We start from the raw sequence: 66,081 nt of genomic DNA on the forward strand, positions 1-66,081 counted from the left end.
TTTTTTTGGCAAATAGCTATAGTCCTGCTTCTGAACAAGCACTTTTTGAAAGCTGAAACTGTAGAAGAGAGGCAGCTTGCTTTAGCCTCCCTGGAGGCTGTCCCAGTGCCTCTGACTGCCCTGCAGTCAGGAGCAAGGTGGGGGAGAGGCAGCCCCTCACCTGCTGTGCTCACACACTGGCAGCAGACAGAGAAGGAAGCCAAAAAACAGCAAATATGTACAGCCACTCTCCAGTTTTAACAGTTCTACCCACCAGGTTTATAAAGGGCTCTCTATAGCCTTCTATACCCCCAAATACCAGAAGGAAAATGTTACATGCTGCCCTGCTGGCTCCTCTGGCTGCTCTTGTGGCTCCAGCATTGCTGTGCCCACAGCAGCGGGTCCCAGCCTGCAGCACCCACCAGCACACCAGGAGGTGTTACTGCCACTGGCCTTCCCTGCAACACCACCTCCATGGGTTTTTCTCTCTCCATGACACCAATTGTGGACAAATTTTCTATTCTTCATGTTCATACAGTTGTCCTGTGCCAGGCTGCCAACCCTGCCCTTGGGTCCTCGACAGCAGCAGAAGCGGAACAGGGAAACTCGAGGAAACTCAAACGTTCAGCACAACCCGAGTGCAGCCTGCCAGCTAGAGCCAACAGTGCTTCCCCTCAGATGCAGGATTACTTTAAAACACTTCACCCATTTCGTGTGAGCCCTTGCTGAGAGACTCTGGCAGTCTGAGTCTTTGTGCCAGATTCCACAGCAGCAACACCTCCACAGCCTGGGAAGCTCAGGGCTGGCTTCGATCCACACCACTCTGCATGCACAGGGCACAAGGATAAAACCCAGGTTCTCACTGCAGCATGCACACCTGGGCTGCTGCTTTTCCTCACTGCATTGTGGGTTTCTGAATTTCCAGTTAGAAACAAATTGTTGAGCACGGACTTTATTTGACGTGCTTATGCCCAGAATTGAGAGGCTTGAGCTAGTACTAAAAAAAGAAGTCTACAGGCCTTTAAGAACTGAGTTGCCATTATTTTTCTGACTTCCAGAAAAAAGCAACAGTTTTTGACATCTTTGAAAAATTCAAAAATCTGTAATTATTGCTCATCAGATGGTGGCTAGGAGGATTATGACATTGCATAATCATCTGAATTTAAGATTTTATAATTTGATTTTCCACCCAGAGGTATACCACCAAATTAAATGTGTTAATAGACACACCAAATGCCTAATAGCAATCCCATCTGCTTTTAGAGATGAATAGATGACACTGACAACCTAATTTTGTAAATGCTTAGAGTAAATGAAATATGAAATACAAATAATATTTTTAGATTTTTGTATCTAGATATACCCTTTTCATTCAGGTTTAAAAGGAGGATGCCATATTCCTGCCTGATCATCTTGCAGAGAGACAAAAAATTAATATTCCAGAAATGCTACATGTAAAAAAATTACAGTTAAAAAGTCCAGACTAAATGCCATTAATTTTTCTAGTAGGGTTTTCTTGGTTGGAGTTTTTTCTATGTAACTGTGTAACCAGTGGGATTTGGAAGGTCCTGGCTTGATAACATGGCATGTTCTTTTTATTTATGGTAAGAATTTCTGAAAAGAAGGATCATACGGTCAGCTTTATGACTTTCTCCATTGCTTCTGAAAACTACTGCCATAGGCAATCCTGTCAAAATCAGGATTTTTTTAGTTTCTGAGAAAATAGAGAGCTGTTCCCTTCAGATTGAATGATTTGACTTGCGTTAGAAAGCCTCAGAGTTTTATAAATCCAGGAGCTTGAGCAAAAGGCCTGGCAAATCTGTGTGCAGCTAGCCCAGCCCAGCCCCAGTACTGAATAACAAACTCTGCAGAATAAGATCAAGGTGCTTTTCTTCCTTGGAACTGGAGAGGAACTTTTATTTTTTTTTTTTTCCAGATTATACAGAAAAGCAAAAGAAAACCTCAGTTATTCTAAAATGTAAATTTTACTCCTTCCTCAGTAATTGTCCACAGTCACTTTCCATTAGTTTTAATCTCTAAGAATTAGTTAAATCCTACATGCAAGAAAGGGGGAAGAACTCATCCAGGAATAGAATTCCAAATTCTTGATATCAGTGTTTCGTATTTCTTCCACACCCTCCCTTCATCCCTGCACTGATGTAATCAGCTGTTCATTGCCTCATCTTTACCCTCCACATCTCCTGACTTCCAGCTCACTGCTCCTCCATGGCCAAGGGAACGTCCCCACCTGCCCCACTCTGACAGCCCCAGCTCTTCCTGAGGTGAAGCTGCACCATCTGTAAACACCAAGGAAAGTAACAAATCATGGGAGAGCCATTCCTTATTCACCACATAACAGACAGAGCTCTCAGCCAACAAACTTCAGGTATCTAAATGGGAGAGCCATTCCTTATTCACCACATAACAGACAGAGCTCTCAGCCAACAAACTTCAGGTATCTAAATGGGAGAGCCATTCCTTATTCACCACATAACAGACAGAGCTCTCAGCCAACAAACTTCAGGTATCTAAAGTTCTTCATAGCCAAGTACTTGCAAGTTTTTTCTGCTGTCCTCATCTTAGGATAGAAGGATAAGTTGAGATTTACTATTACTCATTGTTTACAGGGAAAAAATATCTCAAATATATAAAAGATTAAATAATTTTATTTCCTTAAGGTGAAAATCTAGGGCCAACAAAAGTTCATGGCAACCTTTAAGTCTTTCTTGAAAGCATTAAACAAGTTGAAGTGTTTTATGTTTACTTTCTGAAGAGGAAAAATTCTTTCCCTCAGCATTTAATCATCTCTAAGAAGAGGTAAAACTATTTATTAAAGAGCACCGAGATCACCATTACAGAGCCCAACACAGTGTAAACAGGATCATTTATAAAGCACTAACATGGTAACACTCAGATCCATGCTGGAAAAATCGGGGGAAATGTGCAGAGCCAGCTTGTGGCTGCTGGTGTGCTGCCAGCCTGGCCACAGCACCGACAGGAGATGGCCACTGCAGTCCCCAGCACAGCAGCCCTGGTGTTGTCACTGCTGAACCCTCTGGTCTCTGTGAACTGGGCCTCATGTGCAGCATGAATCCCTCGCTTGAGAATCAGTCCCAACATGGAAATAAAAGGCAGATGTCTCATTTTGTTTTGTTCTTCTGCTGAAAACATCCAGATTTATTACCTAAAGATGACTCTGAAGAGCCACTGACTTCTCATAACCCCTCCTTCTGCAGAAAGATCAAAGCATTGTCAGCACAGCCACGTCATGCAGACAGGCAGCACGTACTTCAATAAATGACATGTGAGTGCCCTTGTGTCCCTTGATGTAAAGGAGATTAAACATGCAGCAGCCTTTCTGAGGAAGCAAAACATGGTGGACCAGGCTGTGTTCAAAGCAGACATTAATTTATGTATAAAACCAAGATTGCTCAAAAGTGCAATAGGACCAATCTTCACACCTTGTCTAGTACAGAGAGCTGGGCAACTTTTTTTTCACAAGAAATAGCTGCAGAAGGAAAGATAATAAGTCTACCAGATACAAATTCGATCTTCCACATTGTCACCTATCTGTATGTTCCTGTACAGTTTCATTTGATTTGAAATTTAGGCAGTCAGAAGCTAGCTAGGACAGCTAGCAGTGCAAATAACCTTTCTTCTCTCCTTTTTAAAGGGAATAATTTTTTCATCTCCCTGGAGAGACTGAATTCTGTCTGCTGAAAAAATGCATCTATTCATTTTGTATGAAACACCAAATAACTGGGTTACCTTCAGAATGGCCCCATGTTCACTTTTTATTTCTTTGTACTCAAATTGCCTTGTCTTCACCAAACTGGAGCCAGCCCTCCTTTCAAAAGGCATTGCCCATATTTGTGATATAAAACAAAAAAAAGCAGCCTGGATTTATTGAGACATGCCCATTATTCACCTTGCCTGATAAGCTGAGCTGATCCAATGAGATGATGGCTTTCCAGTTATAACTTGTATCTCTGGGAATTAGGACCACAAATATTCTGTGGATTGTATCTCCCTGACAAAGTCTACATCCCAAAGAATACAGGATGCTCAAACTGGCAATAACAAACTAAGGTAAAGGAAATTTTAAGATATTTAGTCCTACATGATTACAGTTTTGTAACACTGAGAGCTGCAGTGCCTTGAGCCCAGGAATGTCCTGCTGCTGCCAGTGTTGCAGTGTGATAGCACAGTGGACAGTAGGAGGTAATCCCATTTTAAAAGCCAAATAAACAAACCAATCAAACACACAGGACTGCAGACACCCTCCATTCTTACAATAAAACTATCTACTAACACAGGCGAATTCCCCATATTACACAGGAGGCACCAAGCAGTTCAGATAAAGGGGGGTTTATCATTAGCATTCCCAAAGCAGCAGCTCCAGAGGCACTGAAAGGAAAGTTTCACATAAGAGCAAAGCCCTGTGTGTTCTTTGGCAGTGAGGTAAAGCACATGACTGGGTGTGCAGTCTCTTGCTTTTCATCCATTTTTGGAGCCCAGCATTTTAAACCGCTGAAAGACACAGATAAAGTGGAGGGCACTCATAAAAGGCAGATGAAAACAAAGCGTCCACGCCTTCATCTGTGTGAAGAGAAATGCACAGGAAGATTCCTTTGAACTCCTTTGCAACATGCAGTCATGCAAGGCTGCCTCTTGGTCTTGCACAAACTGGAGTTTTGGAGCTCCTGGGCTTAATATGAAGACAAGTGGCAAAAACAACAAAGAAGAAAACCTGTCTTCTGATTTCCATGTATCTGTCGCTCATGAACTCAAATTTCTATCAAACTGTTTGGACTAATAAATCTTGCAATGAGTGGATTTCTCAGCAGTGGCACCATTGGCTGTTGCCTGACATTACAGCCTCTCTACTGCTGCTTTAACTACAGTTTGTGCAATCCTCTGGCCAAGAGCAAAATACCCCCACAGAGCAGTAATATGTTTTCTAAGAGACTCAGCTCTACAAAACTTCCCTGCTTCTATTCTCTCTTCACATTTCAGTGGGTAAAAATCCCAAAGTATTGAGCATTTTTAATCTCTGATTACTCCCATCAGTTTTTTCTTAACTGCCTTTGGGTGAAAAAGTGCACAGAATTCTGCTGTGCTTGATTATTAGTGCATGGATAGATCTGAACTAGTTCTGCTTAATATCTTGCAAACTTTGTCTTTCTTTTTCAGTCTAAATTTGATTTCTCATGGGCTTAAGGGCATTTCATTGAATGTTTTTATTTATAACTTGCTTTCTCAAGCCTTCCTTTGGAAAGGACTTGCAGAGGATGGCCAAAAAAAAAGGTCGGGGTGGGTGGGAAGCATTCCTAGGCTCTGCTAAAAATTAAATTTATGTGAAGAAGTTTGCTACTACACTCTATTACATTACCATGCCAGACAGAAAACAGCCATATTCCATATGGTTCACTGTTGAGTGTTTGTTTGCAGGTTTGTTTTGGATTTGAGAACCAGCTGCAGTAGTGCTTTGCGCAAACCCAGCTGAATATCTACACCTACAGACACTGAGATATGTGATGTGTGCAGGAATTACAGCTGCTGCTGTAGCCCCACAAGTTAGCAAGGAAACATCCACTGAAATGCTGGCTGGTAACTGAAGCAGGTCAAGGAACAAAAAAGGTTAGATCATAAACTAACAGAACTCCCTGAAAAATAAAAATTGCATTCGTCTTCTCCTGACCTTAAGATGTGAGATGTTTGAGAATGTGAAACTCCAATCTCGGAGTAGATAAAATGTTCTGATGAACAGTATGTGCTCAGCCTCCTGCCAGATAGGATTACTTTTTTCTCTTCTGTTTAAGCTATATGTGCAACCTCTGCAGCTTCACTGTTAGCAGAGGGATTTTAAAAACTACTTTATTCTAAAAAAGCTGTATCTGTTTCAGATAGGTTCTTGGAATTCAAATGCAACTACACCACCAGATCTTCCCCTGGTGTAAAAGGAACTACCTGAGAATTCACTCTCTGATTTTTATCAACTGAGATTGTCACTTGATCAAGGAAATTATCCCTTCTGAGAAACCAGAACTTTGGAATAATTTCTCTGCTTTTTGTCCCATTCTGTTATGTATAAGCCATCATACCTTCTTCTGTGAGTGTCACAGCACACAAATCTTAAAATTGTGTAGCAAATGCAGAGGCTGTGAAAGTTTGGACCAGTGAACAGCACCAGATTGAGCAGTATTGCAATCTCCATTTTCTTGAATGCCCTGTACAGAAACCTTAAACAGTGACAGTGTCTCTGTGCATTTTATTAATGACACTGTTCTGGGGATCAGCCACCACATTGTGGGCTTGAAAGGTGACCCCCCTTCAGTACTGGAAGAGGACATTGGTCTTCCATCAGCAATTTAAAGTGTGTGTCTTCTGTAGCATATTGAGCTCTTCACAAGAGCTCTTACATCAAGCAGCTTCTTGACAGTCAAATCCTTTCACCAGCAAGGTCTCAACTGGAAAGTTCAATAAACATGGGAAGTTACAGCTTCTGTGGGTCTGAAGCAATAATGTAGGAGATTCCTGATGTGCTTGATATATTGCACCCCACTGGTACTGGAGCTATTCAACTGGAAAGTCATAAAACAACATAAAATAAAGCAAAGCTCTGGAGCAGGAATTATTCAGTCATTAACACCACAGACACTCAGCCATTAAATCTCTCCTACCAAACACACAGCAGAGCCATCACAGCCAGAACTCTGTGTGTGTGTGGAGACCTGACAGCCCCATGGATGCTGTCTTGGGGCCTTGGTACACATACCAATAATATTTCCATAAATCACAGGGATTTGCCACAAGGTTTACCTAGGATGTGAAACCACATTATTTTGCTACCAGCAGCACTGGCTGCTTTGTTTTAGGAACCTCAATGCCCTCGGTGTATGTTCCAGGAAAAGAATGAAATAAATTCAGATTCTTCGTAACAGCTTGATAAGAACTCCTCAGTGCTCTGGAATCAGAGCTATAACACACCTGAGCTTGTGCAAAGCACAGAGCCCTTCTCCAGTGGAATCACTTCATCCAGCATCCCTCCATCACTGCTGCTGGCAGATTCAGAACATGGAAGACAGCAATGAAGGAATTCATTGCCATGAAGAAATGTCAGTTTACCGAGATGAGAATCAGGATCCTGAAGGGAAAAAAAACCAATTTTATCATCACCTTGCAGTCACTTCTCTTTTTTTCTAACGCAGGGGTTTGCAAAATACTAAATAAATCAGAATGAGAAATCATTACTGTGAAGATGATGCAAGGACAATGACGAGTTGAACCCAAGCCTGAGGGGGAGAGACTTAAGGAAAGCTATGAAGCACTGAAGCAATGAGGAAAATTGGAGGACTAGAGAGTCCATGTAGGAGCCACAGGAATAAAGGGGCTTTTATAGCAGAAGAGACAGACCTCTGAGCCTCTCACAATCCTTCATTCCATACAGCTTTGTTTATTATAGCATCTTTCTTTCCTAAGGCTGGAGTTTAAGACTGTGATTTATATTTCAGAGCTATTTTTTTTTTCTGACCTTGAAACACAGGGGAAAAAAATACTGAAAAGATTTTTCAAAACAACCGTGGGGAAGCTCTAATGCAGCCTTTGCTTACCTCCTCCAGGGCTGGAGGTATTTCAGGCTCCAAAGGCAGCACAAACATGAGATGTTCCAGGCCCTGTCACTCTGGCTGGTGTGAGACACTGCTCTTTGCTGAGTGGCTGAGAAAAGTATTGGTACAGTGTCAAAAAGCCTACACAGGGTTAGAACAGGAACTCAAATCTGCCTGTGCAGGCACCAAAAAATTATAAGGGAAGTTATCATATTAAAGCAACCTGACTTTTTTCTCCCCTTAAACTAATCAAAGGCTTGTGCTGATTGTTGAGGATGGGGCCATTGAAAGAAAGGGTCTGAACTGAGAGATGCAAATGCATGAGAGAATTCCCAACCACTTCCTTCCAAAAGTTGAATCAAACCTGTGGGCAAAAGGACATGAGGGAGCCTGGAACATCCATCCCCACACCAAACCCACTCTGCAGTGGCCACATCAGCAGAATCTTCACTGGATGTGTCCAGTGGGTAACTAAGGGGAAGCAGGATGGTGTCTTGTGCCACCAGTCTGGGTATTTCACACCATAGTCTCACATCCATCCCAGGAAACTTCAAGGAACTAAAGAGCATAATCAGTGAAGGGAGTTAATCAATGAGCAGAGACAGGCATCTCTGGAGGGCAATTCAGCCCAGCTAGAACCAATCACCCTGTCACCTGTAGGGGAGCAGAGGCCAAGTGTGCTCCAAGTTCCAGTGCCTCAGTGAAGTGCCTGAAGCGCGATGGAACAAATCTCACCTAAGAGGCTTTCAAAGACCCTTAATGGCTACTGGAAGTAATCACAGATTTCAGTGAGTATGGGTCAGGATTTAACTTCATCCTATTTTGGTAGTAAAAAAGTCAAATGCAGCCGTAAGCATTTAAGAAGAGAAAAAGAAGTCACAACTGAGTTTTTTTCTGAGATTGGGATCTCTTTCAGTTTATCAGAGTGAAAGGTTGTGATATTCCCTGTTAGGTCCTTTAGTGCTGTTTTCAGAATTCTCCGGTCTCCCTCTTAAATACAAATCCAAGATCTGGATATCAACTTTAAAAAAAAAATAGTCTGCCAAAAAAGAAATTAAATGGTAGTTTTAATTTCTGTCAGTAGAACCCATACTATTTTCCCCCCAAGTTTAATGTCAATGCAAGAGACGAAATAACATTCCCTTTCACAATCAAAGATGATTTCTTTTTCTTTTATGCTTTTTGTCAGCAGCGCCAACTTTTTTGAGTTACTGTTAAATGCAGTCATTGTAAACAGAGCTCAAACCCATCTACTCCTATTATCTCACTGCACCATAAATTGCCTTGATAGTGAAATAACAGCAACAAGACTGCAGTGTTCTTCCTAACAATCCCTGCTATGACTGAAGTGGATAGGTCATGTACACAAAGCCAAGAGCAGGCTTTGGCCACAGCAAAGTGTTAAGAGATATATCGGTGAAACAGAAGCCGTCACTTACACAGTGTCAGACATATAGAGCTGCAGTTAATTATCTGTATTGCTGCAGCATCCAAAAACCTTAGATCCAAACCCAAATTCCATTCTTCAAAGTGACAAATAAGTAGAGAACATAAAAATAGCCCAGTGAGGCAAGAACTAAAGCCTGTTGTAGAACAGACAGGGCCCATAACCCAGGCAGACAGGAGAGGCTGCCTGTGCAGGTCTGTGGGACAGGGAACCCTCACTGCCTGCCCACCCACTGCCAAATGCCACAGGAAAACTTATATGAAGGGGAGAAGAGGCTGGGAGGAGAGTTTAGTTATAGAGAGCTCCTGCTGAGTGCAGGAAAACCTTCAAGGTACATCTCTCAGCATCTAGCAGCTGCACTTTTAAGGGTTTTAGCAGGGCCCAGGTGAGAACTGGTAAATCAAGAGTAATAAAAAGGATAATGGGGAAGAGGAGGAGGGAGCAGTAGCCATGAGCAGTGCTGCAAATGGGAACAGCTCACTTATTCCTGACCTGACTGGGAAGAGGGAAGCAGTGATGGAATACGAAGAGTGACATGGGCAAGGGCAGAGACCAGAGGAAATCACCTTTCCAGAGGCTTCCCAACAGCTACGAGAAAGGCAGACCACAGCCACCAAAGTGAGAAAAACAACTGCTGCAGTAATTGGAACAGGACACAACAGCATTTCAGGCCCTGTTTTGATATATGAATGTGGAGGGGGAAGTATTTTGCAGCAGGAATCAGCAAGATTTAGACATTGGCCAAATAAAAGCATCTACATGAAAGTCTTGGTCAGGGACAAGGCTCCAACCCCACAGACAGCATTCTGTCCATACTGGTCTAGTAAAGCAGCAAGGTGGGAATACATACTAACCTGTCTGCAACTACATGGAGCTAGACCTGGCAGCTCCAGAGCTCTGAAAAGTGTCAGAAAAACTGAAGCAGTCTCTTGAATGTGGATGAGGTAGTGGGAAATATCAGCAGAGGGGTGGAGATGGATTTATGCTTGCAAATGGTTTTGCCAAGACACAAGGTCTGGGTCACAGAGAGGAGGAGGTGGGGAAGGGTCCTGGAGAAACCCCTCACAGCAGAGGAGAGTGAGAGGGTCTGGCTGACAGGGCACCCCAAAGAGCAGGGGAGAGCTCTGTGGCTTTCCATGGCCTGGATGCGTTCAATCCTAGGAATGCAGCTTGCACAACATAACCTTTGGGACCTATTTCAGATGTAGGTAGGTTTTAAAGACACATGGATATATTCTATATGAATATAGGTATTTCACTGCTTCTTGCAAGTGCAAACAGCTTTCCTGAGAGCACTCCAGACTGCTGTACTCCCTCACACAGCTTTTAATAACTAGGCAGAAACTGGAGTGCAAAGTAGTCATAACCAGTGTTTCTCTCTCCAAAATCCCTGTGTTGCAAAGAAAGAAATTTGTCAGAAGCTGAACTTATATGCATCATTCATTCCCATTTGTACCAATTCTCACTTCTGCAGGTCAGGAATTGCTTCTTGTCCTGCAGAGCAATGAAAAGCAGGCCAATAATGCCACCCACAGGTGCCCAGGTTTATTGCTGCCATGGATTTCCAGATGGGTTCTGTGATCCTGCAGGTAACTGGGATGTTGCTTCTAACTCAGTAGTGACACAGGTGCCTCTAAACTCACCTGCACTAAGAACTGCACTGTCAGTGCTTTTTCAGCACTGCTGGGTTACAGAACTTACAGGTTACTGTGCAGATGGCTTGTTTTCATTACAAAGAATTTGTGGGGGGAAGAAACAAAACCTACACAGGTTACAAAAGAGAAATTAAAAATAAAAAAAGCCCGCCCATCTCAGTACTCAGTGATATGGAGATCTGGTGAAAGCATTTCAAGCAATCAAATCCACTTTTTAAATTAAAAACATACAACAAGTATGTTCTCACAATGTGCAGCTTATTTTATTTTGCCATTCCTATCTCAGAGATCCTTCAATTGTCATGACAAGGACTGTGATGATTTAAGAATTCTTCTTTACAGAATAAGACAAAACACAACTAAGAGCTCAGTCTGACTGAAGCAGGGAGAGTTCTGCTCACAGGTAATGTACTCATTCTCTTATTTCTCTTGTCCATTTTATTAAGAATTTAAATGTTAGAAACACCATTTTCAGTAATTGTTACCTGAACATTAAAATAGGAATTCGTGTTTAAGGTAAGAGGCATTAAAGGGTATTTATTAGTTTATTCTCCCTTTCTTACAGAGCCAGATCACAGTCTCATGGAGAGGCTTGGGATCAGATCACTCTGCAGGGGAGGAGGCAAAGTTTTCTTGCATGTGATCTGTCTCAAAAGCAGTGAAGGTGGGCCACTCAGGGGAGATAAAACCCTGGCACTCTGCACAGACTTGTTACATCTCATGGCTGGAATTAATTTCCATCCCCCAGCCAGACTGACACCAGTGAACTCTGAGTTCTGCAGGGTGGGTGATGGATCTGAATGATAAATCCTTCTTGTATGCTGTTGTGTCTCAGCCCCTCACAAAAGGTCAATTCATCTGAATTCTCTAGTGTTTTCCACCAGTACTGACTGAGGCTGAAGACATTGGTGTACTTGCAGAAAGTCTTGGAGGAAGCAAAACCACAAAAGAAGTGAGTAAATACAGGATTTCATATTGCAAGTGCCTTGCTGAAAAAAGGACTGGTCCTAGCAGTGAATTCACTACATGAAACACGATTTGTATGAGTGAGATTATCTTGGGTGTCTGCAGCTACAGAATAATTTAAGAAAATCTATAAGGGAAATTTTCTCTATTGAAAAATAAATTTGAGAACTGACTTGTGTTAAACACATTTAACATGAGAACTCAGAGATAAGCTCCTGCCCTTGATCTTGTGTTTAGGCATCTTATGTTATGTTTTCCTTAGATGCAGTTGTAGATATAGCACCTACATTCCAAGACAACATTATCTCAGCACAGTATTAATATCATCCTAGTTTACATATAGCAGTAAGTCTTTGTATATTAATTGCATAATCATTTAGTTTATTTGAAATTATTTATTGCACAGAACATAATCAGATGAGGCCAGATTCAAAGTAAATTAGACACATGGAGTGAAAAACATGGAACTGTTCCATCCTAAGCTCTTACTAGACACACTCATACTTTATTGATTAAATTCATCAGTACTCTTATTTAAAGACCTGGAGCTCTGGAGGAGCCACTGTCAGGCTATCCCTGCTGGCACCAGAGGTAAGAAGTTATTTCTGAAAGCTAAGGGCTCTCCAAAGACCCCCCCAAGTTATCCAGTCTCCTTAAAATCAAAGGCATAATCTACTGTCCTTGAATATTTGAAGGGAAAAAAACCCCCACCTAAGGTATTTAAGTAAATGGATTTTTTCCTCATTAAAACCAATATTTAAATACTTACAGCCTTATCTTAATTACATAAAAGATGACACACCTACCTCTTAGCCTCCCATCCCCGTGGGACAAAGCCCATTTAACGTGCTGCAGGGGAGGTGACAGCAGGTCCTGTTGCTGGAGCAGGGCTGGGCTCCCAGCAGCAGCCCCAGACACACATCCCCCAGCCCACAGGGCACCCACAGGCAGGAATTAAGCAGAACAGGGAGCTGAATCTGGGTTTCCCACTAAAAATATTTATGGAAGAGTAATAAATGGTAATGATTTTGAGCAGCTACCAGAGAGCAGAGCCCTAAGTTTGGTCTGTGCCCATTGCAGAGGTTCTGCTGCAAGAGCAGTTCCAGGGGTTTGGAGCAATTGCACAACACTTGTGACAGAGCTGCCCAAGGAGTCCAGCTCAGCCAACTCGAGCTGTCCCCCAAAACAAACATGTTTATCTACAGTTCTTTTGATGCAGTCATTAAAAACAAAACCTTGTTCAGTTTAAAGATTCACTGACAACACAAGACCATTCAAAGAGTTTTCCATCAGAAGTGCTGCATTTGTTGTCGTACTAGTGCCACAAAGGATTTCACCAAGCAGACAATAACACATCCCATGATAAATAAGACCAAAACACTCTCCAGGCAAATTTATGGCAATCATCACTCACAGGCAAGTGTGATAAAAAAGCATCAAGCTAACTTCAGAAATAGTGAGAGATCAGATCCTCAGGCAAGGCCTTTCCAAGGTGACAGCTATCTGGGTGATCTTGAGGACACCTTATCTGCCAGCAGGACTGGACTGTGCTGATGTGAGCCCCTGCACGTGTGGGGGCTTTGCTTCACTGCTCTGCCACTGAGCAAGTGCCAGCTCCCACAGGCTGCTTCACTTCTGCCTCCATCCATCACAACAGCACCATTTGCTGACTGGCTAAAGAGAATGCCTTTCCCAGGGAAAACACCAGAGAGCAAACGCTGATCCACTGAGTGCTTTGGGTGGTGATAGAGCCTGTCAAAGTGAGTTTGTGACTGGAGAGACTGGAAAAGGTAGTGGCTCTGTAAATACAGCCAGACCTTCTGAATTTGGACAGCAATTCTTCAGGGAATTATGTTCTCCCCATGGGAGACAACAGCACAGGAACAATAGCTCCCTCCACAGAAAGCCCATCTGGATGTGGCCCTTGACAAAAGTAAGGGGCTGCTATAAAAGGCCCTACTATTAAATACCCCAGACCTCACTGAAAGCAGTTTTACACAGAGCTCTCTCACCTACTCACAGATTTCCTCTCCTCTGGACACAGTCTGCACCCAAACACCGAGCCAGCGTGGCTTGGGAGTTCATTACTCTTTCATGGAAGAAGAGAGGGGCAACACAAGAAATTTTAAGGAGTTGAACAGGGTGGCCATAGGTTAAATCTTTAAAGATTTTCAGAAAATCAATTGCAACTGTGCCTGGAACTGGGCATTCAGTAATCATGTTTTCACAAATATATCCAATACCCATATTTACAGCTAAATTCCTCACATATCTAAAATAAACACTGCACTGCAATGTAGGAGCACCAGCCCCTCAGTGTGCCGCATTTCACTGCAGGCTCTGAGACAAATCATGGCAAGTAGTAAGGGCTGTGCAAGCAGAAAAATCTCACAACGTGGAACCAGAGCTTTCCAGCAATGCTGGCAGAAGAGAGCTACTCAGAAAAGCAACGATTAATTCCTTCTAGAAATCTGCATATTGACACCATTTCCTTCAGGTTCAGTGGAAACAGTACAAAGAAAAATAAAAATATGTTAAAATACAGCAAAGGTTTGCTCAGGAGAGGCTGTGAGGCCCTTCCCTGTGGTGCTGATGCCACTCACACATGCCCAGACTCTGATTCAGGGGAAGAGCAGAGCAGGGGCTCACTGGAGGAAGGCTGGGCAGCACCAGCGCAAGCACAGTGCCATAGGAGACAGGGCTGCCAATCTTCCAGCAAGCCCAGAGCCTCCACTTGCTCCCTCTCTGTTACATGCCAAGTGCCCACTCTCCAAAGGTTCACAATTAGATTTTTTTAAAAAATCCTACTTTGTCTTCCATATATTAGCACTAAATCCACTTCAGTTAAGCTACAATTTTCCATGTTTTCTTCACTAGAGCCTTGCTTTGACATAGCTCCTCCCTCCACACCCTCCCCACACAGTTCTTGGGCTGCTTCTTCAGAAGGGAGCAAAGCTGAACCAGGCCAAAGGTTAAAGACAGGCAGTTCAACGTGACCACTGCTTTTGGCCACTTATTGTTCAGTCAGATGAGCTCAGCTCACAGACACAGAACACTCTGTGATCCTCCAGAGCCTTCAAGGCAGAACCTTGCCAAAATCACCCTCCAGCAGCGAGCCAGCAGGACACCACAAACGTGTAATGCAAAGATTTACAGTGAGGTATTTTAAAAGCACAACAGGGATCCTATCATGGACCCAGCTCCACAGGGAATCAGGCACTTTGCACCAGCCAGGAAAACCTGCAGGACTACATTGCTGATACACTTTGCTGCATCAAAAGAGAATTGCAAATGTTGTTATTTGCTCCACCAGAATATCAAAAAGGAAACACAGCCAGAGCTCCAATGATACAAATCCAAACAGATAAATACCTTGGCAGGTGTCCAGCAGGGCTGCAGCTTGGATTCATTCACAGAGAGGCAACAGTAGAAAAGTTCAAGCACAAATTCTTTTTCCAATTATTCATAAACCAGTAAAGTGGTGTTTAGGGAAAAAAATATCAAAAAGTTTTCTTCTACAACCACAGTTCCCCCCGGCATGGCTGGCACCACATAACCCATAACGCACGAACATTGAGTCTGCCGCCTCTGCCAAGCCCACACAGCAGCTCCCAGAAGCACGAAGAGAGTAATTAGCAGCAAACGACGACAACATGAAGGCAACAGGTCAGAAACAAACACTCCAGAGCAGATCTAGAGGCTGGTTTGCTTCCCCCAGCCCTCACAGCCAGCCTGTGAGAGCACATGGCAACTTCCTTCCTCCCTTGCCTTCCTTCCTTTCCTTCTTTTGCTTCCTTTCCTTTTCCTTCTTTTCCTTCCTTTCCTTTTCCTCCTTTTCCTTCCTTTCCTTTTCCTTCCTTTTCCTTCCTTTCCTTTTCCTCCTTTTCCTTCCTTTCCTTTTCCTTCCTTTCCTTTTCCTCCTTTTCATTCCTTTCCTTTTCCTCCTTTTCCTTCCTTTCCCTTCCTTCCTTCCGAATTCCTTCCGAATTCCTTCCTTCCTTCCGAAGTCCTTCTGAATTCCTTCCGAATTCCTTCCTTCCTTCCCACCACAGCAACCTTCCTTATGAGCCCCACATGAGCTCAGTCCTGCTCGTGTGGCCCCTCCCTTTCTTTCCAGGGTCTGGCCCCCACCTCACCTGAGACACACAGCACCACAGCCAGGTGCTGCTTGATAAATTCATGGCTCTACAGACTAATTTTGACCTCCTTGATCATAAGGTGAAATTGCCTGAGCTGATGATCAAACCTGAAGTGCTCTTAATGACGGAAATGTTTGTGTATTGCTGCTCTAGTTTAGGGGTTTGCAGTAATGATGTAGGGTAACAAGAAAAAGAAAAAATTGACAGGCAGCTACAAATGGTGGTGGACTCAATGAAAACCTAAAAATCTAGGGGATAGATTTGTCCCTAATAGGAATAAGAAGGGAGTAAATAGTCTGTCCTGTCAAGCATCCTTGATAGGTGTATAATAATGGAAGAGTAAATAACCACAATTCTGGTTAAAAACGGAGGGTGGTGATTCAAATGGGAAAGGTGAAGTGCTTAGATATGTGTTTGAGGAGCCCTGTCAACAGAAAGGCTGAAGAAACACCAGGATCATTAGTGATTTCTTTGGAGCAGGAAGATGAACCAGATGGCCTCTCCCCTGCCCTGGCTGTGAATAGGGTGGGTTTATGTAGGGCCTGGACTTGTCAGTGCTGAGCCATCTGAAAAAAAACCCAAAACAAATACTACAAGAAGCACACAGCTTTGGGGCATTCTATGGTCTTTACGGCATTTTGCACACAGAGAGGTTTGTTTCAACATTTCTTTCTATTTGGGAACATTTGCACTCTAGACTTGCAGATGTTCAGTGCCACCTTTGTCACTTCTGTCTTGTCTTGCTATTTGTAGAATAGTGTCAAATCTTATAAAATTTGCTTTCTCTTTTATGAGTTTGAACTTGTCATTTTAATAACAAATATCTGTCCACCCTTGTATAAAACCACAATTAAAGATTTCTGAGATACTTAGATAACGCAGTCATTTTTATCATGACCCCTCCTTTCCAAACAAGCGTGGCTAATCTTTTCAAAGCAAGCATGCCTAATATTTCCAAGCTCTCTTCGAGGCACTGCATTATCATGACCCAATTATTCCCAAAAAAGATAGCTGGGAATTTTCTATCAAGATGATTTGCTCACAGAAAATGCAGCTATCACAAATACAGGGAAGACTCCATATCACTTAGAATGGTTTTCTATGGAGAAAATTCACATCGAATATTTCCTGATCTATCAGCTTGATGAGATCCTGTTTGTTGCCCCATTCTTTCCTAACTGGATAAGCACAGAGCTGCATTAACCCGAGGTGTGCTGGTGATGGCTGGGAATTGCAGGTCATGTATTTAATTCCAACAGGGCAGAAGACTCTTTCAGTTTTCATTTTCTGACTTTTACTTTGAATTCCCCAGGTAAACAAAAGAAAATTTCATTTAATTTCTTGAGGTCAACTGAAGAGAAAAAGAATAAACAATCTGTGCTATTCATTTCTGCACTTCTGCACCATTCTGAATGCTCTAAGCATAGGATGGGATCCCATCTCACTGGTCTGTCCCAGGAAAACAAGGTCTTACCCACTAACAGGACAGGATTTTACAAGATCTAAGCAGAGCTTTGACTAATTCTAGCTGCTTGGAGGTGTCTGAAAGATTTTCAAATTGCAGTGAGTATATTTGGGATTATTTCTCAGTTCTCAGTGTTCTGACTTTAAACTAGGCATATTGCAAAAACTGAATAAAAGCCACAAACAAATAGACACTCTTCAAAAGTCCTGTCACCCCTATCAAATTGCTGAATCTTAATTAATGAAGTGACATTAATGTCATAATGTTAATTAGTGACATTAATGAAACTGCCTTCTGGAGAGACTGGGAAGTTTGACATAAGCCTGTCCAACCTCAAAACAACATCAGGGTTGAAGGTAATTTTCCCCATTTTGAAGGCAGCAGCACAGCCTTCTGCCAGAGACCCGGCTCCACCCCTCAGCCCCAGGGACTGCAATGGTCGCTCTCTGTCCCTGAAGAAAGAATGTACATTTTATCCTGAGCACTGAATGACCATTCACTTTGCTGAAATGTTATTTCTTTTTATAACAGCTTAAAACGAGGATGAAAAAGGAGAAGGAACCCAATGCTGCCACTTTGGAAAGCTTTTATTGTAATCAACCTTACAACGCTTTTTGTTGTACAATACAAAGGACGTTTAATCTCTCCTGGCTGGCTCATTCCCTCCAGGGTTTTGCTGCTGACAATGGGAGCTTTCACTTTGACCGTGGCGAAAATAGTGTCAAACCCACTGCAAGGCACTGCTTTTACTCTGGATACATTTGGGAAATTCTAAAGAATCAATGACTTCATGACACGAGGGGAAAAATTAGGGGTTACAGTTGGAAAGAGTTCATATAATTTCCTATAAGTTTTGCTTCCCATGAATACCACCACCTCTAAAATGTGTTTAACTTTGGTGTTGCAAAGATGTGCATGGTTTGTTTGAACTCTTTGATTGATTTAAAGAAAATAAACAAACCAAATTTATGAGATAAGATTTCCATAGCACTTGTTCTTCATAAATTTCCCAAAAATCTCTGAATGTGTAGTCTCAAGGTGCTCCACGTAGAAAGGGAGGAGGCAACAGAGGTCTTGGGGTGGAATCACTGAGCCAGCTCTGTCAGCTTTTCCGTCTTTTTTTCTTGTTGGTTTAAAGGAAAGTGAAACTCTTTGCACATAACAAGATTTTGCCTGGGTATTTTCTAAAGCTCAGGCCAAATTCAACCTCTGAGTTTTGGAAAAGGTTGTTAGAAAGTTGCAATTCAAGAAATTCCTCTGTGCTTCCAAATTTGTGCCAGGCTTTTAGACTGCTGGATGGAAACCCCCCAAAAGATTTTGTTTTGTTCACAGAGAGACAGACAAGTGATTTCCATCTGAGTGACTTCTTTGCAGTTGGGAGAAGCAAACAACAATCAAGAAGTGTAGGTGTGGACTGAGGCCAGCTCAGAGTGAAGCCACAGGGACTGAGCAATGTGCATGTCCTGCCCCAGGAGCCACAGCCACCTTTTCTGTCTAGAGTGGTCCCTTGAAACACCACAAACTCACTCATCTGGTTACATAATTTCTGTACTCACAGCAGCTGTATTTTCCACACTAAAGGATATTTCAGATCAGCATCCAGATTGAATCTCCAAAACCAGCCAAAGCCAAACAATTCTAAGCTTGTATTTTTGCTCTCTGCCAGAGTGGCATAAAAAAGAGTACTGCAGATAGAAGAGCAAACATGTTGAGATGTGTGTGAAGCTCCTGGTGAGGTTAATAGAGAGTGTCCCAACAGGTCCTAAGGAAAGATTGTCACCTTCCCAACACTGTTCTGCAGGTCAGAGAGAGACTGTGCCACTTGTCTGCCTGGTGTGGGACAGTCCTGCATTGAGAACAGCAAAAAAGCAGGGTGAAAGCAGCATTAGACAGCCCAGGGACTGAAAGGTTCTGGCATAAACTGGTCAGGAAACATTTCTGCATGTGTCACACACAGGGTGTCAAAACCAAGCATGCAACTTTCTAGCAGCGTACAAATGAAAAAATAGGTCACAAAATAGGTCAAAAAACTAAAACCCTTATGCTGGCTAGTTTCTCACTCAGTATTTTGATGAATCCTGATTGGGATCCTTATAGAATAACAAGACAGAGTAAGTAGATGTAGGAGCAACTGACTTGGATAAACTCTCATTGCTCTGAGAGGTGCTAGATAGTAAATAATCCATCTTGGAGAAGCTTTGAGAGGCTGGAGAGTTTTCCCATCTGCTAGAGATGTTTCTTAGTCTTGACTTGGATATAAATGCAGAAGGCAGGTCACACTTAAGCTGCTGCTCTGTAACCTTCTAGATGATAGGTAATTACTCATAAATGTGTCCTACAGATACTCCAGGGATCCATCTGCACATGCTTGCCCAAGAGCTGATGGCTCTGGTTGAGTTCAGAAGAGACCAGAGCTGTGTGAGGAGTGGTAGATTTAGAGGATGCTCAGTAATTCAATTTTTCAGGCTCTCAGTGGAAAATATTAGAGCAATGATAAGGCAGCCCGTAATAAAATTACATTTATTTTTGGAAACCAAATTGTACAGCTGTGGAAAAGCAGGTAGCTTGCCAAGTGGGGGCAGCCAGCCCACCCTCCAACTCCAAGACTTATGGCCCCCATGGGGCTGAGACATGCTTGGCCATCCTATAAAAATTCCACCACCCCTTAATGACATATCCCTGGGCTTTGGAACCTTTTTGAGTGGAAAGTGCGTTTTTCTGGCCATCCATCCTCAGTCTGCTTTGCTACAGCAGCATGGTTTGCCCATCCCCTGGCACTGGTGACCAGCCTGGTTGCTGCTGAAACTCTCCTTGGTCCCTGGTGAGGGCTGCAGCCCCCCCGCCAGATGGGCTGGGCTGGCACAACCTGCGGGGACCGGGGTGGGGTGAGATGCAGGAGGTGGGAGCACAGAGCACACAATCATCTATTTTGACTGGAGACAACCAGAGAAATAAATGAGCCCCCAAATTACCCAGGATAAGTTAGGGCACTATACTGCTTTCCCTGAATTAAGTAGGGAGGCTTGCAATTAATTCAGCACAAAGAGACTTCTGCACTGACCATCATTTCTCTGCTGCTGGAGAGACCTGCTTGGCAGCTTTCTGGAAAAGGAAAACTCTGTAGCTGAGACAAAGCACATAGGTGGGCAGGCAGTTGTGATAAAACCACAGGGAATGAGGAAAATGAGAACCGTCTCATGCAGAACTTAGAAATGGAATAAACAGGTTATTTTTACAAGACAGAAATGAATGTATAACTCCAGGAATGAGGAAAAATACAGCAAGTAACAGCATTTGCAGTTCAGCATATTCCATTGCTATTAAAAATGAAGGGAAAAAAAAGGCAATGAAAGCAGAAGCATTTTGAGAAACAGACAGTACTGTGGTCTCTGTAGTTATGTGTTCTGCCTTCTGCATTCCCCACAGTAATGAGAGATGTGACTCTGTAATCTGCTGCAGAATTGCTGGTCATTTTCTTCTGCCATTAAGATGCAGAATGGGAGCTGCTCTTGCTCTCACGTGGACTCTCAGACAATTTTTCTTTCTTTGTGGTTTCAGCCAATCCACACTAAAAGTCTATTGGACTGGCATTTTCTTTGCTCCTCAGGATGGAAAATTGAATTGATTCCTCTGAGAAGGAAGGGAGCAGGGATTCATTATCATAAGGCGAATTTGTAAAGTTCTGGTTGGTTCAGCTCTTCCCCTTCATTTTTCAGCTCACTCCAAGTCATTGTATCTCTTGCATCTTATCCCATTGGATGGAATAACACATCATTCAACATTATTAACCGTGGCCAAGATGATTCTTAATATTGAAAATTAGCAGCAAAAAGTGAATGATCACCTGAGAAAGCATTTCTCCACTTGAGCTTTATGACCTGCAACAGAAAGTTTTGCAATGAACAACAGCTCTTTGTCACTTGGAAGTTCTAATACTGTTGCTGTTGTGCTTTTCCACCACAGTGAAATCAGTGGTATTAACCTCAAAGCACCTAAAGAGCTCAGGTCAGGGGACCAGACCTTCTGCACTAGTAAAGTAGAGTAACTACACCCATTTTAACACCCCCAGTGTGTTGATCTGATTCCATAGCCAGGCTGTAGGAATAACTTCCCTGCAATGTGTAAGTAGCTACTGCTGGATAGTGGGTGCCCAGAGTGCTGGAGATGGTACTTGGTGCTGGCATTGGGATATAAATTAGAAACTGAGAGAACCATTTGGCTTTTCCCATCCCCTTGTCAAGAACCATTTCTTTTGTTTTTCAGCACATGGAAGAAGTTCAGATAAGCACACACCACTCTAAGACCCAAGCCTCTCAGCACAGAGCAGTTCTCTAAGGTCAGAAGCAGAGCAGCAAGCACTGGGCTAGCTGGGTCTGCTTTGAGCCATCAGTGCTGAGCCTCTGGAATTTTTCTCTCCTGATAAGCAGAAGCTGTCTGGTTGTACCCTATCCCAGTCATGCTCAAGTGTTGACAATTGAAAATTACCATCCCAAAAATAAGACAAGATGTCGTTAAGTCCCACGTGCACTTTCTTTTCCGACTCCTACCATCAATTATTCTACTTGTTGGTAATGGCTTCAGTGGATTCTTCCTCTCAGTGGATTTCTCTGCTGCTTTGCATTTAAATTCACCTTGCCTTCCCAAATGCACAGACAAACTGTAAGCAACAAATGAGCCAGGCAAAAACAAACATGCTGTTGTTGTCTTGGCTTTCTCTGCAGTCCTGAGCAAAGGATGTTTCTATATCCCTTTGAGAAAGCCACCCGATGATGAATAACTATTTGAAAACAAATGGGTAGGATTGTATCAGCCACCTACTTCCCAGCCTTAGAAAGAGTAGGAAAATCCTCCTATCCATAAATATTTTTTAGGATGATAGTTCTGAAAATAAAGTAGGCTGGAACATTTGCTATCAGGCCAGGCTGCAGCATTCAGCTTATATCAATTACTGTCTATTTGACATGCTTCATGCTTTCTTCATTAACAGGATGAAAGGTTTTATGGGATAATAACCCAGTTCCAGTAAGCAAATGTATTTGTGGGACCAAAGGCCAAGTCCTTTGTCCTTGCTGAAGGAGCCTTGAGACTGCAGTGATTGGCAACAGTCTAGGATGGATAAATCACAACAGCAAAACTTCTGTCCCACAGAACACTGACCCACCCGTGAATCACTGAGGACAAAGGATCCTCACTGCAGGAAAGCTGAGAGAGCAGAGATCATCTTGGTGATGATGCTGGTACAGGAAGGAAATAGAACAGCCACAGGCTTCAGTTGGATATTGAAGATGCTGTAACTGGAGTTACTGCCATGTTAAATGGTCCCTCACGGTTTCCTCATCTCAATCAAGGTTTGATTGAAAACTTGTGACCTGAAATGGTGGTCATTACCTTACCAGAACTTATTGGTTTTCTCACTCTTCAGACAGTAGGCAGATGGTAATTGCTTCCTAAAACATTTCTCAGCTGAACAGCAGTGGCAAACACTCTTCTCACCTCAGAAAATCCCAGAGCACATTACAAACTACCTGGACAAAGAGGACAGATGTGTTTTCCTTGGATCTGGCAGGAGCCATGCAATAGCCACTTTCATCAGGGAAGAGGTGTGCTTGGCTAATGGAAAATAATCATACCTGGCTTGCCACCCCATATGTCCCACACTGTTAATTTTATTGTACCTGCACTCAAATTATCAGTAGGGATCCTCTTCTCCTTCTTCATTAAGTAATTACGTGGAAAATCTTCCATCCCAACACAACCAGAGCAGACTGTAAGAATGGAGGAGGGTGTGCAGTGAGGGGTTGCTAACAAGAGGCAAAAACTATTTCTTGTTCTCCAAGTTCTCCATTCCTCCACTGGGGCCAGCTGAGTTAGCACCCAGTGTGTGTTCCCTCTTGCAGCCTGACCTTGCTGGGTGCAAAGAGCACAATTTTTCCCCTGGCTGTGGTTTCTGGCTGTGTGGGCCAGGACTGCTGAAAGGCTCTATTTCAGTTCACACAATCCATGCACCATAAAAAGAACAAAAACATCCACACTGATCAAATATCATCACACAGTGGCATCAACATATCTCATTGTGCAGTCCTAATCTATGTCCTGTATAGAATTGTGGTATTCAAAACCCCACCATGCTGGCTTTACTGGCAGGTGTTTGATATAGAACCCGAGAGGAATCACAGCAAGGACTTGAGGGGTCTGTACTCATGGCAGATGAAATCAAAGTAGTAGTACAGAAATTATTTGTTTTAATCTCAGACCATGGACTGAATTTAGAGCTCTAAATCAGTGTTTGCCTGATATAACAATGGGTTCTTACAGGAGAGCATTTACTACAAAAACAAAGCTTTTTATCCAAATCAGTGAGTGCCAGAGTTTGAATTACAGCTGTAAGAGAAAGTCTTTTGTTTCTGTCACCTCTTTAGTCAATGCTAATTCGACCAAGATGTGAATGAGTTAGTATTGCTCCCAAAAATTCTGTGACGTGCAAAGAGCCACCTTCTCCCCAGCACACGGAGCCTTTGGAACTCCTTTCAGACATCCTCAGAGAGTCTAGATGAAAAATCTGCCTTCAGATGATGGAAGACAGGTTAGTAACTTGCAGGATATTTATTTCAAGAAGCAAAGTCATGGCTACAACCAAACAACTGAAGAAAGGAGAGATGTGCAGTGGAGACACGCTGAAAATTTCTATTAATTGGCTCCAAGGTGACACAGAAGGGCAACATCCATGCCCAGCACAGCAAAAGAACAGCATATCAGGAGATAGGAACAGCCTGTGGAGCTCACCAGCAGAAGATTAGGAGATACAAGGGGTGTATCACTCTGTACAGGGGTGGTGTGAATTGCAGAGCCACCTCAGGTGGGGTGAATATTAGCTCACTGCAGCACTTGTTCCATAAGGAAGTATTTACTAAAACACATATTTTTTCAATTTTCCGGTTTGCCATTATTTTGTGCAGACCCCATGGTCTCACTGGAAGCTTCTACCTGAGAAGTCTTCTTTACCATCTCTCAGAATTGGGATATGCTAAACTGACATAGCAGAAAAAATAGCAATCATTTGGGAGCAATTTATTTCCTGCAGTTATAGACTCACAAACACTCATTTCCATACCACCTACAGATGTGCATGCATCTCTTTTTTCTGATAGTGAGAAAAAACCTATTTGTATTCTTTCAGTACAAGCAATCCTTGGCTTGAATTTTTAGTTGGTCAAATAATGCTGAAGAAGGAAATACTGGAATTTCTGCCTGTGCCATGAGACTATTCAGGCAGGCAAACTCTATTACTACCATGGTCTTATCAAAGGAAAGCTAAATCTCCTCATTAAATGTTGGGTGGTGTTATTTTCAAGAAGAGAGGCTCTCTACTGCAGGCAAAATGCTGGAGAATGTGAAAGCAGGTGGTGACAGCCTGCAGAGGAAGGCTGTGTGTGGAGCCGTCCCAGGGGGAAGGGGGCAGCCACCACTCCAGCGTGGCACTGCTCAACATCCAGACATGGGGACAGCCACACTGTCCATCTGCTGGGTCCCAGCTCCCACCAGGATTGCCTCTGGATTGCTGTATTTAGCCACCAACCCCAACATCTGGCACACGTACACCATCTGGCATCCCTCTGTCTCACCTTTAAAGAAACCTATCAAGCAAAAAGCCACACATGTACTTTTGCCTCCTGCCTGTGACTGACCTCTGTGTGAACATCAAAAATGTAGTCAGGAAGGCTTCATTTGATAAGAACACATGCCAAAGCTCACCTTTCCAGAAAGATGTCCAAAATCTGAACCAGTAAGTTAAAACTAAAGAAATTAGGAGCACATTCCAATGCAAGTGGCATTGAACCCGATTTTGTGTATGCATTTTTAATTATTCTTGGCATCCTTGGGCAAAATACTTTAGCCTGAATGCAGCAGAATATCCAATCACCTAAGTAACACATGTAAGTCCTACAAGATTTGAGGTGCAATGCTGAAACAGAGCCGCCACAGCACTCTCCACTAGACTTTTACTGGTCTGTCATCTGCTAAAATGGATATAAAATTAGCCCTGCTTTCCTACAGTCTTACCTGTTTGGGGAGAAGGGAAAAAGCAAAAAAGAGGGAGAGAGGACGAGGTACAAAAGCCTGTGACATAATGATAATTCTGCTTATTTAAAAAAGAAAAACATCTTAGAATATTATCTTGTGAGGGATGCAGTTTGAAAGCAGTCTAAGAGGTTTTCAGTAATTATGGTTAATGTATGTAGAAATAATCTAAATGGTTAGTAAAATGTTGACTGGAAGATAAACATATTTATGCTATATGAAACTAGATATTAAAATTGCTTTTTTGACACTTCAAGTGCAGGAAGCTGTCTAGTACCTTTACTGGCACTCTTAAGAAAGTTAATGAGACTTTTTCCTGCTATATTTTAAATGGAAGGCGTGGTGTAAACAAAACTGCAGATTGGTTTCTTTGTTCTGCTGGGGCATCCAGATGTCCTTCAATCCACTGGACAGACTTTTGTTCACATATTTTGCATAAAGTTGTCCAAGAACCTTTAAATCATGCCAGGATCCAAAACTCTGTGTATTCAGTGGACAAAGAGCACATTCCCCTGACACCTGCTCCCCCTGCTCTAAGCCAGCTGGGGGACATTAATCCAATTATCAGCCATAGGTGAGTGTATGATTTAGGAGTCTAGGAAATTATACTGAAAGATTTTTAAAAAAAAAATTTGTTGGCAATACCCTAGGCTAGATTTTTATGCCAATCCAGGTCGAATGAACTTAACTCTAACTCCCTTCACTGGAGGCACTAATCTCTGCCTCAGGACCAGAGGAAGGGGGCCTGGCTGGAAGGGACAAACCTGCTGCACCTGGGTGCAGACATTGGAGCACCAGGCCTGCCTTTATCTTTTGATACTCTGCTAAGCCAGGGAAACCTGGAATCAGTCAAAGCTCACTCAAAGTGAGTTCAAAGTGAGCTTTTGATTTATTCTGAACTATTTTAAATACCACCCACCCAAAACCAGCTGAAGTCCCCATTGTACCTACACAGGCTCAATGGCCAGAATATTTAGCTACATGTATAACAGAAGACACAACCTTCACTATGCCTTTAATTCTGAAAATAAGCTACTAGGAAAACATTTAAGTCTTTGCAAAGTAAGCTGTATGGTTTTCCTTTTGTTGTTGTGCTCCTGTTTGGTTGCTTTTTTCTGAGAGCAGACTGGATTGACTACAAAAAAGGAAGACAAGCTAAAAGTACAAAATCTATAAAAAACTAGTGTTCCAAGGAGCAAGCACATGCACCTAAGAAATCTTTGTTGATTGTTGCTAATATCTATGATAATTAAGCTAAAAATACCCACAAAGCAATAGAATTTGCAGAGATGAGTCTATTGTCTTAAGCAAATAATGAAGCCAGAAACAGTTAAATTGATCCCATGACTCTCATTTCAATAATAAAGCAGCAACAACTGTTAATCTATAGCACTCAGTTTAAATTACAAACCCAGCGCTGAATGGGCAATTTCATTAGAGAGAATACAGCTGAGAGAGAAATGCTGGCAGGGAAAAAGAGTCATCCCCATTGAAATCCAACCTTCCTGAGAATTCCTTGTTGCTCTGCACCCAGACTCATCATCAGGGAAGAGTTCTCACAAATAGCAGGTGCATCTCTGGGAAGCTTTTGGTGTCCAAGCAATTCCCTTTTATTTCACCCCCAAGGCTACCAGGATCCAACGGGCTGAGCCAGCTGCCCAAGGCTCCATGGGCAGTCTGGGCACTGCTCCAGGGTGGACACAGGGATCAACAGGAAGGGCAGTGAGAAGGAGGGGAGAGTTTTCCCCCACATCTGCCTGGAACCACCCAACAGCACTGTCAGAGAGGCTCCAGGACACAAGACATACATGTGTCCCCAAGGATGGGAGCAGCTCAGTGAGCAGATGGGAAACTGGCTTTTTCCTCTTTTTATTCTTGTCCCTGAAACCAACACACGGTCTGCAAGCCAATCAAACTCACCCACGGATACTAGCACTGCCTAGAAGAGACAGTTCTCTTTTTAAATTAGATCCTTTCAAACACTTACACAGATCCTTGGATATTGCAGGGGCTGTGGAACTGAAACCAATGAACATCCACAGTAGGTGAGGGGAGGAAAGGCTTCCACCATCTCTCCTGGCAGCTGTACAAAGCTTATGGGAGGAAGAACTTTCTGTTCTCACTGAAGGAAGCAGGCAGGACTATAAATATCCACATGGAACATATTTACTGAAGGATGGAGTGCCATACTAACAACCATTTTTTCATGGTAGGACCAAATTTCACAGGTATTAGCAACTTCCTGAAGTAAAGTCAGAGAATCAGAGGATAACTGAGGTGAGAAGGGACCTACGAATGCTTCCAGTTCAGCCTCCTGTTTAAAGCTGGGACAACTTCTATGCTAAGGGAGGCTGTTGAGGGCCTTGCCAGCTCTCTCCTGATGAATCTCAAGGATGGAGAGCCCACAGCCTCTCCAAGGAATATGGTTCCTGTGCTGTATAACTCTCATTCTGATGATTTTTTTCCTTATACAAACAGAAGAAATTTCCCTTGCTGCAATGCATGACCACTGCCTTGTGATTTTGCAGCACACTGTGGCAGAGTCTGAATCCATCATCTATACAGTCCCTTTCCATTAATGGTAGACAGTGATTAGATGCCCCCTTATCTTCTCCAGGATAAGTAAACCCAGCCCTCATAGCCTCTCCTGATATATCACATGCTGCACTCTCCTGAACATCCCATTGACTTTCTGCTGGATTTGCTCCCCCTTGGTGACCTCTCTGTGGCCCTGGGATACACCAAACCCGCAATTTTCCAGCTGTGAGATGCAGCCTCACAAGTCCTGAGTGAAGTCTGACCTGTGGCCACACTGCACCTGAACAGCCCAACACACAGGCAGGTGTCCCCACCTTAAATACACCTGCAGTGCCTCACGTCCCTTGGGTCCTTTCTGCAGAGCTCCCTGAGCTGTCATTCCCCAACCCATGGGGCTGGTGTGTCCCCAGGGCAGGACTGGCTGTGTTTCACCTCAGTGAGCATCATGAGGTTCTCGTTACCCTGCTCCTCAAGCTTTCCAAGGTTTTTGCCTATCATTGAAAATGGATCTAGAAGGTTTGGTAACACGTTCTGCATGCCTGCATGAAAAAGAGGAATGACTGTCTCCTAAGATTTCTGTGCATTTAGCCAGTCTCCCTGGTGCCATGGTGGTTTACACCAACATCACATTCTTTACATTAGTAAAGGATAAGGAAACCCCAAATTCCAACCGACATCAGCAAGAGTTTTTAGTGACAGCAGTGACCTTGAGAATACTCCCATGCAGCAGCAGGATCAGGATGTCAGCATTACTGCTGGAATGGGGTTGTTTTAACAGGACTTTGCTGAAAGGGAAGGAAGATTTAGTTGTTGTTCAAGCAGAGGTGGGGGGGGTGGTGTTGAAATCTATAACCAGTGTATCCCTGTTTAAAATTCTGTTAGCAAAATTTATGACACCCATTTTTCCCCTAGTAAGAATATTTCTTTCAGCTATTCATTTTGGTTTTCATGAGACCTTCTGCAGAGGCAATGAGCTATATCACTCTGTTCTGCTCATATAGCATCCTGAGATCTAGATGCTTCAAAACCTGTGTGCATTGTAATGACTGTATAGAATATCCCCACGAAATTTGACATCTGCATCCTTGATAATTCATTTGTATTCAAGTGGAAATATTCATTGCAGCTTTTGCAAATGCTGATGTAAGCCATGGAGTGGATGTTCACGAAACTCAACATCCTGTGCCCAGATCCTTCATAGAGTTCATCCTATACATGGGATCTCCTTTATCACAGGAGCTGTGTAAAAGATTGCCTCTCCCTAATGAAATTTCTGTTTTTCCCCTCTCTTGCTGCAATTACAAATGAACTGTACAAGTACACCATGGCTGTGCTGCTTTAATTTTGTTATAACACCCAGGGAATAATTCTGTATCTTCTAACAACAAGCAAATATATGCATTCAAAAGTTAAATATTTACTTGCCAAAGAGACATTCCAAGTTGTTGTGGGTGCTTGTCTTCATTATGTGTGGGAAATTAAATTGACTTTGTACCATAATTCTGCTGGTCTAATAAAGGATTATGCACAACAAGGGGACCCCATTCGGTTGGAAAGAAGCACACCCCCTTCTCATGAAACTCTATTTCATATTGCAACAAGCTCAGGTCTTATCAAACATAACAAGTTAGGACTTTACTGTTCTGAGACACACTGTCTGCTCAGGAGGTACAAGACTAACCTAGTTTAGATTTGAAGAAAATCTTGGGTGGTACCAAATGTCCAGTGTTAGGTGCAATGTGTGCAGCCAGAATAATTCTCATTCCCTTCCCCTCTGCTAACAGAGAATTGATGAAATGGGAATGCTCCAAATAAAAAATAATTTTCTTAAAAAGACCCAGAATCAACATATCAAAACCTAAAGGTAGACAGGCTGCCCAAATGTCTGCAGCTGGTTTGTCCTTTCCAGCCTGGTGAGGACAGATCAGAAAGCGTCAAAGATCCTGCTTTGGGTCTTGTTTTAACAGATCATAATTGTGAACAACCTGTTGACACAAGCTGAAAACAGCATTGGGACTGTTTTTGTAAAAGAGATGCATTAGTTAAACACATTTCCTTAGCATTTACTGGACCCAAAATCTAAATGCCTCCTAATTTCTCTTTCTTGTACATATCAGCTGTAAGTAAAACCCTCTGCCCTGTAGCTGGGGCACACAGTTTACACTCTACACAGCACGTTCTGTTATCCTCCATGTTTGTTTGCTGGCACTGGGGAATCTGATTTTTCCCCACCTTCTTTGGAAACATCATAATGCTGGTGGTTTTGAATTTTGACCCTCGCCTTCAGGCTGTTAAACACTTGTTCCAGTCCTTTTAGATTAGATATCCCAACTTGTAATTGCCTTTAGGAGGTTAAAACACATAGAGATGACCTTTAGCTTTTTACTTCAACTAATCTATTGCTAAACCAGCAGCAGTCTCTCTCTCTCTGCAGATATGTTAACCTCCTGTCACTACATGAAAGGGTTTAACAGTTTCTAGGACACAGAATACACTTGAGCACAGAATTTTGAACCGCTTTTCACCATGGATTTCAAATACAATTTGAGGCTTGCAAGGCATTACCCGAATGAGACACGACAGTTCTGCTTTTCCAACAAAAATAGCAATAACCACAAACACAGCATGACCTGGTGACCACACTCAAGTCCCAGCAAACCCTTGCATGGCCAGATAAATCAGGTGTATGCAAGGGCCAGAGCTGCCTGCTTTCAGCCCACGCCCGGGGTTCTGCATGGGCACACCTTGACTCAAGGACATGGGCACAGCTCCCTGGGGGCACAGGCCACCACCCACGGACCAGGACAGAGCTCTGTGTCCCTCCACTTCCCTGCACAGCTCTGCAGCCTCTCCAAACCTGTTCCACTGCAGCCTTACACCTTCCAGCAGTGATGTTATGCCAAGCTGGAGAGCAGAGCTAGGCCCAGCAAGTGCCCCATGCTGTCTGCAGCCACCCAGCTGTCACTGGTGTGACTGGGCAGCAGCACAGCCAGGGCCAGGTTACTGCCTAGGGCATCTTGTCAGCATGTGAAAAACTTCCTAAGCCATCCTTAACTATGTCTAGGATAGAGGTTAATGCCAAACTTTTACACAAGAAGTGTGTTTCTAGGCATGTTCACAATCCTGAAAGACAGGGAACCTCACCTTGATAATCCATGGCCCGTTAACAAGTTAAGGACTGCACAGTGGCTCCGTGCTGGACACACAGGGAGCTTTTCCAGGAGCAGGGAACAGCCACACTGTCAGATTTTGTTCCTTGGGAAGACACCTGGGAACACTTTTCCAGCACTAGATCAACTGCCTCAATCTTCCGGGGTTGTCTCCTGTTCTCCTTACCGCTCCCTGCCCAGCTCTGGATTCAGTATTTTTAATGCTTAAAAGAGAGCACATGCAAAGGTTCTTCGATCTCAACTGTTAAACACATAACTAGAAGCTAGGCCCTCTTCAAATGCACTCCAGAAGTGATTTGCTGGAAAAACAGGCAAATTTTGAAAGTGAGACTTGAGACAAATAGCTGAAAAGCAGTTATTTCACCAAAGTGCTGTGCTCAGACAACTCATAAAAACAAACCTGACAGAGTTTGTGCTCATGTCACTTTGGCCCTGAATAGATACAAACCTGCAAACACAGGGCAGTGTGGAGCAATCATTCTCCCTCTTCCAGAATGAATAGGAAAAACCTGTGTTATGCTGATGTGCTGAATACTGAGCAGTAGATACTCTCAAATACTCTTCCTGGCCAGAACCAGTCAGCAGGGAGTTTAAATCTGCCTCTTGGTCCTGCAGAGGAGATCTGTCATGAAGGAATGGAGCTGCTCACTCACCTTCTCATATGTCATCTCCAGCAGCACTCTGACTGTCCAGAACATTTCTATTATCCACCTGTCAGTGATAAAATGGAGAAAAGGAATATTATGGTATGTTCTGTAGATTACATCTTACTGAAAGGGTGAGGAAAGTTTTCAATAGTGTGTTGAACAGCATGGTACATTTTCTACATCAGGATAATTATTTTTTATCTCAAGGGTTTCATTTAGGAAAAAAAGCTATCACTGGAACTGAAAGTCTTAATTTATAGAATATTTGTAATTAGACACATGATTATGTTCAATACATAGTATCTTTTGATTTGCTGGCAACCAAATGCTGCTACAACCAACACACTGGTGATGACCACTCTATCTTTACAACAGCAGTGTCACCCTCATCTTAGAGGCGCTACAACCACACTTAAATTCCTTTTCAGTAGGTGGAAACATGTTTACAAAGCCTCATTACCTCCGTGTGCTGTCTTGAGATGGCAGACTGCACTCCAGGGTGGGCTGTGCTCCAAAGGGACGTATCAACAGCCCCCTTGGACAACAGCACCGACTGGGCTGCTCCACACAGCCCTACACACGCATGTGTGAATTATCTGAGGTCTGTACAGCTCCTGCTTTGGTCTGGAAAGATGTTCAAAGTAATTAGAATTATCATTAGCAGGCAGCTGCTTGCAATGCACTGTAGTGAGCTAAAGCCTGGGCTGCCACCCAGCAAAGGTGACAGCCTCCTCTCAGACAGCCCTACCCCAGAAATACCTTCCCATTTCAGGATCTGGCCCTTGGGAACCCATAATAACCATGGATATTCCCGATCTGCAGAGGGATTTAAACAGCTTGCTCGGGAGCAGACTCTACTGAAATATTGCATCTCAATGCTGACATCCCCTGGGGGAAGAATAAGTAGGAGTTAGGATTTAACCTTTTGGGATTACAGTATGTGGCATATGTTTGAGATAATCAGTGGAATTGCTGAATGAAAAGCTGTGTTATCTTAAAATAAATATGGTTCACCCAGAAAGGTATTCAAACTCAGCTTCATGCAGTATGAACAATTGTTCACATCCTGTAGCATGTGGCCCTGAGCAGTTAGTACAACAAAAAGGGATTAAGTGCCTCTAATTATTATTATTGTTATCCAAACATTTTGCTATCAGAGAACCTGTAATAAATAACCACAACATCTCATGGATACAGCTGTCAAATTTACTGTCATTAGCTGAGCTGTTCTGATTAAGGGCCAGAGTTTTTCCAGTAAATACACAGATCCCTCTCTAAGGACTAAAGAATAAATGAGAACTGAAAATCCAAGGGAGAAAAAGAAAGGGCTATCATGTGAGCTTTGTTCTTTGCTCAGAATGTCATGTTTCTGTAAATATAAAAGACAGTGGTAACACAGCCCTTACCCCACTGGCAGGGACTCCTCTCTTGTTCATCCACCACAGGCTGAGTGCCCAGAAAGCATCTGAGTGCTGCAGGGTTCGTGGCACATCCCTACACTAGCACAGGAGAGAGACAGTGTGTCCTGTCCTGGAGACCTTCAGCAATGTGAGCAATCCTCCTGTTCTTTTCCAGGCTGCTTTAAAACACCTGTAAAATAAGCTGAGTTACTTAAATCTACCCTGATATTTAAACTTACAGCTGAGCTTTCCAAAATAGATTTTACGAGTCTTCAGAGACAGACACTTAACACAGCTGGTTTATGGTTACTCAGTTTCCCCCATTTTTATTTTGGTTCACCAGCAATTTCTGGTCAGGTTTCCAGCCCAAGTCTGTAAAGGTTTAATCTTTGGTAGTGAACAGGACTAGAAGCAATCAAGGAAGACCCATCTTCTTAGATAAGGTTTTGTAAATTCTAGACATTCAAGATGCAAGTAGGTGAAATAGATCAGTTTTCACCTATAGTTTTTGGTTTTCAAGTTTTGTAGACAATAAATGCTTTTCCAGCTTCCAACCCTTCCTCGAAGATGTCAGCATTGTCTTACCCTCTGTTTGTTCCTGAGAAATGTGATGAAACAGAAGGAGTATTCCCATTCTCTTCTGACATCTGCTGCGACATAACCACCCTTCTCCGCCTCAGAGCCTGCCTTGAGCCACCTTCACTTGGACCAGTCATAATTATTCTCCTCTATCAATTTTAAATATTCCACTGCCATAATCCTGTGCTTTTCTCACTGTTGCCCTCACTCCTGTTCAAAGTCTCTCTTCTTCCTGGTGATCCAGCACCTCTTTCCCATCCATTACCTCCATGGATCTTCTGCACCGGCCAGTGAAGCCTCATGGCAAGTTGTATCGATTTCATCAGGACATCGTGCAGTGTTTTGGAAACTTGCATAACAACTAGAACAAAAAGCAGTCCCGTCATCCATATCTGGAGCGCTACAAAATTTCCTCAGGTCTGGGAATGTACAAACTTCAGTTGGAGCTTTCTCTGTGCCTGGGTCACTGACAAAGTCCACCTGGAGCCTCCAGCATCTAGTGAGACCTGGCTATATGGCATCTTCTCCTCACCTCATGCAGGAGGGATTCCACTGCCCATCTATCACTGTGAATCTTACAGGAACCAAGCCTTTAATCCACCATCTCTCTATCAAACTGGTGAAATTGTCTGACAGTGCCAGAAGCTTTCAGGAGGTATGGACAGACACACAGAGTCTGGACAAGCAAAGTCCAAATCTGTACTTTGAACCTGAACTCATGAAAGTCCACTCTGGTTGGGGTATAGAGAGAGGTCTCAGAGGTTTCACCTCTTCTCTAGGACTCAGCAGTGCTGAGATGGTTTGCAAAGGTGGTTGTTTACTGTGTGCTCCTCCAAATAAACTTTTGCTTCCTTGCTATACCATGGTGTTCTGCCCTCAGCAGATAAAGCAGCTCCTGATGATCTCTCCACAGGGCCATTGTTTGTTGCTGTAACAATCAGAGGAGCATCGGGAGGGGGTTTGAAGAGCCTGTTCCTGTTTAAACACACAGCTCAGAGAAGATGGGGAGAGAGAAGGAGATGGTGGAGGGAGAGATAATGGCGAGCATCAAGAAAAAAAGAAGGGGAAAAAAAGATGAATAGGCTTATTTCTCCACAAGCTTCACAATTTCCCAGGAAGGATGGGAACATGTTATCCCAGCTGCCCTGATAAACACAGCACAGGACAGACACAGGGATGCCAGACTCCTTCCCTGCTGCAGGCAGCAGTGTAAAAGCAGCTGCTTCCTGAAGAGCCATAGGAATTTGTGGGGTTGTTCCTCCTAATAGCTGAAAAGGACTCTCACAGATCAGAAAGGACGCGTTTCAAGTCCCATCTCACTGATTTTCCAGGAAGCTCTCTGGAGCATCCACCAGCAGTACCCAGAAACTCTTTCCTTGGAGCCAGAGCAAGAACAAAGAGAACACAGGGAGGCAGGAGAAAGTCAAGGGGAAGAAAGGCTTGGCAGAAAGTGAAGTAGCTTCTTTTCTTGCTGGAATTCTCTATCCTGTAATTTACCTACAGCAGAACTCTGCAAATTTGCAATAATGGCTGGAAGACCCATTGTGAGCTACTGAACCTTATGAATTACAAAGTAATTGGAAAAACACAATGAAAACAATGTTTTGCTCCATAAAGCATTCCTAGTTCCTTTACTGGGATGGCTACAGGTCTAATTTTTTAAAAGAACACTTTGCAGTATGCTGCCATACCTACGAGGGGATATTTAGTAAAGAAACAAACAAACGTTGAAGTCCTAATAAAGAGAGACTTCACTGTGAGTAAGCAGACCAAAACTATTACAGCAGTAAAAATTATGTCTAGGAAGAAATACCCAGAACCAAATGAGCTGTACTGGATTTTACAAGAGTGCAGGTTAATGAAATTACATTTGGGGCTGTTGTGCAAATCCTCGTTCAGTCCTCTCTGTCTCAAGGAAGCCCCCTCGTCCATGTGCAGGTGCACAAGGCAGAGCTCAAACCCCTGTAGCGTGAGCAAGGAGCCTCCTCTGCAGCCTCTCCTCTCCTCTCCTCTCCTCCTGCAATCCTTGGAGCACTGCTGGGACAGCCTGTGCTTCTGAGAGCTGGGTGCTGCTGGGGGTGCATGGCACAAAATCATGCAGAGAAGACAAAATCCTCTGCCATAAACACTGGCAGAACTCAAAATGAGTAGAGATCTGGGAATGGACAGCAACAGGTAGAGTTCACCCTATGAGCTCCCACTGGAGCACTGAGGGGCTGCACGGGCCAGGCTGCACCCTCAGGCATATCCTGAACCCCCAACAAGCCTCAGAACCATTGCAAAATGAGGAAAGTGCTGCCTCTGCTCTGCCATTTCTCTCTACTTCCAGCTCTAATACTGATACTCACCCCTCATTTGCACAGTAATACATGAGGAACATATACAAGAAGATAAAGATGGTTTTTTTCCCTGCCTTTTCTTTTTTTCTTTCTCTGGATTTGCTACAGATGTGCTAGTTAGTGATGGATGAGTTTAATCCTAGCTCTTTTTCTAAGGTTTGTTGACTATTTACTGGTGGTGTTATTTGATGATCTCTATCTACAAAAGGGAATTTTCTAATACAGAATGTCTGCATTAATGGGATTTTTGGCATGTATAAATCATCTGACCCTGATACCCATTGTTGAATAAGTAGTTCTGAGATGGATAACTGCCCACAGCCCTTTCCAGAATCCACCATGGTGCTTTTTAACCCTCTTATTTTTTAAACCCTCTATGAGGATCCTCCCTTCTCTCCTCCCAAGAAAAAACCTGTGAATGTTTTCAGCATCTGAAGAAACCAAACCCTTGTATGGTTTTGTTGGTGATTTCCTTAGGGTTGTAGTTCAGCTGCCTGAATTTTAAATCTTTATGTTATTTGCATTTGTATTACATCGGTAGGAACAACAGGCTGGCCTTACCCCCACAGATGTCTGGCTGCAACAAAGGTGGGGTTTTGCTTTGAAATTGCTAAAAGTTCCCATAAGTCTCTATCATTGAATATGTGCCTATTTTTCCTACCAGATTTCCCTTTTTTAATAAGATTATAAACATAAGAGGTTCAATATTTGCAGCGATAGGATACACCTCCTCCAGCCTTTTTTAATCAGCATTATTAGTATTTGGCCACAAGCCTGGTCCACGTAAATCACATGAGGCAGACAGACACCCTCAATGCTGACAGACAGATATGGCAGGCTGACCTTTAAAATAACACTGCAGTGTTCACATTTTACATTTACAGATATGCATTTATCCTGAGGGATCCCACTCCAGCTCAAGATATTCCGACTGCCACTGGGAATCCGGGATCTCCAGTGCCCAAGCTAACAGGCACACAGCCTGCACAGCTCAGAGAGAAGCAAGATTTTGGGCATGGAAACCAGCATAACCCAAAGATGCCTGTGAATCTCTGATTCAGTCTGAGCAGAATCAAGTCCTCAAGGTTTCCCTGGGTTGCTTCCAGTGAACTCAGCTCTGTGAAGCACAGAGGGGATGAAGTGAAGAAAAAGAGGTGAAAGCCAAGTTGGACACCAGCAGAAAACAATGGGAGCTCCTCAAGTTGAGGTAGGAAAGGAAGAGGGAATGCAAATCTTTGAGATAAGTCTTAACACTGGCTGTAAGGAGAGAAATCAGCTTGACAGGCAGACACAGCTATCCTACCAGTTACATTGTCCCCTGAGAAACACCTGTGCACCCAGAAGTTTCCCTATTCTTTCTAAATGTGACAATTAGAGATATTCCCTCTTCCCACACATCTTACTCCAAATAGAAATTAACTGAAATTGAGTGACAGGGGATTTGGTTTTCTTACAGCATCAGATTTGCTATCTGACTCATGAAATGGCAATACATCTTGGATAAAGTTTGGAGAGGACCAGTTTCTCCTGGATGGAGAAAATTCTGGCTCAGGAGTCCATGACGCTTCTGTAAAAGCCCTTTTAACATTTAACAAATAATTAATGTTTAAGTAAATTTTGAGTGAGGATGACCTTGAAAATAACAAGAGCTCTCTTCTCATTTTTAGTTAAGTTTGCTGCCTTCTCAGAAAGTCCCCTGAGCACCCAGACTCCTCATTTACACAGAGAAGACATTGCTGTTCACGCAGAGGCACAATGAATGCTGTGAGGGTAAGAAAACATCATTGCCAGGCACCCACAGGGAGAGTTGACTCAAGACGCCCACACACCAGAAAGCAAATGAAGGGTTCCCATGTTTATATTGATGGTGCATCTGAGGGGAACACAGGGAAAAGCTGTGCTAAGGCCAGGCTCAGCTGGCTCGCCGCCGTGGGGCAGCGCTGCTACAATAAACACCCCAGCAAGCCCCTGCAGTGTGGGTTTGTGCAGAGCTCAAAGGGGATTAGCTTTCCTTAAAACGTTAATGTCAAACCATACAGACAAACCATGAGTGGCACTTTCTCCTTCACCACTGACATTTCGATCCATGAGACTGTTAGCACCATCCCATCAAACACTCTCAATCAGAATGTGTGTGTTTTGGATGCTCCAGCTGTTCCCAGAGTTCCTTCCAAACCTCTTTGTGTCTCCTGGTGAACCAGGTTTGGTCCTACCACAGCAGTGCAAAATGCAGCTGACAGCATCATCATATAGACCAGGTTCTTAGAATTTACCCAAGCTATAGAAAAGAAATAGTATAAGTAGTGCTGCCTGCTGCGTGCCATTTGGGCAGAACACATACCAGCATCAAGCATACAAAAATCTGATTTTGTCTGAGTGGAAAACGTAACATTCAGAATGGAAGATTAGAAGAAAAAACATGGCAAAGCAGGGTGTATTTTGAAACATCTCCCAAGTGTTAAAAACTGTCTGAGGGTTGTTTTTTCCCCAGATCTAGACTCTAACACAAAACACAAAGTTTTTCTGCCCCAAGAGAGCAGTGTGGCTGGATGAGAGAGCTATGCCCTTTTCAACAGAATATCACAGGTGGGAATGCACTGATTTTTCATCAAACACTAATGGCACACGTCTTTACTACCCAATGAGTATAAGGAAATAAACATTATTAAAGGGTTTCAGCCTACACTGCAAACATTACTGGTCTTGAAAGTGTTTTGGATGTTTGTACATGGAGCTTTGTTCATATAAACAGGCAGCAGAACTGTGTAGTCAGTACCTGTATATAAACACACATATAGAAAGCTTTGCAAGGTCTGGGTCTACTCTTCCCAGCTCTCATCAATTCGTGTTGATTAGAAGGCAAAGGGTATTTCTGACCCAACAGCAAGAAAATGTTTCTTTTACTGAACCGAGCACATAAACTTTTGGTGAGAAACAAGTTTCACTGGTAACAGAACCACTTGTAATTTTTGAATTCTGGTGTTCTTTCATGAAACTTCAGCTAAAACTTCATCTTTTATGCTGAACTACGACAGAAGATGCTGAAATTACAGTAACTCCTGTTTGGTAAGATCACAACTGCTTTTGAGATGCACAGCTGAACAAAATGAAAGCTGCCTTCCTTTACCACCCAAGATGCTGCTGCATTTCAAAGAGGTGATAGCCAAATGCATACAGATGATAAGAACAAACTGTTCAAGGAATGATTCTCAGAAATGACTAATATTCGATAATAACAGCCATGAAATGAAAGCAGCGTTAAGTTTTATTAAATGATTTTCCACTGCCTCCACACTGAAGCATTAGCCTGTGCAGCAGAGAGCTCAACTAAATTAACAATTGAGAAAGAAGTGTCAGGAGCTATTACAAAATGTATTCCCAGTAATGAAATTCAAAGTCCATGGGAGCAGTTGTTTTGTAGACGTGGAAGGGGGGAGAGAAAGGCAATCCTTGTCAGTAGCCCATGAGAAGTGGAACTATCAAACCCCTCCACTTCACCCTCCTCTGCAGAGTCCCTTGGGCACATACATACTTACTGTGCTGGGAATGAGCACAGGACAAACTGGGGGCTGAAAGGCCAAGAGGCTATGTCCCACTGCCATCAAACCAGAATGCTTCCAGTCCTCATTCCCACAGAGGTGCATGCTCCTATTGCTTATTCTGCAGGTATTGTCTCAGCAGGGGCAGACCTTGAAGTTGAAAACAGCTTCCCCAGCACACTGAACAGAAGAAAAAATTGTAGCCTAAGGTCATGTATTTCACAGCCAAATGGACTTATTGCAGATGTGAAGGGACCCCTGGTGTCCCTGTGGTACAGGGATGTTGCCACAGTCATCTCCAACAACAGAGTGTGCCACCAGCACATGTTGTGCACCTTGGTTCTCAGCTCAGCTCACTGAGACCCCAGACTCCAGTTCCCCTTTCCAAACAAGAAGGGAAGTGTTCCCAAAGTACTTCCTCTACGTAAAACACCTTATGGTTTGGCCTGCCCAGATGCCATCCCTCATAGAAAAATTCTTGGCCATCCTCCCCCTGGATCACTGCAAGTGTCCAAGGCCAGGTTGGATGGGGCTTGGAGCACCCTGGGATAGTGGAAGGTGTCCCTGCCCATGGCAGAGGCTGGAACAAGATGAGTTTTAAGGTCCCTTCCACCCCAAACCGTTCCATGATCCTCTGTCCCTACTGGATATGGCCCTGTAGTGGGATGAGTGTATCAGCCATGAGTAACCCAGCAGAGTTACAAGGACTGAAGTACTGCAAACAGGTGAGAGTTCTCCTAGTTCAGACAAATAAATAAAAGAAATTAACATAGTGCAAACAGTGTGACCCAACTCACTCTTGCTCCTTCTTGTTGGGCCACTGCTGGTACCTCCTGACATGCGTAGCTCCCACTGTTTAGTCACCTCAGAGCTAATTATACATCCACTCCTAAGTTTCTTCAATCCATTATTTTTATAAGTAACTGAAAGAGTTCAGTCTAGAAAGATATTCAAAGAAAGACACCTTGTTCATGAGCTATAATTATCAGCCTAGAAGGAGATACCTGAGACTAGAAGATTTCAGGGGGAAAAAAAAGAAAATTAGTATCAAGATGTCATGCTTGAAAAATGGTCAGCCACATTCACACTGAAAATCAAATCTAACCTTCATGCAGCTAAATACTGGGTAGATCACTCGTGGGTATTGTGGATTTATCAGCAATTGAGCATCTAAATCAGAAAGCACAATGTTCAACCACAGGTCCTCAGACTCCATGTAGGAAACACTGGATGGAACTTGTGGTCTGTTAATGAGAAGGTCAGAAAAACTCCTGATCTTAGTATCTTTAAACTGTTAACACCATCCCCTGCCCAATGCTGCCATCCTTACTGGAGCCTCAGCAACTGGCCACATGGAAAAAACAATCCTTGCATGATAAAAATGAATTTATTACCCAAAAAGATCAATTACGAAGGCTGGTAGGTCAGAGACACTACAAAAGATACACAACTTCAAATACAGGCACATTTTACTAAAATATGAAATGTCAATTACTTTTTTTAGCTGTTCAGCTTGGTCATTCATACCTGCTCTGGGATCACTTTATGCCACAGCAAATAAAGGAAAGATGAGAAGCGAGCTCCAGTCACTGTGGCTGTAGGAAATGACAGGCTTTGCATCACCAGCTTTCTTGCCCTTCCTACTCTCTGCCTTCAGGGATTTGAACTCTCAAGTCTCACTCTGATTAAACTCCATGTGTAAACTCCATCAGAAGTATCAGTTTACTTATATTTTCTTGGTGAAAGAAGGGGGACACAAACCAAGATGTGTGTATATATAACAGCAAAAGTGCAATTCATGTGAGGCTTCTACTGTGGCAGACCTGATGAGACAGACAACTCACAGATCTGATCGTATCAGCCCAACACCTACGGCTGGAGACACAGCCCCAGGTGACTCCCTGGGCTCCCCAAAGAAAGGATAGGTCATTCTGCATGCTTGCATGCTTGCCTCATCTGAGCTTTCATCTGAGCCTTGACTCTGCTCCATAGAGTTAAGGGGCAAATTGTCTCTGCAGCGCTGCCCACAGAGCCTGCACAGTCACTGGTGACAGAGAGAAGGCATTAACCAGCCTTGGTCCCAATAAAGAACTCAGCAGCTGCCCAAGTGTGTTTCTATAACAGGCCTAGGGATGCCTCCATGGCGTTAAGAACATTTGTAAACCTTCTTCACAACTATTAATTACTTGGAAATACAAAAACCTAATCAGCTTACAGACCCGATCTGCCTTGGCCTATTTACACAACACGTTGTTTTGCTGCCAGTTACTGTGCCTGAGCTGTCACAGCAGATTTCCTTCTCCATCCAAGTATGGACATGCAGTGACGGGCATGTTTGTGCTGGAGCATTACTTATGCAGGCCAGAAGGTTTCCGTGTCCCCTCCACTTCTTCAAGGGCGTCTTCCAGCTATAACTGTCTGTGCTATAAATACTCCAACCTGGGCTCACTTTCCAGCCCAGGCACACTGGCTGTCAGGGTACAGTAAGAACACACAAAGCTATGGAGTGCACTCGGACTAGGACAGACCCACCAGCTGGCAGAATAGCCACGCACCACTTGAAAAATTGTTTAATGCTACTAAAACTTCACCTCTCATTCCCTCCAACTCCAAAGTAGCACAGCTTTTTTTTCAAAATTTTATAGCTGGTACCACCCTGTTCCAAACACCATAACCACCTGACCTGACCTGATAACAGATAAGTGTACAGTCCTGCTGGATGATAACACTGGACTAGATCCCTCCTGATACTCACTACCTCCTTTTAGCTCCATGCCCAAAACAGAAACAAGAAATTCAAGCTATGAAAAGATTCAAGATCAAAGTCTATTAATGAGGATCTACAGTGTTAGTTATGCTCAGCAGTAAGAAATCGACAGCTTGGAGATTAGCTGTGGTCTTAGATTAAACCTGGTCCTGGTTTAATTCTTGAGAGACACAAGAGATAAACTGTGAAAGAAGTGACATAGACAAAATGGCTTGGCTTTAGGTGGAGGACCCTCCAAGGTTTAGATTAACTCCACAAAAATAATGAGACTCTGGATTTTTCTTTTCTCTGGCAGCTTTTCAGTCTGTTTTTCTTGCCCTCTGGTTGTGTCGCTATTTTCAGTAGTTCCTTGGAGGGGTACAGAGGTCTCTAACTAAGGTACATTAGGCTTTTCAAGCACATAGGTGAGCCAAAACATTCCCAGAGTTATGTACTCTGATTTGCCTTTCCTGTGATTTCCCAAGCAGTTACTTTCCTTCTTTGAGCACACACAAGGACTGCAGTGCCTAAATTTAATGTTTAAGGCAGAGGCACGAAATTCTTCCTATCCCCCTCCATGCCTGGAAACGGTGTAGGTTAAGTATGGATCAGGATCTCTCAGCACAATTGCATTCTTATTTCCACCAAGCCCATTTTTCCTTTCACAGGAAAGATGCATTGACAAAATTATAACCAAATTATGAGAATCAACACGGAGGTATTTCCTCCCTTTGCCTTGGTGCCCTTACCCTTTCCAGGAGATTAACACACATGCCCCATAGACTGCATGGTCACTTCACTCACACACTCACTTCAGCAGCCACCAGATTGCCCCCAGCACTGGCTTCAGGTCTGCTGTCTCTTCATTTTATGACTCTCCCTCTTTTCTTGGCTCCTTTGTGCCTTATGAAAACAATATGCAAATTCCTTCAAATCTGTGTCCCAGTTCTATCTAAATTCATCAGCAGGCTTTATTCTGTTAGTCTGTTTTTCCCTCTTGGAGAATGGCCTCGTCATACCCCTCATTCATGAAACAGATCTCATCGCCAGTCCCAGAATGCCTTTACAAACAGCAACACATCCTGTCTCCTGCAGAGCTCAAACACCAGGAGCTTTCTCAAGGAGGCTTTAGAGTGGAGCTGCCCAACTCACCCCACTCCTCCTGTGTTCTTGAGCCCTCACACTGCTCTGAACTGTGGCTGTGCACATGCTGAGCCAGTTATGTGTGAGGGTGGTGTTTGGTGGCATGTCTGTAAACTGATTTCCACGTAGCTTTTATAGGCAGAAAACATCACCACTGAGAAAGGGGGAAATGAAAGGCTGACACAGTTAAAGCAGTTCCCAAAGTGGTCTGGAGAACCTGTGGGTTATGTAAATGTATTGACCTGATCATTTGGCACCTAGGCAGCCATGGACTCAAACTTCTCTGAAAACCAGTAAGAGCAGATGTTGATCTTCATGAGAACCTTGAAGAGATTACCTACAACCAATGTAAAACTTGTGAACTGAAGAAGTGATGGAATATTTTGAAACATCTGGACTTCTTGTGCTTCTACAGAGGGGAACCCTGCCATCTTGTAACTCTTCTATCCTGTGGCTAGAAGAGTGCAGCTCACACTACATCTACTCTCAACAGGTAAATGTTTGCAGCACCTTTTTGCTGGCTTCCACAAGAAGAGATGGCAATCTGAACCTGTCTACATCCTTCAGCTGGTCCTACCAACTACATCTTTCCACACTGCACCTGCAAGAAAAGTTCCCCAAAAGGTAAACTCAGCACATCTGAGAGTTTAAAAGACCCTCACATCTAAACGCTACTGGAGGCTGGTACAACCTGTGGCTGGGAGATGTTCCATTAATTCAAATATCTGAACTCCTCTCCCAGCTTCACTGCAGACCCTCATAACCTTGAATAAGCCATTTTGCTTTTCTTTTTCTGCTCTCCTGGTTTGTTTTTCAGGTGAGAGATTCCCTGGGAATGGCTGTGTCTCATAGAGTGTGCTGAGACAGCAGAGCCCTAAGATACAGGATTGCAGACTTGACTGGGCAGTAGACCTGATTAACAAAGGAAATAGCTGCAAAGAAATGTTAGGTCCTATCAGGACTTACCTATCAATTAAAATTTTATTACACATGCTTTTTGCATAATAATTATCTTTTTCACTTGAAACTAGACATAAGAAAAAATGTCCTGAAGCTCCAGAGATTTGGATTGATTTGTCATTAACATCCACAGGGACATATTGCAAGGTCTGGTTCCTGTGCTGCCTATCATCTTCTGGCTACTGCACATTTACAGCAGATGGGCTGGACTCCCTTGAGACTCACAGCTACCCATCAGGACCTGATATAGCTGTGGAAATTGTTCTTGATCCTCTAGTATACCTCTGCCTCTTGTTTTCTAATGTCTTCTGAGAGAACATCATCCCTGCGTGTCCCCTTTCTGCACTGATCTGACAATGCAGAGTGGCAGTCCATGTCCCACCTCCTGTTTGCAAAGACTTGGCTGCAAGGTCAATGTTCTGTCTGGCAATTTGTTCCCATCAAGGCTTTTTTGTTTACTGCCTAGGAAAAGTGTCTGTGGCAAACCCATGGTATTTCACTAAAATCCAGGGAGCATTAGCCAGAAAAGGGCACAGTCGTTAAACAAAATTATTGGAAGTATGTTCATCTCTCCCAAATGCACTGTAATATTTTCTTACTGTGAGTTATACTTTACAACAGTAGCTCATGGAACAGGTTCATGCTTACATATTTTAAGGAATATCCTCTTCTAGTTCACTGCAGGTGACTTCTAAAGCCCTAAGAGAGAAAGAATTAGATTTCAAGGACACTTTCTGACGGTACCCTGAGTGATCTAATCCTGCTGTGGATTACTATCCTGACACCAGAAAACGCAGGTTCATGGCATCGTGCTTTCTATGGAGACAAATTAGTTGCAGCCTGACCAGAAACAAGCAAAACTCTGCAGTTCAATAGAAGAATCAATGCATAGGAACAACCAATATATAAGAATGAAACTCTTGTTCAAACAAGATCATTCATTTCACAGACAGGGCAAAGTGCTTGTGCTCTAAAGGACTTTCCATTGTATACCACCTCCAGCAGCCCAGGTGACCAGCTTACAAGACTGCCCCAGCAGTGACTTTGAAGGTGATTGCTCTTTCTTCCTTTTTCTTTCTATGAGGATCCCAGTGACCTTTAGAATTTCAGCATAAAATTTAGATCTTTTTCCAAGATGTAGCCTGTAAGAGCCTTTATCTACTCATAAGGAACACTTACACAAAACTAAAATAATTAGCAAATCACTGGGACTCAATAAAACCATCAGCATTAACCACAAACACACACACACACAAACTCTAGAGCTCACCTGCAGAAGCAGGTGGTGTTATCTCACTGAGGTGGTCCCTTATAGATAGCCACATATATCCCCAAAACCTGTACTACAACAAGGGGAGAGCAATAACGACTTTGGTTATGTGCTTTGGTTATTTTTATTATTGCATTATCTCTAAGGTGTGTGGAACAGAAGCAGGTACATTAAGCAATTACCTGTGTGTGGGCCAGTAGAGCAGCAGCTTTGATGAAACTCTGAATTCATGATCTGGAATCACACCTCTGCAAAAGGCTCTTTGATCATACACAAGCAAAGGAATAACCATTTCATGTTCTTTCCTGCAGCTGGTAAATGAGGAAAACACATGCTTACATCCTCAGAGACCTTCTTAACTAAAACCAGAAAAGCTGCAACAGCAACCTCTCTGCACGGTGTGTGTAATCTGCTTAAGCACTGCATGGGGGTTGTCTCTGATTCCAAAAAAATACTCTTGACATAACCTACAGATACTTTTAAGACCAGTGCCAATGTTCTTGAAAGGATTATAAACCATTGCTGCCTACAGCCAGGCATTTACCCCAGACACACGGGAAACCTTTTTTAACTGTCTGAAGGAGATTAGGAAAGAATTATCAGCAACTCAGCTGACACATCCAAAACTCGTGGAAACTGGAGTCAAGTGAATCCAGGACAGCAAGGAGAGCTCACAGCAGGGGTCTGAGGCACCCACTGCTGTGCTCGCAGTGCACCCACCCTCTAGCAGCTCCCCCCTTCAGTGTGACCCACCATCACAACAGTGCAGCTCCTTATCCTCACTCCTGCCTTTCCTGGACATGTTGAAGTGGCTTTTTAGTCCAGCTTAGTTCTGTCTCACCCCACCAGGATACCTCACCTGTCTGGGGCCCATCTCCCTGAGCCAGTCTCAGCCATGCCCATGGCACACACAGGTCCAACAGCTCAGCCAGCAGGCAAACACCCAGGCCTGGCTCAACACAGCCCTGGTTAGGAGACAAAAAGGTGCACAAGTGACTAGGAGATACTTCACCTCCCACTCTGGGGTCCCCACTCTCCTCCCAAATCCCCACAGAGCACATCTTCTGCCATCCAACATCAAAAGCAGTAGTTTTGTGTCCTGCTGATGGCAGGTATCCTGCAAGAGCCCTTCCCTTTCTCTCACTTCAAGCTGAAAGGCTGGATATTCCCAGCACTTTGGAGCCAGACAGAAACTATTACCTCAGTACCAATGCAATTACACCTGCATGAAATGGGAGCTGGAGAAGCTGAGAGTGAAGTGGCTCTGTTCCAGGGAACAGCTTTCAGCAGCTTTTTCACACAGGGATGTTCTGCACAGAAAATTCCCCAGTGGCCACAGAGGCTGGAAATGCTATTTCTGCCTTCCTGCATAGAAGAGAACAATATCATAAGTCTGAACTATTAAAATAAGCAAAGCCCTAAATTGTTCAATTAACTTGAAGCAATTAAGGTGTGTGAGTTCTCTGTGAAAAAGTACTGAGGGCACAGCTTGAGCTCCTAGCGAGGATATGATGGAGTGAAGGTATGTGACCTGTTTGAGGGAAAAACAAAGCATGGAGTGACTTCCCAGAATGTACAAAAGACGTTTTCCTCAGGTTCCAGAGCTAAATATGATACATAGGATTGTTTATTTCAGTCTTTAACAACACTTCTGGATAGATGAAGTCTTAGTACCTACATTCTTGGGGAAAAAAGTTTTGCTACACTTTAGATCTCAAAAAAATTATTCTACTTAAGATTCTTAAAATTCCAGTTGAATTTCAGGCACTTGAAAAGTTGAGTAAAATTGTATTTGTGCACTTTCAGGCTAAGAACAAAAGCTCAGTTACAAAGAGAAATGCTGCACCAAAATTGACTTAATATCTTTTCCTGTAAAGCTGCTTTTAATGTAATAAGCAGTAACATCATTAATGCATTTTACACCACTGAGAGCCACAGAGATAAACTGTGCTGGGATAATATGAAATACCCAGATTTCTGCAAAGGAAAGCAATAAATATCATCATTTATTCTATAGAAATATATAAGAATTCCAAATATGAGAGCAATGAATATCTGTAAATGGCTTTCTAACTCTTTTCTGCTTTTGAAGGTGAAAGATCGATAAGAGATGGTTCTTTACTTGCAGCATTCTCAAAATGTGCATTCACATTTCTCCAAAGAAGGTGGATGGGGAATGGAAAGGAAACAAGGAGATGCAGACAGGAAAGTCTTCCCACTGTTCTTTACAGCTTTCTTGAGCTGCTTGTGCCTGAGACACAAACACGAGGGCTGGCAGCTGCCCAAACACTCACCTGAGCCCAAGAACAGCCTCAGCAAGGTGTTCCAGCAAAGGAAAGCCTGAGTTTTAACTGTTTCCAAACCCAATTCCCCCTCCCACTGCCATAGCCAGCAATGATACCTCAGTCACAGAGCACTTCTTCGTTATACAGCCGGCTGCCTCCAGAAGGGAGGCGCAGATCATTCACCTGCATGCTCAGACTTCCAAAAAGGGATATAAATTTCCATTTTAGCCCTAAAGAGACTTTTTTTCCTTGAACTACTGAATGCTTCAGTGGCTTCGCTTGAAATCCTGAGCATTCAGCAGCATTCCTCTTCCCAGGGTCATGCAAAGTTTATCTTTCCAAATCACTCAGTGCATCTGTAATCAAACTGTATCTTGGCTGTAGTCCTTAGGTTTACATCTTACTGTCTGTCACTTCCTTCACAGGTTTATAGGAGGGCAGAGTCCCCTGTCCTTCACATCTTCTCTCACTGAAAACATATCTAGTTAAAGCCAAAAGACAACTGATGGAGCTTCTTACGCATGACTAGAAGATTTAAGATAATTTCAAGAGCAGAATATTTTCCATGGTAGTTTTTTTCAGCTGCCAAGTGGTTACTCATGCAAATTAGCTGTCTCATAAGTAAAAGAACTTCAAGGGATGCACTCAGTGCCCCTCCAGATCATTGCACTAAAAGTTGTTACGATATCTCTGATTTAATTCAGTTCTTACTCTGAAAACTATTAGGTTAATCAAAATATGAGGGAGCCCACCATCTATTTTTAATTAATAAATTACAAGTTATTGTGTAATCAGTAAGATTTCATCAAGGTTAAAATGAAGTGCTCATCCCATGATCCATGAACACAATTTTCAGCTGAGGATCGTGCAACAATGCCAGAAGATGAAGAATGTAATTCCAAGCACAAATGTCACTGTTCCTGCAGCACTGTAATAAGGTGGCCTTGAGCTCACTCAAAAGCTTTAAAACAATAAGGTTGCACTGTTTCAGAAAGTTATTTGTGTTTAAAGTTCAGCACATCTTTCAGTCCCATTAAAAGGAATGTCTTTTAAACACATCCATAAATCTAAACACAGACATCAGTTGTTCCCTGACTAGATGATTTAATTAAACATTTATTTTTCTGAGCACCTAAGGGAAGCAGCAGCACGGGCAGTAGCACCCAGAGCCCCCCACAGTGCAGACCTGCTTTTTGGCCAAATCCAGGTTCAGCCCAAATCTTTGCTTAATCCTGGAAGTGCCTCCTTGTTTTGTTTACATCAGTCTCCACATCAGCCTGAAGAGAGCTGCTGCTTTCTATAAAGTGGATGACATAGCTGTAGGTTGGAGACTGATGTTTATATTACCTCCAGTGACTCACAGGAAAAATTAAACATTCTGTCTTACAATGGCTTCATCTCTTGGACTCACAATGTCAAGACATCTGCATCAACCATTCACTGCAGGTACACCTCAGGTTCAAGGATGGCTCTGTAGAAGTCTGAAGTGACTGTATTTCTTCAAAGATAACTTCTAGTTAAGGAAAAGTTTGTAATTACACTGAAAGTCTGAGAATATGATCTTCACACAGGGCAGCAGGACAAGCAGAATGGGCAGCAGGACAACCAGTTTTGCTGAATAACTGGATCTTGTTGTGACTCCATTTTAGACAATCAAATACTCATTCAGCATAAAACTGGAACCCTGACACCCATAATGTGCCAAAGCACTCTCACGGTGCATCCTTACAGCACTGGCTTGTTGGGCTGTACAACTCCCTGAAGCCAGAAGTGCAAGTTCTCCAGCACAGAAGAATGTGGTACTCTAAGAACCAGCCTTAAAAAAAGAAACTTGCATAGAACTCTCATTCACTACAAAAGGTGCTCACACATACTAAGTACATTTATAGGTTGTGCTGAAAAAAGGAAAAATTATTGCATTTTCAAAAAAAAAAATTAAAATTGAGTTTGAAAAATTCAAATGGCTTTGAAAAGCAAATCAGGTTCTGGGTCCTGGTACTGGAGGATATCTAAAAGTTAAAGCTAACAGATAAATAATGCAATTGATTTCAGTCATGGACTAAAATCTCTCTGATGTCTGGGGGAACTTAAAATTCACTAACTCTTTTGGAACAAACCCTGATACTCTTCCCCCAGGTTCAAAGAAATTGGAGAATTATACCAATTCTGTATTCAAATCAGACCGTGAGGATTAGGCAAAGGTAGCCATTATCTCCGCAAAGCATGTGCATAACAATGAGCATTTTAAGAGAAAATCTTCCATTTCAGTAAAATTTTATGAGAACATGAAAAACAGTAAAACCTTTATCTCAGACACCTTATGCAACATCCTCCCCCTAGCAGCACTTTCTCTCTGATGGGTTTTACACTATTCTTATTCAAGAAACTATTCTTTCCAAAAAATGCTAGATCTGCAGAGGTACATTCTCATTTCACTGGGTTTTAAAAAACAATAATTCTGTTTGAGAGATGCCAATGCTCTTTGGTACCCGACGTGTAGATAAGGCAATATACAACGTGTTTTATTGGCTCGGTTTTAAAAGTCTTGAAAATCAACAATTCTCACTGATTACAGCTTGGTTTGCAAAAATGTGATTTTTATTTAAGGCAATAACAAATTCTCCAGCTACTTTGCAGTGTAGGACTGGGATTTAGCTCTGACACTGACTGTAGATTTTTATTATTAGGAAGTCATTTGGACAATATGGATTATTCTTAAGCTAAATCCAAACAAGTGTCAAGAATAAGTCCAACTAATCTGTAAATACAAACAAAACCACACTGCCACAGCTCCCAGGAGCTCACGTGGCAGCTCCCAGGACTGTATCATACATTGCTTTCATGTCTCAGCACTGGGAAAAGTATTCTGTCACCTGTGACTGCAAAGATAACCTTGAAAATGCTCCATATCAGAGCAATAAGTGGGCTTAAAACCAGAAAACAGCTTTTATTTCTAAATTTGGAATTTTTTAAGTCAGTCCCATAATTCCAGTAGCTCACCTAGAACAGGTCAAAAGTTTTAAAGCAAAAGTTTCTTTCCAAACAGAACAGTTGAAAACTGGATGTGGCTCTCAGTGCCATGGTTTAGTTGATGAGGTGGTGTTAGGTCACAGGTTGGACTTGATGATCTCAAAGGTCTTTTCCAACCTCGTTATTTCTGTGATTCTGTAACATTAAGGGTTCTTGTATCACACTTGACATTCTCCATATTCCAATTCTGAAAAAAAAATAGCACCAATTCAGAAAAAATTATTACTGAAATACAATCAAATTTCCTTTAATTTAAAACAAAGTGGGAATTTTCCAAATCCAGAACTTTCAAAGAGTTTCCCTGTGGCGCAAAGTCAGGTTTACTCTCCTTAGCTCATCCCCCACCAACACCAGTGTGCAAACACCTCCACACCAGCCCTGCAGACCAGAGCAGCAGTGAGTCCCCTCGCGCTCACCTGCACTTACCAGCTCCTCTGATGCTGACAGAAAGGACAGCCCTGCAAACCCTCTGAGAAAAGCTTCATTTTTTCACTGTTAAAACTTATCCCATTCCTTCTTTTACATTGATTTTTCTATTTTCCCTAGGTAAAGTGATAAATCTTCACTGCCTGACAGCATGTAGAGCAAATAATTACCCATTTGTTTTTCTCTGCTATGGACCTGCTTGTTAGAGTACCTTTGGAGAATGTTTATTTCTCTGGAAATATAAACACACTTGAAAATATGTTTTTTCTGCAGAACATTCTGCTGGGACGTCAAATTCCTGCCATTTCTTCATTTCCTGGATTCTCTATCACATACCCCAGCAGCGCAGATTACCATTGGCCACATCCTGGTGTTAGCAATTAGAGGCATGGGACGGGTCTGAGTGGGTTTGATTGCTCTAAAATAGATTTCCCTATCAGCTATTGAATTCAGAATTCCAATTTTTAATCCTCTCCTGGAAACTGCCTTTTTTGGTTTTTGCTTTTCTAAAGCAAAAGAGAATATTCCTAAATTGTCCTTCCCTTTCCTACAGAAGGGGATTGCTCCTTTTTTGAGAAACTTGGTCTTAAGTTCAAAGGTAAATTGTCATGGAAATGGTACCTGCAGGAGCTTGCTCTGAGCTGGGCACTCCTGCTGCCAGCTCTAAAGATTCTCCACAGGATTTACTGAAGGATGATAAATGTTAGCTCTCTCAAGAGAGGATGCAAACCTTATGCAGAAGTTCTGCAAGGAAACTGGAAATTGATTTCCCCTTTACAAAAAAGGTTAATTACAGAGCTTTGGGAACATGTTTGTTATTCATTACAAGTAATAAAGAGCCCACCTTTGACTTGGATAGCAGTTTGGCCCAGAGTTTAGGCTTCCTACTATTCCAATTTTCAGCTGAATAAACTTTGATGTGGAGAGGGGACAGGGCCATCCCAGCTGCTCCCAGGGACCTGCTGAGGAAAGTGGCGTCCCCAGCACTCATCCTGCCCACTGTTCCTGATAGATGGACACAAGGGGATGCAGCCAACCCAGGGAATGAGGCCAGCTGAGGGCACGCCCACTGACACCTGGAAATCACTGGCAATGAGCACAGCTTCTCCCTGTATGAGCCACTTGGGCACGAAGGATCATTCCTGATGCCAAACATAGCCTTGGCTTTTGCCAGAGCTTGTGGGGCTGGCTTGATTTCACTGCAGCATTCCCAAAGGCAGCCAGAGCCCTCTGACAGGCACCCTGCAGACTTCAGGGACCAGGTTTTGGGCCAGCTGAGCGGGCTGGCAGAAGATGCTTGAATCATTCAACCAACTGGTTCCACCAAACACTGCTCTCCTTTCCCCCTACTTTGTGCTCACACCACTCCTCAGCGTGGCTGAGTTTCACGTGGACAAGAATTTTTTGGCTTTGCTTTTTCTCACAACAATCTTTACGAGCTGTTGAATACAACACTTTCCTTTGTGGCTGTGCTGACACCCGCTGACAGGAATCCTGAGGGCAGATGGGCTGTGGGGATGACAGCCTGAGCATGGCTCGTTCATGCTCTGGGGAGAGAAGGGTGGGAAGTCCTGCCTCCACTCCTGCAGCGCTGTGGGCAGCTGATGTTTCTATCCTTGGGAAGGTCAAATGTCTCCTAACAGGAGCATTAGGAAGTTGGCAGAGCCCAGCCCAGCTGTAGCTCTGTGCTGACACCACGCTGCAGCTCCACTGTCCTGAGCAACCATGGCACAGCTTTGGTCCTTCTTGCCCTGCCACTGCAAGAGTGAAACCCCACACCAACAAAATCAATTCCTTCCTTTGATGAAGGCAATAACCAGAAGAGAAAAATGGGAGGAAAAACAAACCTGACCTTATGACACTTGTGACACACTGACAAGAATACAAAATGGCAAGAGGTCCTATTTTTAAAGGCCATCATCCTGCTGCTGTCGGACCACACTTGTGTCAGCAGTAACCCCCAGCAGCTCCCTGGGTCAGCTGGCCCTTCCATGGCAGAAAGCTGCCTCCACAATATGCCCCCAGAACAGAAAGCTGGGCTACTACCTAAAATTGCTGCAACATGCATCTGTTTTAAGGTCTCTCTCAGGGAAACTGAAGTCTGTGGGAATAAAAAAAATTATCCTGTATCTATTTTATATCTGTGTGCTTAAATTAGCCATGACTGATTCTGCAAAGGAGCTCAGGATCTGTCCAGGAGAGAAACAGGAGAAGGAAGAACCAAGATGGCAATAAACAGCCACGGTGTGAATAGGACTTACATGCTCACAGAAACGTGGAAAGAGTCAAAAAAGCTTTTGCAAGAGTAGCTTCATGGTCTTCAATTGCAAATGTTATAAGGGAACTAGTGTTTTTTCAGGCTCTCCAGGTTAAGAATATATTTTTAAGACTTCAGATTAATGAGATCTACTGCACACACTTAAAGCAGGAAGAATTCTTTTTTAATTACTCAAAAGAAAAACCCAATAATTAATAGCCACCAGAAATAATAAATCAGCCAGTGTAATCTCATTTTCATTACCCTTATTAGCTCAAGAGATGGTAGATCAAACCCAATTTCATTCTTTGAGAAATAAATACGCTATTATTTTTAGCTCATTTCCAAAGACTCTGCTTGTGCTGCCTGCCTGTTTGTCCACTCTGGTAAGTTTGGAGCCAAGTTCAACTTGAATTAATGACAACATAGTAGTTTCAGAGATGTTATTGTCAGACCTGTTCTGTGACCAATCTCTGGCCAGGAAGGACTCAAACAAATGCCCCCGCTTTGGCAGGCAGCAGCAACGTGGTGTGAGACCTCCTTACCTGATTGCACAGGAATGGGGGCACAGGGAGAGAGAGGGAATACAGACCCACACACGAGGATATAAACAGGTCAGAGAGGCACTGCATGTAAAGCCCACGTAGCCACCAAATAGCCAGTAAATATACCTGTGATTTCAAATAGAATCACTTATTATCATAACATGTTTATTTCTCCTCAAAAAATCAGATTTTAATAATAAAAATATTCCATTACCTATATGTCAAAAAATATGTTAGAAAATTTCCTGACACTGTCCCAGAATTCCTACAAAATGGGGGGATAATCCTTAGCAAGCTGATGAGCAGGTTGTGTTCCATGAAGGAAATTCCTAACCTGTTGTTTACAACATATTTCATGTTATTACTAAAATAATTACTGAATGGATATGATGCAATATCTCCTTCTCTTTGCAAAACTCTCCTAAGGCCAAAAATAGATTATGACTTAACAATAACGTGCACCACATTGGAAGTCAATGAAACACTCCCTGACCAAGACCCGATTAACAAGTAGTGAGGTGTGACACTTCTATTTTTAGGAATGAATTATGTTTTTCCCTGGGCATTGGCAATGACTACTTTCTTTACGTATCATTTCTGTAATGTGACCAACCATTTACTAAATGAGATGTTTGATACACAACCTTGGGACTGTTTTTATGGCAAATACTGCAAAGTAAACGACCAGCATTACCCAGAGGTTGGGCTGGAACACCAAGGTGTGCCTTAAGTAAACACCAAACTTCTCCCAGGTGCTTCCTTAGCTGAAGTGGACCAGCAAAAGGGGATGACAAAGTGGATCACAGTCACAGGAGCCAGCTGCTCCTACAGTCCCATCCATGTTCTCCTTGGTCAGAGCACTTGTGATTGACAGTGCTGGACTCGTACTGGGAGAGAAAAGTCTTTGATCAGAAGAACCCACAGAACATCTCAAACCCCTGCATTTAGGGCAAAGACACCACCTTGAGTGTTGAATACACTCCAAAGAAACAAATGAGGAGCAGGCCAGGAGCAATGGAGCAGCCCAAAACAAATCAACAGCACAGTTGCTTGACTCTTACCATTTAGCACTTGAACAGAACTCACAGAGAGAGAGTATAAAAGGCCCCAGCCACCAGGAAAACTTAACAATCCCAGCATCAAGGTGATTCCCAGTCTGCCTGGGAGGAAGGATCCAGGGAGGGACCATGCTGGGGACAGTGGCTGGCTAGATTTCCTCTGCCTTGGCTCACCACCAGGGAATGGAAAGCCACTGTGAACATAGAGTGAGAAACTGCAAGAAAAAAGAAAATCAGTATTTACAAATTCACAAGGAAATTTTTCATGAGGACCTGTTACATTCCTACTCAAAACCTGCTGCACTACGCAATGGCCTTTTATGTTTGCTTTTTTTTTCCTTCATTAATTCTGACATTGACCATTATCACATCCTGCTTTCTGTAGTAATTACAGCAGACAAGAAAGATGAGCCTGAAACATCAATGGATGCAAGTAACACTTGACTCTACCGTGTTCCAAATCAATTCTCTGTAGTGTGGGCTTATCTTGAGCAAAACAAAGGAAATCTGTGAGAAATTAAGTGCAGCAGACGCGAAATGCAGGTTGGAAAGTGCTGCAGATGAGGACCCTGGTAGTTTTTGAGGAGGATATGACACTTTAGAGTGCAGATACCTGAACTCTTGCTGAATGCACTGGCCAGTGTAAACTCGGTGTGTGGTGCTCAGCACAGACCCAGCATGATCAATCCCACAACAGCTTAAATACGTGCTAAAGGGATTACCTGGCCAACATGACATTTCACATGGTGCCAGCTCACCTTCAGTTGCCTTCAAACACGTGGCAAAATGTGGACAATAAATTCCAGGATGCCAGCATAACATCCTGAATGACACCACAGCACTGAGCAGCTCTGGCTCTGTCAGGGTCACATGCTGTGACAAATTCAGACTCACCTCTTTTTGCCCTAAGGAGCATTTGGCAACTAAACAGCAACCTGCTGAGGTGCTCTAAACCATCCTAGCCAGGACCTAAGATGGGAATGTGACTGAGAAGTCCTCCTTTCTCTAGGTTTTGGGATGTCTCATAGACATTTCCCAGCTTTGTCATTGGAGAGGTGCACACGTGACAAAGCTGGGGACCAGAAGCTCACCAGTGTGGCACCGTACTGAGGGAAGTGGTCATGGCTCTTGGTTCTCCTCTTCAGCACCTGAATCTACAGCTTGCAGTTCAAGGCTCCAGATATTCAAATCTAATAATTTCACTAGTGACTCACCAGCAAACAAGCATTCTCTGCACTCTTTAGTCCAGCAGGATATATACTTTTCAAAAAGTAAAAAACTGACTTTCTTTGACACAAGGGAGTTATACAATCACTTAAAAGTAAGTAGATAAACTCTAAAATTGTGTCTTTTTTATAATTGCTGTGCTGGTTACTCTAAACTGATGGACAATGCCTTTATTAGCTGATTGCAAGTAAGATTCTGTCTAAATGGAGAGGAAGATGCATAAGCATTTGCTAGAAAAAAAGCTTTGTGATTTCCCTTAAAACTCTCATTTATCAATATTTTAGTTCACATTTAGCCTCCAGCCCCTTATTCTGCATAATCTCCATTAACTTTTGCCACTAAGATTTCATTAACTTTTACTACTAACATTATTGCTCACCAAAGTCTAAAGCAAAAGATGAACCTGGGAATGGAAAACACTTGTACATTTTTATCCCTTATGCAGCATGCATAAAAGGAGTATGGTTTCTGTTTCTCAGCGTCCCTGGGGGATTCACTGCTCCAAAGAACCCCACCACTGGTGAAAATACCTTATTCCTTACCTTTACTTATTTGCCTGTAACTCTGAGAATAAAAGCAACAGACTTTTGCAGGACAGCCAAACTTCAAACTGACCTGGTGAAGGGGGCAAACTCCTCTGCAGTGCTTCTGCTCCCCATGGGAGAGATTTTGACTGCATCCTCAGCAGCACAACCTTGGAACAATTTCAGTGTGGCAGAGCTGCTATAAATCCATGAGAGCACAGCAGAGCTCAGAGTGGGGCCTGTCTCAAATGGCAGTTCCACACAACATCCATGTATTGCTCCTTAATGGGCCATCTCTTAAGGTCTGTGAGCAAGAGCACACTGCCACTGCCCCCTCAGAGGCAGTGACTCCTTCTGCCTGTTGCAATTCCCCAGAAATGCAGGAATTCCACATACCAGAGACAACAGCTCTGTGTGGCAAAGAGGGAAGATAACAGGGAGGGTACAAATTAAACTCAACAGCACTGAAAGTGCTTCAGCATCTACTTGTGGCAAGTCCTACAAGAATAATTGTAAATGGTTTGGAGTTATTCTAGTAGGAATGATCTAATAGTCAAATTGGTTTTGCACAGATCATTGTTATAATGGGTAGCATGAAAAGGAGGCAGAATTATGCTTCCTCCTGAGCCTCCTGTATTAAAGTTAATTTCATCAGGATAATCATTGCCTGGGAGTACCCAGCCCTATTAAGACCTTTCTTTTCATGTATTAGTGAATTATGTTTTAATTCCTCATTATCAGTGATGGAAATACTATGCAGAAAACCCATCACACATGGATAATTTGGGACCATGCACCCATCTCTGCCAGCTGCCTGCTCCAAGGAGCTGCCGTGCTCCACGTTGTCCTCACACGCCTGAGCAGCACCTCAATTAACAATATTGTGTATCATTACCTGGACTGAATTTATTCTTGATCTTTGGCTCCTTAATACAGAATAATGCAATAATATTGTGCCAGCCAGAGGGCTGGCTTTCCATAGATCATTCAGAATGTTTTTCTATTCCAAATTTGAAGCCCTTAAAGGCACTCCTACTCCACTGCTTATTGAATCTTGTGGATGTTTCTTATCTCATCTACTTCTCCTTGTCTTATTCTGTTAGAGACCCTCCCTGTTGGATAAAGTCATCAGGTCTTTGAATAAGGAGAAACAATTTCTTTCACTTGATTAACTGCATGACTTAATGCTATCAGCTCCATTAGGGGACAGGAGCATGAGACAGGCTATCAGGGAATCAAAGTCAGTCACAGCCACACAAATCTCTGCAGCAGCACCATGAGGTTTGAATAATCAATTGCACATTCCCAGGGAGTTTACCTCCAATAATAAAAATATTTTTTGCAGCTTTCAAAGGTGTTGTGCTGCACACATGATTGACAGTAGAAACAAAATTCCTACAGCATCACTTCTTATGTTATTTGCAGAGCTTGAGATGGGTAAGGTGCAAATTTGGAACTACTCAGATATGAAAATATGCTATTATGGAAAAGATATGTGTAAGTAACTGCATTTATTAAATAGAAATAAATTAACTTTAGCTCTATCCAGGTACAACCGATCAGGAGAGCACCTATTGCAGAGTGAACTCTCAGCTGCCTGAAGCCTGAAAGAGTCCTGCCCAGGTTATCAGTAGCTAATAACCCAGTAAGTGCTTCTTGGTAAGTGTGAGGTCTAAGCCAGTGCTAACCTGCTCAGTGGTTGTTGAGTATTTGAAAGAAAGCTGCCCACTGCTCCAGGTGGGTGTTTCCAAGTCCCAGGGAGCCACACAGTTCTGCCACTGCGGGCACCACAGCATGTGTTGGACATGGCTCACAAACCCCGAGCTTTCCTGGAGCCCAAGGACAGCCAGTGCAGCTCCAGTCCCTCCTGCCCTAGCCATGAGCTCCTGTGCCTCCAGCCCATGAACTGCTGGGCTGCAGGGAGGGTTGGAAGTCTTGCTGGGGAGGAGACAAAGTGCAGTGTGCTGGCCGAGTCAGATAAGGCCTTTGCTTTTAAACCAAGCAGTTTGGTTCAATCACTGATACACACAAGCTATTTTTGTCTGATGGGATTCATCAGTCAATTCTGGTACATCAGTATCCACATCAAAACTGTCACATGTGGTAGATGTCTCAGAAAAGGAACTGGGACTGGAAGTCTAATAAAGCCAACCAAGACTTCAGAGAAACTCTGAAAATGTGGAGCCCTGGCCAAGCACCCAACTTGGGAAGTTCCTGTCTGAAGTTAAAACCCTTTTACCACCTCAGTCCCAGAAGCTTCCCAGAATAAACATCACTACAGCTACCAAGAACATGGAGTGAACTGCAAAATAATTAAACTCATCATGTGCCAAGGGAAACCTGGCTGATTGCTGCAATGCTGATTAGTTACTCCCCCTGCTCCGGAGAGCATTAGCATGAGAGCAGAAGACAGCTTTGATAGTCACTGAAATCTCAAGGTTATCTCTTTGGCAGTGTGGCTGAGGTTATCAGCCCAGGAAAGGCTTGTTTCAGCTCATTATCACAACCTCTTCCCCTCCTGTTGCCCGTACCTCTGTGAGGGTGAGGCATGACCTCCCCCAACAAGAAATTAGTCCAGTCTAGGGCACTTCCAAGTAACCACTATTCTTCCTGCCTGCTGAGGACACTGCTCTCACACAGCTAGATAGTACAGTAACTTACTCCACTCTCTGCAGCAGCTGCTTGCCAGAGATTAGGACTTTCAGCACTTTTTTTAACTAAAAGAATTTACATCTTCAATTCCCAGTCAATTCTCAGCCCTGCTGCAGTTCAGCCATCTGACAGAAGTGCACCAAACCTCATGTTTGGGAAATTTGTGTATATATATATATATATGTTCCCAAGATATATAAATTATCTGAAGCCCAGCCTCCAGGCCTTTTTCAAAGCTGCTCAGCTCCAGCCATCACATGCTGCAGGAGGAAGCAATAGGTCTCATACCCAAGTAGATTAACTCTCCAGAGCTTTTCTAATTAGAGACACCAGCTCCTTGCCAAGGCAATGTGCTTGCTGAAGCTTATTTTAGCTCTGCAGTTCTGACAAACCAGTCACTTTTCTTCTTATGGTCTTGTGTAATTGGAAGACAAACTTTTTCTGAATAATGAATGCTCAGAGACACCACTATTCATGAAGCAGCTTATTTTCATGGTAAAAACAGATCTACAAAATGATAGCTTAACAGTAACAGAGAATTCGCCCCTGTAAATCCCAGAAGCAGAGAATGGTTGAGATTGGAAGGAAACCCCACTCCAGCCCCTGCTCACACTGGAGCCAACCTCAGCATCAGGTCAGGTTGCTCAGGGCTGTGCCCAGTGAAGCTCTGAATGTCTCCAAGGACAGAGGTTGCCCTGCCTCTCTGGGTCCCCGTGGCGACATCTGACCACCCTCACGGAGAAAACAATTCTCCTATCTAACCACAATCTCACTTGCTGCAAACAGCTCGTGATTGCCCTTTGCTATGCAGCTCAGAAGAGAGCCCAGCTCTAGTCCTGCAATTTCTCTCTAGATGATATTATATTTATTATTTGAATTGATCCTTGGTGCTCTCCATATTTGAAGCTTTTAAAAACGAGGCCTTATTTAGTTGTGAGAGTTACTGGGTAGAAACAGGAAGAGATGCTTTTCTACACAAGTGGCTCCAGTGCATGAGGGTCCCTTCTGCAAGGAAACAAAGTAACCTAGCACCACAGCCCCAGCAAAAACTCCTGCTAGGCAAAGGAATGTACATTTTCTAACTTACCTTTCCTTTCTGCTTTACTCTGAGGGGTGTTTGATAGAGGTCCCCAGGACTACAGCTCCTGTCACCACAGAGCACCATGCCCAAGTCTCAGCAGCAATTCAGTGCATCATCCAGGCAGTGAGGAGGATTAACATGCTTTCCTAACTCCTTTTGAACTTTTTCCTCCTACTGGGACAGAATTCACAGACGTTTCTAGTCCTTTGTTCTTCCCCATAACAAAGAGGGGAAGAAAAACCGGGTGAAAAAACCATTTTTCTTCCTCTTCCATCAGCTGTGAGCAGATCCAGGCTCCCTGATGTGCAGCATGAGCAAATAGCACCTTTCAGTGGAGGTCTGAGGAGCCAGCAGATGGAGGTTAGGGGTGTACTGGCTTCTCAAAGGAGCAGTCCAAGAGCAGGACAAAGCCAACACTTGGGTGTTATAGAGAATCCCAGAAAAGAGAAGAGATTTCCATTTGCCCTGATGGTTTCACTCCATGTATTACCTGTCTGCCTCAAACCTCTGAGCTGAAATCAAGAACTGCCCACCCTTCCCCACAGCTGATGTGTGTCACATCACAGAAACGAGGAAAAGATGGGAGCAAACCAAATGTCAATGCAATACAGAGGGTTTAATAGAGTTTTCTGTGCTTTTTCCCTTGGACAACACTGAGGGCTCAGCCCTTTGTCTTAACACACCACTACAGGTTTTGGCAGGTATGTAATAGAAAAAATACCACAGGGACATTTATTGTGTTTCCTTTTCTGCTTTTCTCCTTCCCCACACCATCTTGGGAAAAAGTAGGTAGAGGAGTTTCAGCCATTGCCAACTGCTGTATTAAAACAATAGAAATTTGGGAAGCCCCAAAGCAGCAGATCACAGCAGGGCACTGAAGAACTGATTGTGTACCTAAGCACGTTTGCATCCCACCTAAGTTTCAAACATTAATTTAAAGTGTTAAATGCCCACAGCCCCCACACAGCACCCTTCAAACTGCAGAGGGAGAAACAGCTGAGGTGAGCTGAATAACAACCCAGATGTGCCATCGTCTCTGCTTCCTGCAGAGTGAACCCACAGGGAATACTGTCCCATCCCATGGAATAAATGTCAAACCTCAGGTGAGGTGAACCCTCCCAACAGCCACTACTGCCACCAACAGCACCCCAAGGGCCAAACATCGGGGCTCTTCACCATTCTGTATTACTTAAAAATTCAGCTGTTGATTTTAGCAGTCTGTCACATCACAGCATATTGCTCTTCTCTCTTTAAAACAGATAGTGTGGGGTGTGTAAAATAACTGACACCCCCTTTTCCCCTCTACTCAAGCTTTAACTCCACAGAAAAAGTCCTTCTTCCCCAGACCTTTGCATGCTGCTCCTACATGCAAGACACAGGCTAAAGCACTAACCCTGAACGAGCTCCTTGTAGCACAAATTCAGCAGCAGCACCAAACCACAAGGCAGATCTTGTAATTTGCTTTCTACTAATTTACATTATACATTAATCTAACATTATACATCAATCAATAGGCGAGAAGATTTCACTGCTCACTGGTTTTGCAGAACCGATTAAAGGAGTGATAAAGAAGATTAATTTATTACAGGATCTGCTAGGAGGCTAAACGCTTGCAGGAGAAAAGGAATTATTGACTTAGATTTAACAGAGGAATAATTCCTGTTCATACATGTGTACATATATATAGAATAAGATGCAGGAATATATGGACCAAATGGCTTTGGCACCTGCTATCGAGTGGGTTTGCTGGGCACAGACTGGAGATGAAGGGTGGGGAAAAGCAGCACAGACGTTCCTTCTCTTGCAACCCTCTGCACTGGTGGAAAAGCACCACTGTTATCCTCTGGATGCAGAGACTTAGAAGCCTTTAAGTGTTAAAAGGTAATAAAAAACCCACCAGTGAGCCTCAGTGAGCTGTGTTGCCACTAATGCCACCGGCTCAGCAGGGAGCATGGGAGGGCACCGGACAGAGCGATGGCCCTGGGTGGGTGGGTGGCAGCAGACAGGCCAGCACAGCACCACACACGACACAGCCCCAGCATGGCCAAGCAGCAGAACCCCATCAAGCAGCTGCACAGTTGGTTTTACCACCTCCAGCAGCCGAGGTGGCTGTGCAGTGTGCTGTGACATAGATGTGCCCTAACAGCATCTGCATCACTTCTGCTCGTGATGCTAACCTCCAGGGCTCACCTCTGCATCTACCAAGACATGGTGGGCTTGCCTTTTAATTCATCTACCTAAAAAAAAGAGCAGTTTTACATTGGGATTTAGCTGCAGCCTCACAAAACCCTGACACACACATGGCACCAGTGCCACTCATCACGGGGAGTTTGACCACAGCAGCGCAAGGAGGGACATCCCCAGCAGAGCAAAGATTCACACACAAAGGTAGTGGCTGGGGGACCACAATGGGCAGTGATCCACCCGTGGCTGTGTGTCCCTGTGTGCCAGACTGTGGAGTGCCAGCACGTTGTGTACCGGGCTCGTGGCACGGCCGGGATGCAGCGAGAGCCACCGCAGCGTGAAAGGATTGGCATCTGCCCAACGGGCTCTGCTTAATGGACTGATTTTAGATACATATATTTGGACAAAGAGCAGTCGATATCGCACAGAACAGCATAGCACATGCATTGTCTGCAGCCAATTAAGCTGCTCTCTCTGCTGTACAATATTAATTTTAATGTTACCCTGAAAGGAGGGAGGACAGCAGGTCAGCCAAGGAAAATGACAGTGTTGCTGTACAACCCAGCCCTCATTTCTTTGAAAACCCATGTCAATCCAGTGCAAATCCTGTCAACCAGGCCCTTAGAGAGCACGGTTTGAGGAAATCCATTAAGCCTTTACCCTGTTCACCATCACATCACTGCCATTTTGTCTTACCAGTGCCGCATGTGCCCTTTGGGCTCTGCTGCTCTCTCCACTCCACACCCAACACAGCATCTCCCTTCCCACCAGCTCTCACCAGCAACAGCACACCCCAGCTCCAGCAGGACAGAGTCCCAGGCACTCAGGTCACCCTCCTCTTCCTGACCAAGCACAGGTTGTTTGGGGCAACATAAATGCCCAAATTGAGTCTGGATGCCTGGGAGCCTTAGCCCATGCCTCAGTATCTGACTATTGATTCACCCAGCACAGGGCAGCACCATAAGGAAAGTTGCATTATGGCACCAAGGATGCTGCTCTGAGCCAAAGAGCCTGTCCTCAACACACCACTGCAGTTTGTTGGGTCACAGCATCCTTCATCTCTTTGCACATCAAGTCATAATTTGTGAAATCCCTTTCTCCTAGCCCTCATCTGACTCTTCTCCAAGGCTGAATCTCCCGTCACAGCATCTTCAGTGCTTGGAACTGAGTCTCATATTACCTGCCTCTATTTTAAAGCCTCAAAATGACAAAAGAAAAAAAAAACCCAACACCCAAAATAGCAATTATTTTAATTACTCATTTTGGGTGCAAAAAGACCCTCAGTTGTTTGATGCCCTTGACTCAAAGGTATAGCTGTTATAAGCAGCTGACCAGCACAACACACACTGCTGCCATGCCCTCTGCAGTACCTGAACGTGCTTCTCGATCCCAAATTATAGGATATTAACATTTGCAAAAGCTTTTGAGTGTTCCAGGGCAGGAAGCATTACAGGAGGCAGCAGAATCAGTATTATTTATATAGATCTCATTATTATGAACTAGAACTCCACACTGTCACTGTAATAAAGCATTACCCAGGAGGCCACTGAAAAACCTGAACGAAATCCTGTAATACAGGATGAAATAAGAACAAAAAAGGAGGCAGCCTTTCAGATGGCTTGATGTTATCCCTTTAAACGGGGCTGCCTTGACATATGCTGTGCATCGCAGGGGACTGGCACGTCAGCAGAGCTCTCCACGACAGCCACGGGGCTCAAAAATCCACCTTTCCATTCCCACCTGTATTTTTGGGTTTAGTTCTTCCCATTTTGTTTTTCTACTGATGTGAATATGCCTCTTCTGTTGGGGGATTTGGCAGTTAGAAATCCCAGGAGATAGCCCTGGCAGGTACTGCCTGATTTGAAGGTAATACTGAGCAATCTCCCAATGCTGAAGATCCCTAACAGGGACAGATTGAGGCAAATTCCTCCTGAAAGACGGGGCTACTGCTCTGCAGAACCCCACAAGCTATGATGTGCCCTCTCTTTTCAAACAACCAGCTACAGAAAAGACAGCAGCAGCACGTGCTGCAGAAACAGACCCAAATATTGGGTGCCTTTGGACCCTGCCCAAAGGATGAGCAGATTCTCCCTGTGCAGAGCCGGGGTTTATGCTGTGCCTCCAGTGTACCAGTGCTGCTTTGCCTCTGCCCAGGCATGGCTGTAGGCTTGGCTGGGAGTGGGTTTCCACCTATGGACAAGGTGGCTCTTTATTTTTAGGCACAGGCTCCTTAAATGCAGTGTCCCAGGAGGTGGAGAGCCCTCCCCTCGGCTCCCGCTGAGCCCTTCAGCACCACTGCAACAGGTGAGGCACACCCAGGGGACAGGGAAAGCCAGTATTTTTCGTGCTCTTGCTGAGAGAAGCTTGTTAGTATTGATATAGAAACCCAAAACCAGGACACTCCAGCCCCTCCTATTTGTAGAAGCAATAATTCTCTGTAGGCTCTTAAGGAATACAGAACAAACCATGTGCAAAGTAACCTCATTTCAGATCTGGATCCGTTCCAGGGTAGTTGTGGACATTTATCAACATGTGGTGATTTGCAGCAGAATTTTCAGTAAGCCTCTCCATCATGCCCACATGAGACCCTAAGGAGCAGTGGGCTGGTACAGGGAAAGGCTGAGCTGGGGCTCTGCAGCACCGACAGAGCCCCAGCCCGTGACTGCCCCAGGCAGTGCCAGCCCAGCCCCAGGAAGGGCAGCTGAGCAGGGTCTGCCAGGGCTGCCCTGCTGCCTGTGAGACAGGCTGGGCACAGAGCCAGCTGGGACAGGGACAGGCACAGGCTGACCACGCCAGCCAAATTAAACCCATCCAGAAGCACCCACCGAGCTGGGGCCAGCTAAAGCTGCTGGTTGTCACCAACAGGGTTGCTATATTCTAACTCTCAGTTAGTTTCACAGCACTGCTGGGACCTGCACCTCTGGCCAGAACCCCTTCTCTTGTGACCAACTCTCATTTAACAAACTCCTGAACAGGTAGGTTTGTATTTCTTCCCAGCAAGCATGTGGACACAAGGTGCCAAGGATACCCCTGAGTAGTTCAAGACAACTACTAATACATTAAAAAAATATAGCAAGATCCATCTGAGGACTATGGATAAAGCTTAATATAAGCCAATACATATAAAATACAAATACATGG

General features: G+C 43.5%; 2 long non-coding RNA genes across 3 annotated transcripts; both read right to left on the reverse strand.

Moving 5' to 3' along the window:
- Positions 1-2,681: 2,681 nt before the first annotated feature.
- LOC116452194 lies at positions 2,682-37,878 on the reverse strand. Of its 2 annotated transcripts, none has more exons than XR_004243429.1 (3): positions 33,102-37,878; positions 31,702-31,759; positions 2,682-7,126 (listed from the first exon to the last, which is right to left on the reverse strand). It is a non-coding gene; the product is annotated as an uncharacterized LOC116452194 (long non-coding RNA). The 2 variants fall into 2 exon arrangements; XR_004243428.1 differs by lacking the exon at positions 2,682-7,126 and adding an exon at positions 17,867-21,139.
- Positions 37,879-44,998: 7,120 nt separating this feature from the next.
- LOC116452051 lies at positions 44,999-49,600 on the reverse strand. Its single transcript, XR_004243389.1, has 3 exons — positions 46,872-49,600; positions 45,854-46,636; positions 44,999-45,100 (listed from the first exon to the last, which is right to left on the reverse strand). It is a non-coding gene; the product is annotated as an uncharacterized LOC116452051 (long non-coding RNA).
- Positions 49,601-66,081: the final 16,481 nt, after the last annotated feature.

The sequence above is a fragment of the Corvus moneduloides genome, chromosome 16 (genome assembly GCF_009650955.1).
Source record: "Corvus moneduloides isolate bCorMon1 chromosome 16, bCorMon1.pri, whole genome shotgun sequence".
NCBI classification, from domain to species: Eukaryota; Metazoa; Chordata; class Aves; order Passeriformes; family Corvidae; genus Corvus; species Corvus moneduloides.